Source organism: Triticum aestivum, chromosome 1B (genome assembly GCF_018294505.1).
Source record: "Triticum aestivum cultivar Chinese Spring chromosome 1B, IWGSC CS RefSeq v2.1, whole genome shotgun sequence".
NCBI lineage: Eukaryota > Viridiplantae > Streptophyta > Magnoliopsida > Poales > Poaceae > Triticum > Triticum aestivum.
Window position 1 is genome coordinate 419,583,674 of NC_057795.1, and position 72,089 is coordinate 419,655,762.

Here is a 72,089-nt window from a genome sequence, read left to right on the forward strand (position 1 = left end):
AAGACTTACATCAGATCCTACATACATGCGTATTATCAAGAAGGGTTGGTGGAGTTATTGCAGCAAGCCAGCTTTGACTCTTGGCTAGGCTAACCTACGAGACTCCAACTTGAAATGGTTTTGCGCACACGAGTCCACTACTCTCCACTTCAATACACTACCGAGGATCCACCTCCGTCTTCCTACGGAAGAGCCATCCTCGGCACTCACACTTATCTTGAGACTTTTAGTAGTTTCCATTTACTTGTCTATGAACTGTATAGGCAACCAAGTAGTCCTTTACCGCGGATGCGGCTATTCGAATAGATCATGATAACCCTGCAGGGGTGTACTTCTTCATACATGTTTCCACCACTTAGCGTCTGCACACGACATGTGCTCGGCAGACTTCAAGCGAAAGCCGACGTGGGTGTAGACCACGACCTACCTAAACACTTAAGCCTCTAGTCCAGGTTTATCGCCTATCCAGGTTCCATCCGCAGGGAGTCCGGCCGAGGTTTCCCATACGGCCCCGAACGATGTGAACAGGGTTCCCGAGATACCTAACGGGTATTCGGTACACCGTGCCACGTACCTACCGCATCACAGCCCACCCCTACGGTCAGCGCTGTCCACGGCCTCCAGTAGGCTACAAACACCAAAAACTACGTGCAACTCCTGGACAGAGAGCTAGGGTGAATAAGAAGTCGAGCGGGGTCATATTTCAGGTCCCAATGCATGGTAGTAGCTGTATCTTAAATCGCACATACAGATCTCAGTGCTTAAGGTCGGCTTCAATGAAACAACCCACCATGTACTCCTACATGGCCTCTCATCGATACCTTTACCAAATCATGTTCACCACACCACTCTCATCACTGACATAATCATTTCACTCTAGCCATCACCCAGATGAACCAGACCTGACACGACTCTAAGCATAGCAGGCATAGCAAGGTAGGAACAACACATACATATGGCTCAATCAACTCCTACACATGCTAGTGGGTTTCATCTAGTTACTGTGGCAATGACAGGTCATGTAGAGGAAATGGGTTCAACTACCGTAGCACACAGCAGTTTGAAACGCGTTGTCTTAATGCAGTAAAAGAGAGCAGGAGCGAGAACATGGGATTGTATCGATATGATCAAATGGTTGGTTGCTTGCCTGATGGTTCGATGCACTGATACGGTTCTTCGTTAGGGTAATCACGGTACTCCTCGGGGGCAGAACCTGCCGCAAGAACACCGATACACAACCATCACCAAACAATGTGCAACAATATGATGCATGCATGAAACATAGCAATATGAGTGTGTTGGGCTAATGCAACTAAGACCAGAAGGGTTTGGACCAATTTGAATCAAAGATTCAAATTTCAAACTCAAACATGGCCTTTTAAAGTGCTTTTCCTTGTTCTGCATTAAACATCAAGTTAACTTGTTTAGTCATGCATGGAAATAGTACAGATGGATAGATTGGATTTTTCTGATCATTTTTCATATATAATTTGTCTGATTTGGAGTTACAGAATAAAAGTTATGAATTTTTGATGTTTAAACTATATTCTGGAATTTCTTATATTAGATTAATTCCAGAAAATCAATTATTGCGTCAGCCTGACGTCAGTGTGACGTCAGCAGGTCAACGGAACACGTCCGGGTCAAACCTGACAGTGGGTCCCGCATGTCAGGGTGATTAAATTAATTAAAGTTTAATTAAAACTAAACCTGTTTAATTAACAGGGTTGGGCCCCACCTGTCATTGACTCAGGGGAGTCAACCAGGGCCCACCCGTGGTCAAAGTCAATGCCAGCGGCGCCGGCGTTTAGCCGCCGGCGAGCCCAACGCGGCGGCGGGAGTGGTTTTGGCCGTTTCGGCCACCAAATGGGTCATGGAGACCACCGGAGTGGAGCTGAGGACGAACCGCAGCTCCTGGTGGAGTCCGTTGGGGTCGGGGTGGCCGGAGTTGGCGCCGGCGACGACCTTGGCAGCCACCGGAGTTCGGGTGAAAGCGAACTCGGCCTAGGGTGTGCGGGGAGGTGCGGGAAGTGAACGGTTGGGGCCAACGCAGCGTGGTGAGTGCGTTGGCCACCGCGGGTTCGCCGGAGGATGGCCGGGAGCACGTCGGCGACGAGATCCGCGGCGGTGCGTGTGTGTGATCTTTGTGCGGTGGCTACACGGCTCGGGAATGAGAGAGGGAGGGTCGGAGGGGTAGCTAGGCTCACAGCGCTCCCGTAGAGGCCACCGGCGGGGTCGGGGACGAGCTGAGGCGGCGACGACGTTGAAGGGGATCTCCGGCGACGGCGAGCTCGGGCGAGGTCGGTGCGGTGGTCTCGGGCCGCACGAGCACACGGGGCTTGGCTAGCTCGATGAAGTGGACGGCGGCGGAGCTCCTGGACACGGCGGCACGGCGTGGGGTTGATGGAGGGCGTGGCTACGGCGAGGGGGTGGCGGCGATGGCGTGGGAGAGCGAGGGAGAGGAGCTGGAGAGGTGAGGGGGTGTCTGGGAGGTTCGGGAGAGAGAGAGAGGCCGATTCACGGCGTTAGCCGAGCGAGGGAGGCGGCGAGGCGGCGAGCAGGTGCGTGGCACCCATGCGGTGCTCGCCGTCGAGCACCTGCCTGCCTGCCTGGCCGGCAAGCAGCTCGCTGGCGCGGTGCTGGGCTGGGCCGGCAGGTGGGCCGGGTGCTGGGCGCCAGGTAAGCTTTTTCCATTTTTTTCTGTTTTCTGTTTTTTAATACTTCTGCAACTTTGTTGAATTAAATAAAATACTTAGGCTACTCCTAAAATCACCAAACTACTCCTGGTCCATAGTTGGATTATTTCCAACAGGAAACATTTTAGTTTGGAGATATTTGAGCATTTAAATATTTTATATAATTTTAAATGCCCAAATTCAAATATTTATGATTTAATTCAAAAACCCTAAGCTGGCCTAGGAAAATGTGCACCACTTTTGGCAGAGGTTCTGAACCAAGACAAAAATGATGGGCATTTTAGAAGGGCATTTCAGGTTCATTGAAAAAGTTTTTAGTAAACCCTAATTGGATTCAGAGGGGACTGGGGGTTCTGTCATCCCCATTTCAGGTTTCTAATGAAAGATTAAACATGATGCAACACTCTAATGCATGACTAACTAGGATGTGACACTTCGAATTTATATTCATATGATTGGGATACAGTATTGAACCCAAACAAACTATTTCCGGTGGCGGCGGAGAGGGTGTGCCGCGCCAGCATTTTGTCGTCATCCTTTGGGACACCATTGTTGAAGTCTTGAAGGCAGCACATAATGTTCTTCACTTGGAAATCAAGCATCATGTCATTGTGCGATCGACGGGCGGGGCGCGGGAGGATGGCAACTGGCGGCGCTGCGAGGTAGCGGTCGCGGCGGTGTCACATGCTGCTGAGGGGGCACGTGCACGGGCATGGGCGCGACGGGTGCAGGCAAACGCACGGGAACCGGCACCGTGGTGGGTGGAGAGGCGCGCACGGGCATGGGCACAGGCGGTGGCATGTACACGAGCTCGCACGGGTCCACGGAGACCTTGCTGACGCCCGCGGCTTCCAGCTCTGTGATAGTGCTCGGCGACCAGCCCGTCAATGCTACGGGGATGGTTGCCGGCATGGGCGCAGGGATGGGAGTTGGGACAGGTGTGGAGGCAGCAACCACCGCGGCTAGCTCGTTCAGAGCCATGTCCATGAGGCCCAATTCCTCCTTATTTTTTATCTCCTCCGTCTCAGAGTCGACTTCGCCAAACTTGAAGACTACTGGCAGATGATCCTTCTGCGCCATGGCGTTGGTGGAGGTCTGCGGGAGGGAGGGGAATGAGAGGCGAACAGTAAGGTCGCTTGTATTAAAGAGCGGCTTGGGCGCCATTAATGGAGAGGATCGAGGCCATGGAAGTAAAAGGGCTCGCTTCCTAGTGAGCCCGCGCAGCATATAGCTCACACGCTTCCCGATGAGCCTGCACATTGTAGGACAACTTGCACACCTCTCGGTTAGCCTGTGCACTGGATTGCGCTCGCATGCCTCCGGCCCGTTCAGTCAAGCAGTTGTCCACACGGCACCTCCTATAGCCATTAAAAGCAAAACACGTGGCGTCACGTGAATGGTTAACAGAACACACACGATTTAAATTATACGAACGTTTGAGATCTTAAAGTGGCAGCTATTTGTTCCAAAATGCCTTTGTTGGCTATTATTCGAGTGCGCCTTCTCTCAAAATGGACATGAAAAATACCACAACATGTCGGGTGCCATTCCATGATAGCATGCCAAGTTTCATGAATTTTAGACGAGTTTTGGATTTACTAGAATTTAAAAACAAATTACCTCAACGTTTTGCCGGCAATCAACAATGCCCCGGTGTTTGAAATTCATTCCCATTTCTTGCATGGGACCTAAGCATGCACCCAAGGACACACATTTGATATGTCAACCCATTTTTCTGCACTGGAGCATGTGCATGTAGTTCAAATTTGAATTATGCACATAAAATGCCTAGAAAACCCAGTTAATGTATAAAAATGTAAAAGCGAACCCCGAAGATCCCCAAAATTCACACAACACTCCTGTCGTTCTATGTTGACACTAGAAAAATTTTGAAAGCAAGAAGAGGCAACGGATATTGTTCCGTCCCCGAAGGTGGCACATTCCCTACCCGAAACCATCGGGCTTGTTGTGAGAAGCTTTGGTTTGCGAGAAGCTTATAGCCAAACCTACCCCAAATGGAACAAAAAAATTACCATAACATGTTGATGCCGCTCCATGATATCATGTCAAGTTTCATGAACTTCAGACGAGTTTTGGATTTACTAGAATTTAAAAACCGTGTATCTCAATGTTTGCGGCCGAGCAACGGTGGCGAGGTGTTTGACATTCATTCCCATTTCTTGCATGGGACCTAAGCATGCAACCAAGGACACAGATTTGATTTTTCAACCAATTTACAGGCACTGGAGCATGTGCATGTAGTTCAAATTTGAACTATGCACATAAATGCATAGAAAACTCAGTTAATGTATAAAAAAATTCAAACGAACCCCAAAAATTCCTAAAATTAACACAACACTCATCTTGTTCTATGTTGACACTAGAAAAAAATTGAAATCAAGAAGAGGCAACGGATATCGTTTCGTCCATGAAATGTTCCCTACCATAACCATGAGGCTTGTTGTGAGAAGCTTATACCCCGACCTTCCCCAAATGGGACAATATTTTTACCACGGCATGTTGATGCCATTCCATGGTAGCTTGTCAAGTTTCATAAATTTCAGACGCGTTTTCGATTTACTAGAATTTAAAAACCATATATCTTAATGTTAGTGGCTGAGCGACGGTGGCAAGGTGTTTGACATTCATTCTCATTTATTGCATGGGACTTAAGCATGCAACCGAGGACACACATTTCAATTTTTGAACCCATGTATATGCACTGGAGAATCTTTATGTAGTTCAAATTTGAATTATGCACATAAATGCATGGAAAACTCTGTTACTGTATAAAAATGTCCAAGCAAACCTCGAAAATCCCAAAAATTGACACAACACTCCTATTGTTCTATGTTGTCACAAGAAAAAAATTGAAAGTAAGAAGAGGCAACATATACCGCTTCATTCCCCAAGGTGGCATGTTCCCTACCGAAACCATCATGCTTGTTGTGAGAGAAGCTCTGGTTTGCGAGAAGCTTGTACCCAAATCTGCCCCAAATGGGACAATATTTTTACCACGACATGTCGATGTCGTTCCATGATATCATGTCAAGTTTCATGAATTTCATACGACTTTTCGATTTACTAGAATTTTAAAACCATGTATCTCAATGTTAGCGGTCGAGCGACGGTGTCAAGGTGTTTGACATTCATTCTCATTTCTTGCATGTGACCTAAGCTTGCAACCAAGGTCACACATTTGATTTTTCAACCCGTTTTAATGCACTGGAGCATGTGCATGTAGTTCAATTTTGAATTATGCACATAAATGCCTAGAAAACTCAGTTAACGTATAAAAATGTCCAAACGATCCCTGAAAAAATCCAAAATTTAACATGATACTCCTGTTGTTCTATGTTGACACCATGAAAAAAAATTGAAAGCAAGAAGAGGCGACGAATATTGTTTTGTCCACAAAGGTGACATGTTTCCCTAACGGAACCATGAGGCTTCTTGTGTGAAGCTCTGCTTTGTGAGAAGCTTATACCATAACCTGCCCCAAATGGGACAATATTTTTTACCCCGGCATGTTGATGCCATTCCATGATAGCATGCCAAGGTTCATGAATTTCAGATGGGTTTTGGATTTACTAGAATTACAAAAGCAAGTACCTCCATGTTTGCTGGAGAGCCACGGTGTTGTGGTGTTCGAAATTCATCCCCATTTCTTGCATGGGACATAAGCATAAACCTATGGACACATATATGATTTTACAACCCATGTTGGTGCACCGGAGCATGTGCATATAGTTTAATTTTGAACCATTTGATGTTTAGGGATTTGATTATATTCTAGTTGTTGTTGATTATGTTACTGAGTGGGTAGAAGCTATTCCAACTAGTAGTGTTGATCATAATACATCTATCAAAATGCTTAAAGAAGTTATTTTCTTGAGGTTTGGAGTCCCTAAATATTTAATGACTGATGGTGGTTCACATTTTATTCAAGGTGATTTCCGAAAACTTCTTGCTAAATATGATGTTAATCATAGAATTGCATCACCTTATCATCCTTAGTCTAGTGGTCAAGTTGAATTGAGAAATAGAGAAATCAAATTAATTTTGCAAAAGACTGGTAACAGATCTAGAAAGAATTGGTGATGCACTATGGGCTTATAGAACTGCTCATATGAATCCTATGGGTATGTCTCCATACAAAATGGTTTATGGAAAAACATGTCATTTACCTCTTGTATTAGAACATAAAGCATATTGGGAAATTAAAGAACTTAATTACGATTTCAAACTTGCCGGTGAAAAGAGGTCACTGATATTAGCTCTCTGGATGAGTAGAGAACCCAAGCTTATGAAAATGCCAAGTTATTTAAAGAAAAAGTTAAAACATGGCATGATAAAAGAATTCAAAATGGAATTCGAAGTGTGTGAGCATGTTCTATTCTACAACTCTTATTTTAGATTTTTTGCAGGAAAACCTCACTCCAAATGGGAAGGACCCTATATCATCGAAGAAGTTTATCACTCTGGAGGTATCAAGATCAATAATGCCGAGGGTAGTAATCCAAGAGTGGTTAATGGAAGAATTAAGCATTATATCTCAGGTACACCTATTAATGTTGGAACTAATGTTGTTCAAACTATGACACCAGAGGAACACATAAGAGAGACCTTCCGCAACCCTCCAGAACCGTAAAAAAGAGTAGGTATGTGATACAGTAAGTAAACTGACTCCAAAAGTTCCATAAAAATTATTTTTGTTCATTTTGCAATATTATGAAAAAAATAGCCGAGAGGATCCATGAGGAGGTCATAAGGCAACAGGGCGCGCCCTACCCCTGGGCGTGATACATCTCCAACGTATCTATAATTTTTGATTGCTCCATGCTACTTTATCTATTGTTTTGGACTATAATGGGCTTTATTTTTCACTTTTATATTATTTTTGGGACTAACCTATTAACCGGAGGCCCAGCCCAGAATTGCTGTTTTTTTGCCTATTTCAGTGTTTCGAAGAAACGGAATATCAAACGGAGTCCAAACGGAATGAAACCTTCGGAAACGTGATCTTCTCACCGAACGTGATCCAGGAGACTTGGACCCTACTCCAAGAAGTGCCAGAGGCGGTCACAAGGGTGGGGGGCGCGCCCTCCCCCCCTGGGCGCGCCCCTACCTCGTGGGCCCCCTGACTCTCCACCGACGTACTCGTTCCTCCTATATATACCTACGTACCCCCAACAGATCGGGGACAGAGCCAAAAACCTAATTCCACCATCGTAACTTCCTGTATCCATGAGATCCCATCTTGGGGCCTGTTCTGGAGCTCCGCCGGAGGGGGCATCCACCACGGAGGGCTTCTACATCATCACCATAGCCCCTCCGATGAAGTGTGAGTAGTTTACTTCAGACCTTCGGGTCCATAGTTAGTAGCTAGATGGCTTCTTCTGTCTTTTAGGATCTCAATACAATGTTCTCCCCCTCTCTCGTGGAGATCTATTCGATGTAATCTTCTTTTTGCGGTGTGTTTGTTGAGACCGATGAATTGTGGGTTTATGATCCAGCTTATCTATGGAAAATATTTGATTCTTCTCTGAATTCTTTTATGTATGATTAAGTTATCTTTGCAAGTCTCTTCGAATTATCCGTTTGGTTTAGCCAACTAGATTGGTAGTTCTTGCAATGGGAGAAGTGTTTAGCTTTGGGTTCAATCTTGCGGTGACCTTACCCAGTGACAGAAAGGGTTGCAAGGCACGTATTGTATTGTTGCCATCGAGGATAACAAGATGGTGTATTTATCATATTGCATGAATTTATTCCTCTACATCATGTAATCTTGCTTAAGGTGTTACTCTGTTTTTAACTTAATACTCTAGATGCATGCTGGATAGTGGTCGATGAGTGGAGTAATAGTAGTAGATGCAGAATCGTTTCGGTCTACTTGTCACAGACGTGATGCCTATATATATGATCATTGCCTGGATAACCTCATAACTATGCTCAATTCTGTCAATTGCTCAATAGTAATTTGTTCACCCACCATGGAATACTTATGCTCTTGAGAGAAGCCACTGGTGAAACCTATGGCCCCCGGGTCTATTCTCATCATATCAATCTCCATCACTTTATTTACTTGCTTTGCTTTTACTTTTTTCTTTGCATCTTTATACCAAAAATACCAAAAATATTATCTCTATCAGATCTCACCCTTGCAAGTGACCGTGAAGGGATTGACAACCCCTAAGCGTTGGTTGCGAGTAATTATTGTTTTGTGCAGGTACGAGGGACTTGCGCGTGGTCTCCTACTGGATTGATACCTTGGTTCTCAAAAACTAAGGGAAATACTTATGCTACTGTGCTACATCATCCTCTCCTCTTCGGGGAAATCCAACGCAAGCTCGAGACGTAGCAGGGCGCGCCAGGTTGCCTTGTCGGCCCCTCATGTGCCTTCCCGACTCTGTTTTTCTCTTATATACTTGTTTCACAAGGTAGTCTTTATATATACTCCTGGATGTTTTGACCACTGTATCGCAAGTTTCTCCTAGGTTCTTGTTCCATGCTGTTTTTCTAACAGATCTAAATTATCATGGCGCCTCCAAGTTCGTCCAAGGAAGAGTTTTACAAGAAGGTCATCAACCCTTACCTACTGGAGGTGATGAAACACCCTCAATCCATTGAGATGCGTGAGGGGGTGCTTCACATCCGGGATTTTCAAGGGCCTAAGAAGATCAGAAGCGAGTAGGCCAGGCTCGAAGCAGTGGAGCAGGAGATCTTCAAGTGTCAGGGGATGGTGGAGCGCGGACTCGGTGCCAACCACTCCATGATCATGGAATTTGTTTGTGGGCACAAGGTGGACAGAAGGAGATTGGGGATGCCATCTTCAAGCTCAATGATTGGATTGGTTACTTTTAGGCCCAAGTTTATGATTTACAAAACCAAAATTTTGAGTATGAAGCCAAATTTAAAGGTATGAGTTTAGCTGTAAGTTTTAGGACTCTGGAGACTCGCTCATCTTTTATGATGGGGAACCTATGTCGTGGAAGAAGGAGCACAAGCCCAACACCTCATCCTCACCATCATCACCAAAGAAAGAGACTTGCGTACACATGTATGGGCACCACCCTTGGCTTGTGCCAAGCTTGGGGGAGGTGCCCCAGTATCGTATCACCATCACTTTTATCATCTTTATCTATCCTAGTTCGGTCCTTTGTTATTTCGTGATTTAGAAGAATACAAGCTTAGAACGATCTAGTTTCAAGTGCTAGTTTTGTGATCTATATGTCCATGTAATCGATGTTGAGAGTTATATAATAAGGAGTAGTTTTAGATTTACCCCTTTACTTTTATGTTTCAATCTTAGAAATGAAAATAATAAAAATTTCATATGCTAATCTCATGGAAAGTAATGAATTCACATAAAGAAAAGTATACTTGATAAAAAAAATTGGAAGTTAACAAACATAGTGTTGGTCATGAAGGAAATATGCCCTAGAGGCAATAATAAAGTTATTATTTATTTCCTTATATCATGATAGATGTTTATTATTCATGCTAGAATTGTATTAACCAGAAACATGATACATGTGTGAATACATAGACAAACTGAGTGTCACTAGTATGCCTCTACTTGACTAGCTCGTTTATCAAAGATGGTTATGTTTCCTAGCCATGGACAAAAGAGTTGTCATTTGATTAAAGGGATCACATCATTGAGAGAATGATGTGATTGACTTGACCCATTCCGTTAGCATAGCACGTGATCGTTTAGTATGTTGCTACTGCTTTCTTCATGACTTATACATGTTCCTATGACTATGAGATTATGCAACTCCCGTTTACCGGAGGAACACTTTGTGTGCTACCAAACATCACAACATAACTGGGTGATTATAAAGGTGCTCTATAGGTGTCTCTGAAGGTACTTGTTGGGTTGGCGTATTTTGAGATTAGGATTTGTCACTCCGATTGTCGGAGAGGTATATCTAGGCCCTCTCGGTAATGCACATCACTATAAGCCTTGTAAGCAATGTGATTAATGAGTTAGTTACGAGATGATGCATTGCATAACGAGTAAAGAGACTTGCCGGAAACGAGATTGAACTAGGTATTGAGATACCAACGACCGAATCTCGGGCAAGTAACATACCGATGACAAAGGGAACAATGTATGTTGTTATGCGGTTTGACCGATAAAGATCTTCGTAGAATATGCAGGAGCCAATATGAGCATCCAGGTTCCGCTATTGGTTATTGACCGGAAACGTGTTTCGGTCATGTCTACATTGTTCTCGAACCCAAAGGGTTCGCACGCTTAAAGTTAGATGACGGTTATATTATGACTTTATATGTTTTGATGCACCGAAGATAGTTCGGAGTCCCGGATGTGATCACGGACATGATGAGGAGTCTCGAAATGATCAAGACATGAAGATTGATATATTGGATGACTATATTCGGACAGTGGAATGGTTTCGGGGGTTATCGGATATATATCGGAGTACCGGGGGGTACCGGAACCCCCCCGGTGGTTAATGGGCCACATGGGCCCAAAGTGGAGAAGAGGAGGGGCGGCCAGGGCAGGCGGGGCGCCCCCTCCCCCTCTAGTCTGAATTGGACAAGGATGGGGGCGGCGCCCCCCTTTCCTTCCTCCCCTCTCTCCCTTCCTTCCCCCTGTCCTACTTGGACAAGGAAAGGAGGGAGTCCTACTCCCGGTGGGAGTAGGACTCCCCTTGGCGCGCCCCCTCCTGGCCGGCCTCCCCCTTCGCCTTGCTCCTTTATATACGGGGGCAGGGGGCACCTCTAGACACAACAATTGATCATTGATCTATTAGCCGTGTGCGGTGCCCCCCTCCACCATAATCCAGCTCGATAATATCGTAGCGGTGCTTAGGCGAAGCCCTGCATCGGTAGAACATCATCATCATCATCATGCCGTCGTGCTGACGGAACTCTCCCTCAACACTCGGCTGGATCGGAGTTCGAGGGACGTTATCGAGCTGAGCGTGTGCAAGAACTCGGAGGTGTCATGCTTCCGGTGCTTGATCGGTCGGGCCGTGAAGACGTACGACTACATCAACCGCGTTGTGCTAACGCTTCTGCTTATGGTCTACGAGGGTACGTGGACACACTCTTCCCTCTCGTTGCTATGCATCACCATGATCTTGCGTGTGCGTAGGAAATGTTTTGAAATTACTACATTTCCCAACAGTGGCATCCGAGCCTAGGTTTTATGCGTTCATGTTATATGCATGAGTAGAACACAAGTGAGTTGTGGGCGATACAAGTCATACTGCTTACCATCATGTCATACTTTGGTTCGGCGGTATTGTTGGATGAAGCAGCCCGGACCGACATTACGTGTACGCTTACGCGAGACTGCTTCTACCAACGTGCTTTGCACATAGGTGGCTGGCGGGTGTCAGTTTCTCCAACTTTAGTTGAACCGAGTGTGGCTAGTCCGGTCCTTGAGAAGGTTAAAACAGCACTAACTTGGCAAACTATCATTGTGGTTTTGATGCGTAGGTAAGAACGGTTCTTGCTCAGCCCGTAGCAGCCACGTAAAACTTGCAACAACAAAGTAGAGGACGTCTAACTTGTTTTTGTAGGGCATGTTGTGATGTGATATGGTCAAGACGTGATGCTATATTTTATTGTATGAGATGATCATGTTTTGTAACCGAGTTATCGGCAACTGGCAGGAGCCATATGGTTGTCGCTTTATTGTATGGAATGTAATCGCCCTGTAATTGCTTTACTTTATCACTAAGAGGTAGCGATAGTCGTAGAAACAATAGGTGGCAAAACGACAACGATGCTACGATGGAGATCAAGGTGTTGCGCCGGTGACGATGGTGATCATGACGGTGCTTCGAAGATGGAGATCACAAGCACAAGATGATGATGGACATATCATATCACTTATATTGATTGCATGTGATGTTTATCCTTTATGCATCTTATCTTGCTTTGATTGATGGTAGCATTATAAGATGATCTCTCACTAAATTTCAAGATAAAAGTGTTCTCCCTGAGTATGCACCGTTGCCAAAGTTCGCCGTGCCCAGACACCACGTGATGATCGGGTGTGATAAGCTCTACGTCCATCTACAACGGGTGCAAGCCAGTTTTGCACACGCAGAATACTCAGCTTAAACTTGACGAGCCTAGCATATGCAGATATGGCCTCGGAACACTGAGACCAAAAGGTCGAGCGTGAATCATATAGTAGATATGATCAACATAATGATGTTCACCATTGAAAACTACTCCATTTCACGTGATGATTGGTTATGGTTTAGTTGATTTCGATCACGTGATCACTTAAGATGATTAGAGGGATGTCTATCTAAGTGGGAGTTCTTAAGTAATATGATTAAATTGAACTTAAATTTATCATGAACTTAGTACCTGATAGTATTTTGCATGTCTATGTTGATTGTAGATAGATGGCTCGTGTTGTTGTTCCGTTTAATTTTAATGCGTTCCTTGAGAAAGCAAAGTTGAAAGATGATGGTAGCAATTACACGGACTAGGTCCGTAACTTGAGGATTATCCTCATTGCTGCATAGAAAAATTACGCCCTGGAAGCACTGCTGGGTGCCAGGCCTGCTACAGATGCAACTGTAGACGTTGTGAACGTTTGGCAGAGCAAAGTTGATGACTACTCGATAGTTCAGTGTGCCATGCTTTACGGCTTAGAACCTGGACTTCAACGATGTTTTGAACATCATGGAGCATACGAGATGTTCCTAGAGTTGAAGTTAATATTTCAAACAAATGCCCGGGTTGAGAGATATGAAGTCTCCAATAAGTTCTATAGCTACAAGATGGAAGAGAATAGTTCTGTCAGTGAACATATACTCAAAATGTCCGGGTATAATAATCACTAGATTCAACTGGGAGTTAATCTTCCTGATGATAGTGTCATTGACAGAATTCTTCAATCACTGCCACCAAGCTACAAGAGCTTTGTGATGAACTATAATATGCAATGGATGAACAAGACTATTCCCCAGCTCTTCACAATGCTAAAGGCTGCAGAGGTAGAAATAAAAAAGGAGCATCAAGTGTTGATGGTCAACAAGACCACTAGTTTCAAGAAAAAGGGTAAAGGGAAGAAGAAGGGGAACTTCAAGTATAACGGCAAACAAGTTGCTGCTCAAGAGAAGAAACCCAAGTTTGGACCTAAGCCTGAGACTGAGTGCTTCTACTGCAAATAGACTGGTCACTAGAAGCGGAACTGCCCCAAGTATTTGGCGGATAAGAAGGATGGCAAGGTGAACAAAGGTATATGTGATATACATGTTATTGATGTGTACCTTACCAGAGCTCGCAGTAGCACCTGGGTATTTGATACTGGTTTTGTTGCTAATATTTGCAACTCAAAACAGGGACTACGGATTAAGCGGACACTGGCTAAGGACGAGGTGACGATGCGCGTGGGAAATGGTTCCAAAGTCGATGTGATCGTCGTCGGCACACTACCTCTACATCTACCTTCGGGATTAGTTTTAGACCTAAATAATTGTTATTTGGTGCCAGCGCTGAGCATGAACATTATATCTGGATCTTGTTTGCTGCGAGACGGTTATTCATTTAAATCTGAGAATAATGGTTTTTTCTATTTATGTGAGTAATATCTTTTATGGTCATGCACCCTTAAAGAGTGGTCTATTTTTTATGAATCTCGATAGTAGTGATACACATATTCATAATGTTGAAACCAAAATATGCAGAGTTGATAATGATAGTGCAACTTATTTGTGGCACTGCCGTTTAGGTCATATTGGTGTAAAGCACATGAAGAAACTCCATACTGATAGACTTTTGGAATCACTTGATTATGAATCACTTGGTACTTGCAAACCATGCCTCATGGGCAAGATGACTAAAACACCGTTCTCCGGAACTATGGAGCGAGCAACTGATTTGTTAGAAATCTTACATACTGATGTATGTGGTCCAATGAATATTGAAGCTCGTGGCGGGTATCGTTAGTTTCTCACCTTCACAGATGATTTAAGCAGATATGGGTATATCTACTTAATGAAACATAAGTTTGAAACATTTGAAAAGTTCAAAGAATTTCTGAGTGAAGTTGAAAATCATCGTAACAAGAAAATAAAGTTTCTACAATCTGATCGTGGAGGAGAATATTTGAGTTACGAGTTTGGTTTACATTTGAAACAATGCAGAATAGTTTCGCAACTCACGCCACCCGGAACACCACAATGTAATGGTGTGTCCGAACGTCGTAATCGCACTTTACTAGATATGGTGCGATCTATGATGTCTCTTACTGATTTACCGCTGTTGTTTTGGGGTTATGCTTTAGAGACGGCCGCATTCACGTTAAATAGGGCACCATCAAAATCTGTTGAGACGACGCCTTATGAACTATGGTTTGGTAAGAAACCAAAGTTGTCGTTTCTTAAAGTTTGGGGCTGCGATGCTTATGTGAAAAAGCTTCAACCTGATAAGCTCGAACCCAAGTCGGAGAAATGTGTCTTCATAGGATACTCAAAGGAGATTGTTGGGTACACCTTCTATCACAGATCTGAAGGCAAGACATTTGTTGCTAAGAATGGATCCTTTCTAGAGAAGGAGTTTCTCTCGAAAGAAGTGAGTGGGAGGAAAGTAGAACTTGATGAGGTAACTGTACCTGCTCCCTTATTGGAAAATAGTTCATCACAGAAACCAGTTCCTGTGATGACTACACCAATTAGTGAGGAAGCTAATGATATTGATCATGAAACTTCAGATCAAGTTACTACCGAACCTTGTAGGCAATCAGAGTAAGATCCGCACCAGAGTGGTACGGCAATCCTATTCTGGAGGTCATGTTACTTGACCATGGCGATCCTACGAACTATGAGGAAGCGATGATGAGCCCAGATTCCACAAAATGGCTTGAGGCCATGAAATCTGAGATGGGATCCATGTATGAGAACAAAGTGTGGACTTTGGTTGACTTGCCCGATGCTCGGCAGGCCATTGAGAATAAATGGATCTTCAAGAAGAAGACTGACGCTGATGGTAATGTTACTGTCTACAAAGCTCAACTTGTTGCGAAAGGTTTTCGACAAGTTCAAGGGGTTGACTACGATGAGACTTTCTCACCTGTAGCGATTGTTAAGTCTGTCCGAATCATGTTAGCAATTGCCGCATTTTATGATTATGAAATTTGGCAAATGGATGTCAAAACTGCATTCCTGAATGGATTTCTGGAAGAAGAGCTGTATATGATGAAACTAGAAGGTTTTATCGATCCAAAGGATGCTAACAAAGTGTGCAAGCTCCAGCGATCCATTTATGGACTGGTGCAAGCCTCTTGGAGTTGGAATAAACGCTTTGATAGTGTAATCAAAGCATATGGTTTTATACAGACTTTTGGAGAAGCCTGTATTTACAAGAAAGTGATTGGGAGCTCTGTAGCATTTCTAATATTATATGTCGACGACATATTATTGATTGGAAATGATATAGATTTTCTAGATAGCATAAAAGGATACTTGAATAAAAGTTTTCCAATGAAAGACATTGGTGAAGCTGCTTACATATTGGGAATCATGATCTATAGAGATAGATCAAGACGCTTAATTGGACTTTCACAGAGTACATACCTTGATAAAGTTTTGAAAAAGTTCAAAATGGATCAAGCAAAGAAAGGGTTCTTGCCTGTAATACAAGGTGCGAAATTGAGTCAGACTCAATGCTCGACCACTACATAAGATAGAGAGAAAATGAAAGAAGTTCCCTATGCTTCAGCCATATGCTCTATCATGTATGTGGTGCTGTGTACCAGACCTGATGTATGCTTAGCAATAAGTTTAGCAGGGAGGTACCAAAGTAATCCAGGAGTGGATCACTGGACAGCGGTCAAGAATATCCTGAAATACCTGAAAAGGACTAAGGATATGTTTCTCGCTTATGGAGGTGACAAAGAGCTAGTCATAAATGGTTACGTCGATGCAAGCTTTGACACTGATCCAGACGATTCTAAATCGCAAACCGGATACGTGTTTATATTGAACGGTGGAGCTGTCAGTTGGTGCAGTTCTAAACAAAGCGTCGTGGCGGGATCTACATGTGAAGCGGAGTACATAGCTGCTTCAGAAGTAGCAAATGAAGGAGTCTGGATGAAGGAGTTCATATCCGATCTAGGTGTCATACCTAGTGCATCGGGTCCAACGAAAATCTTCTATGACAATACTGGTGCAATTGCCTTGGCAAAGGAATCCAGATATCACAAGAAGACCAAGCACATCAAGAGACGCTTCAATTCCATCCGGGACCAAGTCCAGGTGGGAGACATAGAGATTTGCAAGATACATACAGATCTGAATGTTGCAGACCCATTGACTAAGCCTCTTCCACGAGCAAAACATGATCAACACCAAGCCTCCATGGGTGTTAGAATCGTTACTGTGTAATCTAGATTATTGAGTCTAGTGCAAGTGGGAGACTGAAGGAAATATGCCCTAGAGGCAATAATAAAGTTATTATTTATTTCCTTATATCATGATAAATGTTTACTATTCATGCTAGAAATGTATTAACCGGAAACATGATACATGTGTGAATACATAGACAAACTGAGTGTCACTAGTATGCCTCTACTTGACTGGCTCGTTTATCAAAGATGGTTATGTTTCCTAGCCATGGACAAAAGAGTTGTCATTTGATTAATGGGATCACATCATTGAGAGAATGATGTGATTGACTTGACCCATTCCGTTAGCTTAGCACTTGATCGTTTAGTATGTTGCTACTGCTTTCTTCATGACTTATACATGTTCCTGTAACTATGAGATTATGCAACTCCCGTTTACCGGAGGAACACTTTATGTGCTACCAAACGTCACAACGTAACTGGGTGATTATAAAGGTGCTCTACAGGTGTCTCTAAAGGTACTTGTTGGGTTGGCGTATTTCGATATTAGGATTTGTCACTCCGATTGTCTGAGAGGTATCTCTGGGCCCTTTCGGTAATGCACATCACTATAAGCCTTGCAAGCAATGTGACTAATGAGTTAGTTACGAGATGATGCATTGCATAACAAGTAAAGAGACTTACCGGTAACGAGATTGAACTAGGTATTGAGATACCGATGATCGAATTTCGGGCAAGTAACATACCAATGACAAAGGGAATAACGTATGTTGTTATGCGGTTTGACCAATAAAGATCTTCATAGAATATGTGGGAGCCAATATGAGCATCCAGGTTCCGCTATTGGTTATTGACCGGAAGTGTGTTTCGATTATGTCTACATTGTTCTCGAACTCGTAGGGTCCGCACGCTTAAAGTTAGATGATGGTTATATTATCAGTTTATATGTTTTGATGTACCGAAGATAGTTCAGAGTCCCGGATGTGATCACGGACATGACGAGGAGTCTCGAAATGGTCGAGACACGAAGATTGATATTTTGCACGACTATATTCGGACACCGGAATGGTTTCGGGTGTTATCGGATATATACCCGAGTACCGGGGGGTTACCGGACCCCCCCGAGGGTTAATGGGCCACATAGGCCCAAAGTGGAGAAGAGGAGCGGCGGCCAGGGCAGGCCGCGTGCCCCCTCCCCTTCTAGTCCGAATTGGACAAGGAGGTGGGCGGCGCCCCCCTTTCCTTACTTCCTCCCCTCTCTCCCTTCCTTCCCCCTCTCCTACTTGGACAAGGAAAGGAGGACTCCCCTTGGCGCGCCCCCTCCTGGCTGGCCGCCCCCTCCCCCTTGCTCCTTTATATACGGAGGCAGGGGGCACCTCTAGACACAACAATTTATTATTGATCTATTAGCCATGTGCGGTGCCCCCCTCCACCATAATCCACCTCGATAATATCGTAGCGGTTCTTAGGTGAAGCCTTGCGTCGGTAATAACATCATCGTCGTCACGACGCTGTCGTGCTGACGAAACTCTCCCTCGACACTCGGCTGGATCGGAGTTTGAGGGACGTCATCAAGCTGAACGTGTGCAAGAACTCAGAGGTGTCGTGCTTTCGGTGCTTGATAGGTCGGGCCATGAAGACATACGACTACATCAACCTCGTTGTGCTAACGCTTCCGCTTACGGTCTACGAGGGTACGTGAACACACTCTTCCCTCTCGTTTCTATGCATCACCATGATCTTGCGTGTGCATAGGATTTTTTTTGAAATTACTACGTTTCCCAACAGGTCAATGTTGCAATTCATGAAAAATAAGAAGGAAAGAGAGGATTCACACACGCACACATATGTACTATATTGGACATCTTTTATGATTGTGAGCCCCCATTAAATATTCTATGTTAATTAGTTGAGGTTGGACAAGGAAGGCAACGTAATGATTTATGTTTGCTTATATTCATGTAGAAGTTATATTGTCATGGATCCTCCAACATGTGGTACTTTCTCACTATCTTTAGCTAGCCAAAAAATCTGCACCAAGTAGAGATACTACTTGTGCATTTAAAACCCTTTAACCTAGTTTCATGCAATGAGAGTCCACTATATCTACCTATGGATTGAATAAGATCCTTCCAGTAAGTTGTCATCGGTGCAAAAAGCATTAAAAATTGCTCCTAAATATGTATGATCTTTTATTGTGAGGACATAAGCTTTGTACGAACTTGTGATGGTAAAGAAATAAAAGCGACAGACTGCATCATAAAGGTTGCTATCACAAAGGGGCAATATAAAGTGGTGTTCCTTTACAATAAGAGCTTGAGCATCGAAAAACAAAAAGTGCATGACAACCTCTGCTTCCCTCTGCGAAGGGCCTATCTTTTACTTTTTGGTATTTACATTTTATGCAAGATTCAATAGTGTTCTCCTCTATTCCATTTTTGATTTTGTCTTTGCAAGCATAATGTGGTGGGGAAAGATATAGGCACATATATCCATTTGGATATGAGTAATCATGAGTTATTATTGTTGACATTAACCTTGAGGTAAATGAGTTGGGAGGCAAAACTATAAGCCCATATCTTTCTCTGTGTATGACTGAAACTTTTGCTCCATACATATGTCATGAGTGTCAGCAATCATAGAGGACTAAATGATAGTTGAGTATGTGGAGTTGCTAAACAAAAGCTCTTAAATAAGATTCTTCCTAAGAATATGATGAATTGCAATTGTTTAATTGACTAAGAGAAAAGTTTGTTAGTTTTCAAGAAAGTTATGATTTATACTTCGATATTGTGATGAATTGTTACTTTCTCATGAGAAGTTTAATGATGATGTATTGCTGCTATGATAATGATCATGATGCTACTATGTCCGTATTTTATTTTTATCGACAACTCTCTCTCTCTCTCTCTCTAAATATGTGGTCATGATTATCGATTTCGGCTTTTGCTTGAGGACAAGCGAGGTCTAAGCTGGGGGTGGGGGTTATACATCCATTTTGCATCATGTTTTCCTACTGGTATTTTTAATGTTTTTATCTACACTTTTTGATGCAATCCTAATGCATTTTCCCTCTTAATTTACAAGATTTACATGAAGAGGGAGATTGCGGGCAGTTGGAATTCTGGACCTAAAAAAGCTACAACAGATATACCTAATATACGGAGCTCCAAATATCCTAAAATTTCATGGAGAATTTGTATGGAATATATAAAAAATATTAGAGCAAAGAGCTACCAGAGGGGGCCCACCAGTTGCCCACAAGGTAACAGGGCATGGCCACCCCTGGGCGCGCCCTGATGCCTTGTGGGGCCCACAACTGGCATTCGGTGCCATATTCTACTATATGAGGGGTTTTGACCTATAAAAAATAAGGAGATGACTTTAGGGACGAAGCGCCACCATCTCAAGGAGGAACCTGGGCAGGAACACTTTTGATCTCTGGCGGAGCGATTCCGCTGGGGAAACTTCCCTCTAGGAGGGGGAAATCGAAGCCATCGACATCACCAACGATCCTCTCATCATGGGGGGGGGCAATCTTCATCAACATATTCACCAGCACCATCTCATCTCAAACCCTAGCTCATCTCTTGTATTCAATATTTGTCTCAAAACCTCAGATCGGTGCTTGTGGGTTGCTAGTAATGTTGATTACATCTCGTCGTTGATGCTAGTTCGTTTATTTGGTGGAATATTATATGTTCAAATCCTTTGTTATATTCAATAACCCTCTGATCTAAACATGAATATGATTTGTGAGTAGTTAATTTTGTTCTTGAGGACATTGGAGATGTCTTGTTATAATTAAGCATGTGAATTTGGTATTAGCTCGATATTTTGATTATATGTATGTTGTTGCTTCCTTTAGTGGTGTCATGTGAACATCGACTACATGACACTTCACCATACTTGGGCCTAACGGAAGGCATTTTGGAGTAATAAGTAGATGATGGGTTGCTAGAGTGACAGAAGCTTAAACCCTAGTTTATGCATTATTCTGTAAGGGCCTGATTTGGATCCATACGTTTCATGCTATGGTTTGATTTATATTAATTCTTCTTTCATAGTTATGCTTGTGAGGGGGGGTAATCATAAGTGGGAGTTTTGTTCAAGTAAGAACATCACCCAAGCACTGGTCCACCCACATATCAAATTATCAAAGTTGCGAACGTGAATCAAATAAATATGACGAAAGTAACTAGATGAATTCCCATGTGTCCTCGAGAATGTTTTGCTTATTATAAGAGAATGTTCCGACTTGTCCTTTGCTTAGTCCACCTTGATGCACTTTTTTTTACTATTGCTACTTGTTACTTGTTATGAATTATCTTGCTATCAAACTATCTTTTACCAATCATTTCAGTGCTTGTAGAGAATACATTGCTGAAAACCACCTATTATTCCTTCTGCCCCTCATTGGTTACTTATTGAACGGACTATGATTGATCCCCTTCACTTGTGGGTCATCATCAAGTAACTCAAACTTTTCCTTGAGCTAGCAGGGCCAACCCCAAGTTCAACCTTCTCGGATTTAAGCACATGAGCAAGAACAAGAGCATGATCATGATCCTTCCTTAATTTAGCAAGATCAACATTTTGTGATGCCTCAAGAGTCAAACAAAGACCTCACTCTTCCTCAAGAGCAATAAAAAGATTTGCTATCTCATCGGCATAGTCATGTCTATGCCCCTCCATCTTAGTGATGGTCTATTCGTGAGACTCAATAACATCATTTGCCTCACCAAGTTGTTCCAAGAGAGCAATGAAGTGATTCTTGGTCTCAACTTTGAGCTTACCCAAGAACTTGTCAAACTCGTTCTCATCCACCTTTACCTCCTCGTTTTCATCCACACAATCCAACAAAGAAGGATTAGTAGTGATCGAAGTTTTGATGTTGGAGGTCACCTAGTTGATGCCTTTAGCCATGAGGAACTTGGGGATGAGGTTCTCGTTGGGGGCATCGAAGAGAGACACCGAGGTTGGGGAAGAGGTGGCAATGGACACGGAGGCCGTCGCCATCCTTTTTGTGGCACCTTCTTCATGAATTTGTTCTTGTTTGAGAAGGACTTGGCCCTGTCTTTGCAAATAAGCTTGCAGATCTTGTTTGAGAAGGACGCACCTGCAGCGGATGCAAGATTGGTACCATGCGTTCACGTATCTTGGACTTCCAATGGGCACTACTAGGCTGACAGTGACAAATCTCATGTTGTTGGTTGTGTCGGTGGAGTGCAGGCTCTCTTCCGCTGGCATGCTTCTGGACCTTGGATCAAAATTAACCTTGGTCAACTCAGTGATCACGTCCCTTGCAATCGACGCCATGTGATCCATCAGGTTGCCCCCAAAAATCCTAGAGCATCTTGACAAACTCGGAAGATACTGTCTCTGGGTGAAGAACACGGACGATGGCCCCAAAACAATCTCCATAGAAGCATGGGATCTGGTTTGCCGCCCCAAGAATAGGGGTGGCCTTGGAATAATTGATCTTCGAGTCCAGAATCAAGGGCTACTCCTTAAGCAATTGCACAAGTTCTATAATTGCATGGATCTGCCTTGGGTGAAACTAATATGGTATGCCTACTATGTGGGATTGGTACCTCATGCAACAAATCAGTGTGGTTCGTTCTGGTGGCGAGATATCATGTAGCTTGCACCAATTTATAGAGGCGTCACATCGGTGGAGGTGAGAGACGGAAGCACGATGTTGTTCTGGAAGGACTTGTGGCATAGCAACATTCTCTCTAATACTCACCCCCGACTGTTCTCCTTTCCTGTAAATGAGGATGTCTCTGTGCAAACTTTGTTGAGAGCACCGACACTTAGCCACAACTTCTACTTGACGATCTCTGTCCAAGCCAGGAGGAGCTAGAGGACCTTCAAAACAACATAGCCATGATTGAACTGAGTGAAGCAGGAGACAGCTGGAGGTGCGTCTGGGGGTCGGAGGGGTTTGCTTCCAGGAAATACTACACGCATTGTTTCCGTGAGGTGGTGGCTGATGATGCCTTTAATTGGATCTGCAAAACTAAATTCACTAACAAGTGGAAAGTTTTTGCTTGGCTGCTGCTGGCGGATAGGCTGAACACAAGAAACATGATGAGAAGAAGAAACATGAAATTGAGAGATGATGACTATACTTGTCTTCTATGCATCAGCCCCCCTGAAGAAATAGTGGAGCACCTATTTTTTGAATGTGGCTTCAGCAAGGCGTGTTGGGGGAAGCTGGGGATCGTTTGGGTGCATAGCGGGAACAGGCTTCAACTCGTGCATGAAGCAAGAGATAAGTGGACCGTGCCCATGTTCATGGAGATCTTTATTATCGCAGCCTAGAGTATATGGAAGGAACATAACAACAAGCACTTTAGGGGGATAGTGCCCATGGAGAATGGTTGGCTCCAAAGGTTCAAAAATGACTTTGGAATGATGAGACACAGAGTCAAGGAGGCCCTAGTGCCGTTTGTTGAGCATTTTGTTCCATCAATCTAGCAATATCCCATTTATATACGCTAGATAGTTCTACCTCCCCCTCTCCCTAGTGTTTAGGGCTATTGTTATTCCTCTCGATGTAACCCCGAAGGGTGTAACCTGTACATGTTGATTCAATATAAAGTCAATGGGGGGCTGCCCTCACTGTCCCAAGCTTTCAGAAAAAAGCTTGCGACCATTGTCTTCCCTCTTCTCGTAGGGGCAATCCACCATGAAGTGACTCACGTTGCCACAGTTGTAGCAAGTTCTTACACGTTGCTTTCCCTTGGAGCCACTTGAGTTGTCCTTGGAGAAGTTGGGCCTTGAGTTTCTCTTGTTGCCCCAAAATTGCGTTGACGCAAGAGCCATGTGCTCGTAGTAAGCATATTTGGTGTCTTTGGGGCAACCTTCCTCTTCTTATTATTATTCTTTCGGAATGGCCTTGTCCTTCTAATCAAGGTTGGTCTTCTTTGACCATTGAGCACGCGTAAGGGCAATCTCTGCGGTCTTGTTCAAGATATTCATAGCAATGAATTAATCTAACACATCACTTGAGGACAAGGTGTGGAAGTCTGGTCTTTGACGAATCACTGAGGACATGGCTTGTTGTAGGGCATGATGGCCTTGAGGAATTTGCGCTTGATCATCCATATCTTTGCTCCCATGATCTTGGAGTGAGAACACGAGAGTAGTCAATCTCTAGTAGAGCTCACAAGGATCTTCATGTTCAGTCATTGCAAACTCATTGGCCTCATCAAGCACCACTTCAATGTTGGAGCGTTGGATGCTTGAGCTTCCCTTGTATAAAGAGACAATGTGTTCCCATGCATACTTTGCATGAGTGAACGGGCGCAAGTGTGCATAATCTTCAGGAGGCATAGCGGATTGAAGAACGAACAAGGTGGAGTGGTTGAATTGATTATCCACTTCTTCTCTTGGAGTGAGGTTGTTTGGATCATGCGGGTAGAAGCCATGCTCAATGATTCTCCAAAGATGCGTTGAACTGTGATTCAAATGAGACTTGATATGAAAAAAACTAATTAGGAAAATCATTTAACACAAGTTTAGGAGGAGGACTAAGATGGTTGATGTCGGTGTCAAAACCGGCGGATCTCGGGTAGGGGGTCCCGAACTGTGCGTCTAGGCGGATGGTAACAGGAGACGAGGGACACAATGTTTTACCCAGGTTTGGGCCGTCTTGATGGAGGTAAAACCCTACGTCCTGCTTGATTAATATTGATGATGTGTGTTATAAGAGTAGATCTACCACGAGATCAAGGAGGCTAAACCCTAGAAGCTAGCCTATGGTATGATTGTTGTTCGTCCTACGGACTAAAGCCATCCGGTTTATATAGACACCGGAGAGGGCTAGGGTTACACAGAGTCGGTTACAATGGTAGGAGATCTACATATCTGTATCACCAAGCTTGCCTTCCACGCCAAGGAAAGTCCCATCCGGACACGGGACGAAGTCTTCAATCTTGTATCTTCATAGTCTTGGAGTCCGGCCGATGATGATAGTTCGGCTATCCGGACACCCCCTAGTCCGGAACTCCCTCAGTAGCCCCTGAACCAGGCTTCAATGACGACGATTCCGGCGCGCATGTTGTCTTCGACATTGCAAGGCGGGTTCTCCCTCCGAATAATTCATAGAAGATTGTGAACACTAGGATAGTGTCCGGCCCTGCAAAATAATTTCCACATACCACCGTAGAGAGAATAATATTTACACAAGTTCAATCTAGTGACGTATTTCGTGGCATGACGTCACACCACTACCAAGCCTTTACTCGAATTTTTTTTATTGTACCTCCTCAGCGCGTTTAGCGAAGCGGTTTCCTTGGCACGTCTTGTCGAAGCAGAGATCGTGTTCCCCTTATTCCGGGATTCCCATCAATACGGACGTGGGTAACCCAACCACGCCATTGATTGCGGCGCTTGGGGGATAAGCGAGTTTTATCAGGCCGGTGGGGACGCATGTTTCCGTCTGCCCATATAAGGGGATAAAGATCCAACCCTTTTACCTGCGCCTACTTCCTCCTTGGCTTATCCATCTCTGAGAACTCGAGCTCTAGCGCCCAAGCCGGCACATCTCACCTCAACCTTCTCCAACTATGTCCGGAGCAGGAGGCAAGTGGATGGCCTCCTCCATCACGGAGGGGCAGATCTAGAAGCTGCGCAACACCGGATACTTGTCCAGCGACATCGCGCACCGGCTCCCCATCGAGGGAGAGCTCGTCCCCACCCCCAAGCCCCATGAGAGGGTAGTATTCCTTCCCCATTTCCTCCGCGGACTGGGCTTCCCACTCCATCCCTTTGTCCGGGGGCTCATGTTCTACTACGGCTTGGATTTCCATGATTTGGCCCCGAATTTTGTCCTCAACATCTCAGCGTTTATCGTCGTGTGCGAGGCCTTCCTCTGCATCCAGCCCCACTTCGGCTTATGGCTCAAGACCTTCAGTGTCAAGCCGAAGGTTGTAAAGGGCAGTCAAGCGGAGTGCGGAGGCGCCATGGTGGGCAGGATGTCCCACGTTACCTGGCTCGAGGGCACTTTCATGGAAACCATCAAGGGGTGGCAATCGGGGTGGTTCTATATCACCGAGCCGCGTGACCCTGATTGGGCAGCGGCCCCCGAATTCAGATCCGGCATCCCCACACGGCTCACCTCCTGGAAAGAGAGCGGCCGGATTTGGGGTGATTCGGAGGAGCTGACCGGACTCCAAGCCTGCGTCCAAAAGCTGGTGGACAAGAAGCTCAAGCTCGTCAATGTAATCCAGGTCATGCTCATCCGCCAGATTCTCCCATGCTAACGACGGGGCTTCAACATGTGGGTGTTCGATCCGGCGCAGCACCAGACTCTGAATGGGCTCTTCGACACTATGTACGAAGATGTCTGGAAGGTGCTGTTCAAGGGCGCCGAGGCTCCCGCATCTGCTACCGAAGATCGCGGATTCAGCTTGGAGCGTCCAGCTGATGAGGTAAGTTATTTTGTCCTTTAAGGGACGCTTGTTTTCCATAGTTTGACTCTACGCGGGATCTAAACTCCCTTTCCTTTGACAGGACTGGCTGAAGAAGGCCACACAGGCTATCTGTCCGGCCCCATTGCCAGAGGACCCAGCGGACGCCCGCCTAACGGGGCTGCTGGCTCCGGCACCCCACGTGGTGCCAGAGAAGAAGGCCACGGGGACTCGGAAGAGTTCCCGTTTTCAGGTGCTATTGGATGATGAGTCCGAGGCTGACTCCTCCCACCAAGGCGAGGAGGAGAAGAAGAAAGCCTTTCCCCCAGCGGGGGGAGGGAAGAAAAGGAAGGCCTCCCCAACAAGTGAGGCCGAAGGCTCCAAGAAGGGAAAAACTCTTCCCCCGGACTGCTCTGCCAACGCTAGTGACGACGACGAGGACTGGCCCCCAAGGGCCAAGCCCCTGGCGAGATCGTGAGTATCCGGACTCCCGAATAACTTCATGGTTTATCTTTTTTGCCACGCAATGTCTTTCTAATGCCGCATACAACCCTACAGTCTGCCCAAGGATGATCTCCCCGCTTCGTCGAGCGGGTCCTTAGGTGCGTCGGATATGGATTCTCTTCCGACCGCCTCCACCCCCCATGACACAGACGACACCGAGGTGGGATCCCAGGAAGGGACCCGCCAGGAGGAGGAGGCCCTGGAGGTGTCGCAGGACAACCTCCCGGACTTTGCACCGGACTCGGCTCCGGATCCCCTAGTGGCTCCGGAGTCCGGCGAGCGACCCCTTCGCAAGAAGGGCAAGACCGTGACGCCGGCTGCCTCCGTCCAACCGGAGGTGCCGGATAATTTGCTGGAGGCGCTCAACGGCGCCTCCATTGAAGAGGGACACCACACTGTTATGAGTGCGGCGATTCAGAAGGTGCAGCTCGCCAAGAGCGGGCTGACCGAAGCCTGCAGCAGCCTTCTAACAAGCTTTGAGGTAAGAATTTCAATATGTATAAAATGGTACCGCATAGACAGTAGCCTCTGATGCTCGGTTCGGTGTTCGGAGAGAAAAGCCGGACTAAGGATCTAAAAACATAAAAAATATGTCAATATGGGATTGCAGGCTGCGCCGCTGACCTCTGCCGCACTGACTGCGGAGGTCAATACTTTGAAGGAAAACCTCGAGCGGTCCGAGAACGAGCTCGGTCGTGCCAAGAAGCAGCTCGAGGACAAGGAAGGTGAGTAACACCTTATTAAAATTGCACCTTACAGAAAAGGATTTTGGTTGCAAAAAGAATGACGAGGATAACGTGGGTATTGCAGGGGCCACTAATGAGGTGGCGACCCTGAAAGAGGCGGTGGCCGCGGCCAAACGCAATGCGGCTGCGGAGCGCACCGAGCGAGAGAAATAGGAGGCGCGGGTGGCGGAGGTACAGCAAGAGCTCCAGGATCTCGTGAAGAAACATGAGAGCCTGGAGCGTGAGTCGAAGACTCGAGAGTCTGAGCTTGCAACGGCTCTTGAGAGTGCCAAAGCCGCTAAGGCTGAAGCCTACAAGGCCTTCCAGGAGATCGAGGCGGTAAAGAAAATAGCAGCGGGTAAGGCATTTTTCATGCAAAGTAAGCATGTGAGTGTTAATTACCTGTCGCTTACCCGAATTCGGAGCTCTCCAGGAGCGTTCGTAGATCTTCCTCGCAGCGTGTCCGATGCTGCCGCATTCTACCGGGCCGAGGAGGGGAGCTCGACGGAGAAGGTCTTCTGGTCTCAGTATGCTGAGGCCGGACATCCGGTGCCCCTTAGCGACCAGCTAAAGCAGCTGGTCGAGCTCCACAAGGCGGCCGAACAGGCCATGAAGGGCCTCATAGTTCGGCTGTGGCCTAAGGAGGCCATGCCTGGGAGCTACTTTGGCCTGGTGCGGCGGCTGGTGGATGCGTGCCCGTGGGTTGAAGTCATCAAGCACTCCGCCTGTATTGAGGGTGCCCGTCGGGCCCTTGCCCGTGCAAAGGTGCACTGGGGCAAGATGGATGCCCAGAAGCTTGTGACGGACCCACCACCAGAGGGCAAGGAGCATCGCACGCCCGAGATGTATTACAAGAGTGTGCTGAAGGGCGCCTGCACTATTGCGGGTGAGTGCTCCAAAGATGTAATATTTGAGTAGACTCGCATTTTGTTATCCTGTGCACTGAAAACTTAGTTTATTTGCGCTAAGGAACGCTTTTTAATTTAAAATATTACCTTCTGTGCGGTTGTTTATCAAATCTGAGAGATGGCAAGTCGTCGGCTTCAGCCCCCACGCCACGAGTGCTGGGGTGTTTGGGATAAATTTGAGCGCTCTTGTTCCCATATTTGGGTCCATCTAGGGAGGTGCTCAACACAACGAACAAGGCAACCGGACTTATAATGCTTGAACACTCTCACTTAGCCATAGAATTCTATAATTTTAAATTTCAGCGAAGCCCCTAGTCTTCGGAAGGCCGAATTTGGGGCGCTATCCACGCCTGGGCCGGACAAAATCCGGCTCCGCCCTCTAAGGGCATAAGTCTTTAAGGACTCGCAAAAACCTCTCGAACAGCGATCAGCTCTCGCCTCATCATGGCGGTCAGTTTTAGCTTTCTCCACTGAGGCGTTAACCCAGCTCAACTGGGGCGCAATCGTAGTGGTTCTCCCAGTGCTACCTTAGCCGATACAACAGAACGTAAGGTACCAAAACATGGGAGCCGGGCAAACCCAACTATTGACCCAAGACATGATTCGGAGCTGATGCATATAGTGCTATAAGTTCGGGGTGCCGCACTTGTGAAAGTGTTCGGACTTATCACACCATGATGCGGGAAACATAAGCCCCTGGTGTATTTAGCCGTACCAAAACGTACGGATGCGTAATGTCATAAATGAACATATGTATAAAAGAGAAATGCAATTGGAAGCAAAAGGGTGCTGCATTACTTATTCAAGAAAAACTGCTATAAGTGCAGAATGATACAAATGGTGCGATAAGCTAGGGATGGGACTGTAAAATATGTCCCCCTCCAGGGGTAGGCTGTGGAATGGTGCATAAAATAGATTTAATGCTCGTAATGGAGACCACCTGGATATTCGCTGTAGCCTTTCCTCTTCCCTGGCTATTGCATCGTGAGTTCGGCAGGTCTATTGCCGGACAGGGCCTCTGACGAACGGAGTCCTGTGGGTAAAAATAAAAAGAAAGAAAAGAAAAAAAAGACAACACACTTGAGAGCCCCTGGTGTGGTTGAACCGCAGTCTGGGCCTATTGTGGTCGCACCCCTCTCCCCATGCCCATGGTATCTTCAGAGCGTAATGGTGTACGCGAAGGACCTGTCTTGACGTTTTGCAGGGGTTGGGGCCACACTGCTACGCGTGCTCGGAACGTGCCAGGTGGTCTTGTTGTAGGTCACTCCGGGCGCGCTTAGCTATGTCCGGCCGCTTAACGGCCGGACTCGAGAATTGCCTTAAGAGGCTGCTTTGTACTTCTGCCACGAGAGCCGCTGTATGTTCCTCCGTTCGGAGGGAGCGTTCAGTGTTCCCATTGACCGTGATGACTCCTCGAGGGCCTGGCATCTTGAGCTTGAGGTATGCGTAGTGCGGCACCGTGTTGAACTTTGCAAACGCGGTACGTCCGAGCAAGGCATGATAGCCGCTGCGGAACGGGACTATGTCGAAGATTAACTCCTCGCTTCAGAAGTTATCCGGGGATCCGAAGACTACTTCCAGTGTAACTAAGCCTGTACAATTGGCTTCTACACCTGGTATGACGCCTTTAAAGGTCGTCTTGGTAGGTTTAATCCTTGAGGGGTCTATGCCCATTTTGCGCACTTTGTCCTGATAAAGCAGGTTCAGGCTGCTGCCGCCGTCCATCAGGACTCTGGTGAGGTGAAATCCATCAACGATTGGGTCTAGAACCAATGCGGCAAATCCGCCATGGCGGATGCTGGTGGGGTGGTCCCTTCGGTCAAAAGTGATCGGGCAGGAGGACCATGGATTGAACTTCGGGGCAACTGGCTCCATCGTGTATACATCCCTGAGTGCACGCTTCCGCTCCCTTTTGGGTATGTGGGTTGCGTATATCATGTTCACCGTCCGCACCTGTGGGGGGAAACCCTTTTGTCCTCTATTGTTCGGCGGTCGGGGCTCTTCCTCGTCATCGCTCTGCAGCCCCTTGTCACTGTTTTCGGCAATTAACTTGCCTACCTGCTTGAATACCCAACAGTCCCTGTTGGTGTGGTTAGCTGGCTTTTCAGGGGTGCCATGTATCTGGCACAAGCGGTCGAGTATTCGGTCCAAATTGGACGGACCCGGAGTAGTTCTTTTGAATGGCTTTTTCCGCTAACCAGGTTTAGAGCTTCTGAATCCGGCATTGACTGCTGTATCTTCACTGTTGTCGCTGTTAATGCGGCGTTTGTTTTTGTTACGACGCGGCCTACCATTACGGTCCTTGGTATCCGGACTGCCAGAATGTTTGCGAGGTTGTTGCTGCGTGCTAGCCAGCTGTCCTCACCCGCACAGAAGCGGGTCATGAGTGATGTGAGGGCTGCCATGGATTTCGGCTTTTCCTGCCCCAGGTGCCGGGCAAGCCACTCATCGCGGATATTGTGCTTGAAGGCTGCAAGGGCCTCCGCATCCGGATAGTCGACGATTTGGTATTTCTTGGTTAAGAACCGTGTCCAGAATTGTCTGGCCGATTCGTCTGGCTGCTGAATTATGTGGCTTAGGTCATCAGCGTCTGGTGGTCGCACATACGTGCCTTGGAAGTTATCGAGAAATGCGGCTTCTAGGTCTTCCCAACTCCCAATTGACTCTGCTGGCAGGCTGTTAAGCCAATGCCGGGCTGGTCCTTTAAGCTTGAGGGGGAGATATTTGATGGCGTGAAGATCGTCACCGAGGGCCATATGGATGTGAAGGAGATAGTCTTCGATCCAAACTGCGGGGTCTGTTGTGCCATCGTAAGATTCAATATTCACGGGTTTAAACCCTTCGGGGATTTGATGATCCATTACTTCATCTGTGAAGCACAGTGGGTGTGCGGCGCCTCTGTACTGGGCGATATCACGACGGAGCTCAAAAGAGCTTTGTCTGTTTTGTTCGTCCCGGCCGGACTTACTGTGTCCGGTGCGACGGTTGTCGTCACGTATCATGGGGCGCCCGTGCGATCCATAGATTGATCTTGATTGTCTTGCCCTATCCTCCAATATATCTCGCAAGTCCGGAGCGTTCCCCTGTGGCCTTGTGCTTTTCGAGCAATGCCGGGGTACGGGTCTAGTGAAGGGCCTAGAGGCCTCTCTGTCGTGACCACGGGGTGGTCGATCAGCCGTATAGTCTCCTGGTGATGTAGGTTCATATGCCTCCTCCTCTAATCGGGGGAGCAGCTTACGTTTAGGGTAGCTTTTGGAGGGGCGTTCGAGCTCATGCTCTTCGGCCGCGAGGACTTCAGTCCATCTGTCGGCTAGCAGATCTTGATCAGCTCTAAGTTGTTGCCGCTTTTTCTTGAGGCTGTTCGCCGTGGCCATAAGCCTGCGTTTTTCTTCAGGCACGACGAATTCGTCGTCGTCGAGGCTTGCCTCGTCTCCGGAGGGAGGCATGTAGTCCTCTACCTCTTCTTCTGCCGCTCTCTCATGAGGGCTGGCGTCTCCGTCTTCCTGTGCTGGATCTTGCTAGAGTGGATTGTCTTCGGCACTGTCCGGTGTGTTATTATCTCCGGTGCCAGAATCTTCATTCTTGCTAGGGCGGGATTTAGAGCGGCACCGCTGACGCCGGTGCTTGGGCTGTTTCTTGGAGGGGTCATCCTCCGCTGCCCCTTCGCCATTCCCATCCTTTGGGATATCCACCATGTATATATCATATGACGAGGTGGCTTTCCAGTGCCCAGTAGGCGCTGGCTCATGGTCGTCTCCGGCATCATCGTCCATACCGTCGATGTCTTCAGAGTTGTAGTCTAGCATGTCGGTTAGATCATCGACAGTGGCTACCAAGTGGGTGGTGGGTGGGTTTTGAATTTCTTCGTCGTCCGCATCCCAACCGTCCTGGCCGCAGTCCGGCCAGGGCTCTCCTGATAATGAGAGATACCTTAGCAAACTCAGGATGTCGCGAAAAGGTGAGTGTTGAAAGATGTCCGAGGCAGTAAACTCCATGATCGGTGCCCAACCGGATTCGATTGGTGGGGGCGCGGGAGGTTCGGAATCCGGCAAGGAGTCCGGCGCCTCGGAGTCACGAGCCTCGTGAGGGACAAGATCAGTGTTCGGCTCTATCGTCGTAGAGGTTGCAGCCCTCGAGGCGATGTCTAGCCATTCGTCCTCGATCTGCGCAGCCGCTCCGAATTGAAGATCGGAGTGGGCTCGAGTGCGGCCTCCAGGGTACTGTCCGGCTGCAGAGCTAAATCATGCCCGTCATGACAGTGCGGCGCGCTTGGCTGTGGCTCGAATCCATCGAAGATCAAGTCCCCGCGGATGTCAGCCGTGAAGTTCAAACTTCCAAATCTGACCTGACGGCCCGGGGCATAACTTTCGATCTGCTCTAGATGGCCAAGCGAATTGGCCTGCAGTGCAAAGCCGCCGAATACGAAGATCTGTCCAGGGAGGAAGGTCTCACCCTGGACTGCGTCGTTGATGATGATCGGAGAAGCCATCGAGCCTATCGGTGACGGCACAGAGGAACTCTCAATGAAAGCACCAATGTCGGTGTCAAAACCGGCGGATCTCGGGTAGGGGGTCCCGAACTTTGCGTCTAGGCGGATGGTAACAGGAGACGAGGGACACGATGTTTTACCCAGGTTCGGGGCCTCTTGATGGAGGTAAAACCCTACGTCCTGCTTGATTAATATTGATGATGTGTGTTACAAGAGTAGATCTACCACGAGATCAAGGAGGCTAAACCCTAGAAGCTAGCCTATGATATGATTGTTGTTCGTCCTACGGACTAAAGCCATCCGGTTTATATAGACACCAGAGAGGGCTAGGGTTACACAGAGTCGGTTACAATGGTAGGAGATCTACATATCCGTATCGCCAAGCTTGCCTTCCACACCAAGGAAAGTCCCATCCGGACAAGAGACGAAGTCTTCAATCTTGTATCTTCATAGTCTTGGAGTCTGACCGATGATGATAGTTCGGCTATCCGGACACCCCCTAGTCCGGAACTCCCTCAGTTGATATGAGGTGAAGGGACCGGTCCTCCATCGGAAAGGGAAGTGAAAGTGCTAGTTATCGACTAGAGGGGGGGTGAATAGGCAATTTTTATCAAAGTCTTCAAAACATGGAAGTTTCGAAGACAAACAATAGAAATGACCTAATTGATATGCAGCGGAAGATAAGCTACACAAAGCAAGCCATAGTCAAGTATGCAATAGTGGTAACGTACGAAGACTAATAGCAGCTAGGTAGTAAGGATCAGGATGGAAGATAGTATGAAGCCAATCAACAATAGTAGTCAAGCAATGAAGTCAAACAGATAAGACAGATAAGCAGTGACTTCACGAAGACAAACTCAAAGTAAAGGAGGGAAGGGATAGAACCAGTCACTTGTTGAAGACACAGGATTTGTTGGACCAGTTCCAGTTGCTGTGACAATTGTACGTCTGGTTAGGGAGGCTGAGATTCAACTCAGAAGACCGCGTCTTCACCTTATTCCCCTTGAGCTAAGGACACACAGTCCTCGCCCAATCACTCTGTTAAGTCTTCAAGGTAGACTTCCGAACCTTCACAGACTTCGTTCACCCGGCGATCCACAATGACTCTTGGATGCTCAGAATGCGACGCCTAACCGGCTGGAGGATACATAGTCCTCAAGTGTAATAAGTCTTCAGGTCACACAGACAGAAAGACTTCAGTGATGCCTAACACTCTTTGGCTCTGGGTGTTTGGGCTTTGTCCTCGCAAGGATTTCTCTCTCAAAGGCTTCGAGGTGGGTTGCTCTCAAAATGACAAAAACCGTAAACTAACTTTGAGCAGCCACCAATTTATGGTGTAAGGGGTGGGCTATTTATAGCCACAAGGCAACTCGACCTGATATGTCCGAAATGACCCTGGGTCACTAAGGAATTGACACGTGTTCCAACGGTCAGATTTCAAACACACACGACAACTTTACTTGGGCTACAAGCAAAGCTGACTCATCCAGCTCTGGATAAGATTTGCTCTCATTGTCTTCGCTCGAAGACATAGGATTTGGGTTGAGCATCACTTCAGTTACTCTGACTTAGTTCACTTGGACCCCACTTAACAGTACGGTGGTTCCTATGACTCAACAAAGAAGAAAAGGAAACAACGAAACAACTCAGTCTTCGCGCTCCATAGTCTTCACTCAATGTCTTCTCATGTCATAGACTTCAGTGTGAATATCTTCACACACCACCATTGTCTTCAATGTCTTCATACATTTTTAGGGGTCATCTCCGGTAGGTAAACCGAATCAATGAGGGACACTACCTGTGTTATCCTACAATTCTCACAAACGCATTAGTCCCTCAACCAACTTTGTCGTAATACTCCAAAACCAACTAGGGGTGGCACTAGATGCACTTACAATCTCCCCCTTTTTGGTGATTGATGACAAACTGGTTGAAGTTTTCAACGGGAATAAAGTATGTGAAATTGTAAAGGATAGGGTATTGTCTTCATAAGAGGCAAGGGCTCCCCCTGAAGATGTGCATATAAGTAATTTGCTTTTGGAATGCAAATGCACATGGTAGGTTGTACTTGTGGAGATCCTCTTCAACTTATGAAGATAATTCATCATGCATGAAATGATATAACTTAAAGAATGACATGCATAATGGAAAATGGACGTCTGCAGAATGATCTAAGTGCGGAAGTTATCATCGCACGTGGAAATGCAAATAAGTAGTAAACGACCATCAAGTTTAAGTGTTACAACTCAAAGAACGAAGTGTATCAAAAGCAAGAGTTGTAAGCACTAGGCAAAAATATAAAGCAACCGCTCTTATGAACCCGCTTGAAGACTATCAAACTCATACGCTTCTCCCCCTTTTGTCACTAATGACCAAAAAGGTTTGAAGACATAGAGCATCTACTCGTCCTCATGAGGAGTAGTTGAAGCAGCAGGGTTGTCGTTGTCGTTTGGCGGTGCAGACGAACTTAGTGCAGTGTCGATGCGTGCAGATGTAGGGGGTGGTGAAGTAGCATCGTCTTCATCATCGATCACATTGCCATTGACCGTTGCCGCGGAGGAAGAATATTCAGAGTCTTCAAGAGATGGAGTTCTTCGTAGGACAGCATTCAGTGGAGGAGTGGAGTCAAACTTGAATCTTTCAGTGAAGCCATCGTCTTGAAGATCAGCTTCAGCACTAAGCAGGGTCAAACTCTTCCATGATCGCCGACAAGTTTCATGAGTGACAAAAGCATTCTTGGTGGCAAGGTTTCGAATGCGATTTACATCCACCAAGAGGCTTTGCATCTGACGCTTGAGCCAAAAATGATGCTTATCTTGCTTCTGATGCAGGGCCACAAGAAGTTCTCGGTCATTTAGGACTCAAGAGCGCTTCCGATGCCTTTGAGCAATGGTGCTCGCAGTGGCTTCAGTTGATGCACGATGAGGCAGACAAATATTTCCAGCCATCGGATAGACACGCGTGACAGCTTGGACTCCTTCCGTAGGCTGAGTGAAGCTTTGATGTTCAGTATTTTGAAGACAAATAGGCTTCTTGGCAGGTTCAGGGTATATGGCTTCAACTGACATAACAACCTCTGGTAGGAAGATCACATGATTGCGAGCAGATGGTTGATAGTTGACAGCAGAGTGTTGCTTCATGAGGCGCATGACCCATGGAGCATAGAATTTCAGTCCGAAGAGGTCAGATCCAGATGTTGCCAGTTGCCTGATGAAGAAATCTTGCGCATTGAAGCTGATGCCATTTAGGATGTAAAAGACCAATGTCTTCATGTCTCCTTCAAGTTTTGCAGCTGATGAATGTCCTTTGATCGGCCATAGAGTCCGCCTGATGATATGATATATAGTGCGCGACAGATACTCAAGGTCATCAACAAAGAACTCCTTTGGATATTCAGCATCACATGGCAAAGGCTTCATCATGCTCAACATCTGGCTCATATTGGGTTCAGGCTTATGGAAGATGCTCTCCAGTGCATTGCGGTGGTTTTGACAACCAGGTTCATATAGCTCTCCGGGAGTGGATAGGCATGTAAGCAATGATGTCAAGAGCTTTGGCTTCATGATGAACATTTCCTGTCATCCACTCGATAACCCATGTCTTCGTATCTCTGTTATAACCGCGAATGTGGAGTGTAGCATAGAATTGAAGCAATAGCTCTTCATTCCAATGTTCTTTGTCTATGAAAAAGCTAAGCAGACCAGCATCACGAAAGCAGTCAAGTGCTTCTTCTAAGCATGGCAGTCCAGCAATGGCTTCAGTGTCGAGGCGCATATGAAGGAAAATGCGCCCTTGATCATACAGAACACAGGAGTAATAGCTTCGCTGCTGATGACTCCCGAACCGATCTGATGATATTCTTGGCTTCGTGTATGGGTTCTTTGAGCTGTCAAAGAATGTGTTGTGGCTCTTGAAGCCATTTGAAGTGAAAGACCCGACAAATGTGGCAGTACCTGGAAACCTTGGCAGTCTTGGCTTTGGCATCTGAACCTGAGGCCTATGCTCAATGTGATAGTCAAATTGAGGACCAGAGACAGTAGGCGGAGGGATCAGAACGGGCCATCTTACTGTGATTAGCTCACCATGGTTGTATGCTTGCTCGATTGTATAGGGCCTTGGTGGCGGAACAGGAGCAGTGGAAGCAACAGTGGCTTCGAGCTGCACATCAGAAGCTTCAGGAGCATTTTCAGCATTGGCTTCTGGTATGGGGCTTGGGACAGGCTCCACATTTGCTTCAGCCATGACTATGTCATCGGCTTCATTGGTGTTGGTGGTGGCAGCCTCAAGGTTTTCAACCTCCACTTGATGAGCTGGAGGGTCAGGCACAGACATGTTCACATCATGAATAACTTCTTCAAGAATGGGGGGTGTAGGGACACATTCTTCTTGACGTTCGTCATCGGCTGATGCAGCCGGATTGTCTTCAGCAGCTGGTGCTTCAGACCCGAAGACATTCACAGCAGGAGTGGCTTCTGAGAACACTTGACGTGCAACAGGTTGATGGTGCACTTCTCCTTCTGGACCGCTCGGAAGAGGGGCTTGAGGCCTTGGTCCTTTGCGAAGCCTTTGTAGTACAGGCGATGCTTTTGGGGATGGAGTGGGCAGGTCCTCATCCTCTTCAACTTGCACGGATGGTGTGGCTTGTTGTTGTTGGGGAGTGTTGGGGGAGTCTTGTTCTTGCGGGCGATCAGCCCATGAAGCATCCTGAGCAATTGGCGTCAGAGGACGACCAATGCTGATGATTTCGCTGTTCGTACGAACAGGTGATGATACCACATTGTATTCAATTTGAGGAAGAACTTCATCATCTTCAACATTGTCATGTAGACCAATGTCTTCAGCAGTGATGTGATCAACTGCTGGAATCTCTTCAGCTTCAGGAGCCTCTGTGGAAGCAGGCTCGTGAATAGTCATGCGAAGTTCTTGGGATGCAGATGCAGGACGAACCACTGAGATGGGTTCAACAACAAGGGGCTCTATGGGAGCAGCCCGACTCTTCTTGGTCTTGTGCTTCTTCTTGGAGGGAGCAGCATCAGAGGCTTCTGAGGTTTTTCATTTTCTGGCTTCAGCCTCTGCAGCCCTCGTCTTCTTCTGTTCTGAAGTGGTTGACGTGACTTTTGGCTTCGAGCCAGTCATGCTGCTTGGGAAGACAATGCGAGGTTCATCTGGCCTTGAATGTGCAGATTGGACAGTCGATTTCTTCTTCTTTGCAGCCATCCTGAGGTCGATGCCAGGACGTCCAAGAGCATTGCGCTTTTCAGTCTCATTGTAGGCAAGCACACACTTGTCAGCCAGATTTTTCATGCGTTCTCTGGAGCCTCGAGCTTCTTCACGCTTCTTGTGAAAGGCTTCTTTGAGCTCGTGAAGCATGATCTTGAAATTCTTGACATCTTGCACGTTGAGCGTGGCCACATGCTTCTTGAACTGAGCCTTTTCATAGTCAATCTTGTGCTTCAGTTCGACGATGCGCTGAGCAATAGCTAGCTCAGAAGCAATGGCACCATTGAAGGCGGTGCTGAGCCTAATTGGAAGTTGCAGATCATCAAAGCTGAGATTTGGTGTGTCAAACCACTCATCAATGAAGTTATGGATGATTGCCATGTCAAAGAGAGGCAAGTTGTTGAAGATCTTTGCTTCTTCCTTGCTCTTGATCAGTTGCTCAGGAGCATCATCTGCAAGATCGTCATCGCTGGACAGATCAATGTGCTCTTCATGCAGAATAGCAACAGGAGTCAAAGCCTGATCAGTACTCTTGACGATTTTCCTTTTCTTCTCCGTCTTCTTGGAGATGCGGGAAAGATCTTTAGACTGCACATTGGCTTCAGGAGGTGCAGTGGCTAGTGGCTTCACACGAGAAGCTTTTGGAGGAGCAGCTGATGATGAAGCCTTAATCTTCTTTGGCTTCTGTGGCCTTGGAGGAGGAGCTGGGGCTTCATCAGAATCAGCATCATTGTCAGAATGATCCACTTTGGCACCTTGTACCAAGATGTAGGAGATGAGGCCATCAAGGTTTGCAAAGGGGCCAATTCTATTCTCTTCAGCTTCACGTGTGACATCATCACGGGGAGCAGAGGGACCAGGATTGAAGTCTAATCCCCATGACTTCTTGTTTTCCTTTGCCGAAGCCTTAGCAAACTGGAAGTTGCGCTTGAAGAGATTGTCGTCACGACACCAGAGCAATGATGATAGGTCGGCTTCTTCAGGCTGTGGTCCATGGACCATGCAAGGATATAATTCTTGCGTAATGGCTTCAGCTTTGTTCTTGGGGGGAAGGCCTCGATAGAGAATATCACCCCAAGGGCTCTTGATAGCATTCTTCTCAGCGTACTCCTGGGTCACGAACTTGTACTTGAACCATTGTTTAGCCCAATAGCGTCGAATCCATTGGATTTGAGTCTTGCGCTGATTGTAATCTTCTTCAGGATCTGTTTTGTAGATTTCTGCAAGATCATCAGGCAGATCCTTTGAAGTTCCCCCACGACGCTGTCTGCCACCCTTCCTGAAAGATTTCTCCGTAGCCATGAACTTCAAACTGAACGGTTTCAATATGTTCAAAGGCTTCAAAGGCTTTCGCTTGCTGGTCAGACAGGAACTGGCTTCAGGAGAATCGATGTGTTGCTGTAAGAATTCTGCAAACGAATGCAGACTATGAGAACCTAGGGATTCTCCCACGGACATGTACCTATGACAGCATTAGAGATGCGAGGGAAGGGGAAGAGGTCATATGCATTCTCAGAAGATTTTGAAGATAAATCAGTTTGAAGACATTGACCTCATGTTGCGAAGACATTCACTTATATGTTGAGAGTCGGTTCCAAATTTGTACTAATCCGTGAAAAAGTACAAGTGAGGAATCTAACTAGATGTGAAGCTTAAGTGAATATACTAGGCAGTATGAGATGCAGACAGAATAGATCTAACTTTGTATAGAGAGAAACCAATTTTGGTAAATTGGATGAATCATTGAGGATCAAAAAGATGGTAAAAATAGAGCTATATTTACCACACGATGAACTGCTAGATGGGATGAAAGGAGACCGAGCAGTTCAATCCACCGTGCCCTAACTTGGCGACGGAGGACACCTACGGCGGCGGCGGAGAGGACAATGCCCGCGGCCGGCGTGAGGACGGCGTCGGAGAAGTCGCGGTAGCTAAGCGCTTCGTCGCCGGCGTCGTCAAGAGCTAGCGGTGGCGCTAGGGTTTTGACGAGGTGGAGAGGTGGAAGAAGGTTTTCTTGACCGCATGGGACACGTATTTATAAGTAGGTGTGTGGCACAGCGCAATTACGCAGGTGCCCCTGTCTGTTCACATCCGTGGGACACGTGGCAAGCATGCAACATACTCAGAGTTGTCCCACGTTCCCACGCCCGCCAAGTTTGTCGGATGGTTGTTCCGGCTTATCCAGATATCGACAATAAAGATGAATCATTTAAATAGGACTTGATGTTTGTCTTTGTGTCTTCTGCTGACAAGGATGCAGAGAAGACATTCGACAGTTTCAATAGAATGCATATGATTTGGATAGATAGAGTTTGAGATAGTAAGCATAGAGAGATTAGGGTCCGGTCACATTCACCTAGTTCAAAAGATTCAACAATGAAGACATAGCTATAAGTGAATGTTGTAGAGGACAAAATACTCGTATATATATGAGAAAGCAATCAACTCAACATAGTGAAGTAAATCATGAAGATAAGTTGAAAGTTGAAGACAAATCAATATGCGAAGATATTCAACAATAACGCCATGAGTGAAACACTTCAAACCAAGAAATTTGGTGGTGGCGTTACCCACCGTATAGGAAGTATTAGACCCAGACACAGCGCACAATTATCGTGGCGCTCCGAAGTCAAATTCCACTTATGTATTCACACTCAGAATGTAAGTCTTCATTGATAGAAGATACACTTTACTTCATGTGTTGCACATCTAAGTCATCAACATGCATAAGTGTTAGGATGTGTGCCTGATCACAGGACATTTGAGGATTCCAAGATATTTAGCTCACACCGTAACTTGCAAAACCTTTTCTCATCCAAGGGCTTTGTGAAGATATCTGCCAGTTGCTCTTCAGTGTTGACGTGAATGATGTCAATATCTTTCTTCATGACATGATCTCTGAGAAAATGATGACGAATTTCAATGTGCTTTGTCTTCGAGTGCTGAACTGGATTGTTGGCAATCTTGATGGCGCTTTCATTGTCGCAGAAGAGAGGGACTTGCTTCAGATTGATGCCATAGTCCTTGAGAGTTTGCTTCATCCACAGAAGCTGAGCACAACAGGATCCAGCAGCAATGTATTCAGATTCAGCAGTTGAGAGTGATACACAGTTTTGCTTCTTTGAAGACCAACAGACAAGCAATCGTCCCAGAAAGTGACATGTTCCTGATGTTGACTTGCGATCCACCTTGTCACCAGCATAATCAGCATCCGAGAATCCAACCAGATCAAATCTTGAGCCCTTTGGATACCATAATCCGAGTGTTGGGGTGTAAGCCAAATATCTAAGAATTCGCTTCACAGCTAAGTGATGCGATTTCTTTGGTGCCGCTTGGAATCGAGCACACATGCAAACACTAAGCATAATATCTGGCCTAGATGCACATAGGTAAAGTAAAGAACCAATCATGGAGTGGTATACCTTTTGATCGAACTCTTTACCATTATCGTTGGGACCAAGATGATGTTTGGCTGGCATTGGCGTCGTGTAACCTTTGCAATCTTGCATGCCGAACTTCTTCAGGCAGTCTTTGAGATATTTTTCTTGAGATATGAAGATGCCATTTCTTTGCTGACGAATTTGAAGACCAAGGAAGAACTTCAGCTCACCCATCATGGACATCTGATATTGCGCTTGCATCATGTATCCAAACTCATCACTATACTTCTGGTTGGTGCAGCCGAAGATTATGTCATCCACATATATTTGGCGCACAAACAGTTCACCATCATATGTCTTCGTGAAGAGTGTGGGATCTAGGGATCCTGGTTTGAAGCCTTTGCTCTTCAGGAAGTCTTTGATTGTATCATACCAGGCGCGAGGAGCTTGTTTGAGGCCATACAGTGCTTTGTTTAGTTTGTACACCATATCAGGATGTTTTGGATCTTCAAAGCCAGGTGGTTGAGCAACATACACTTCTTCTTCAATCTTGCCATTGAGGAAAGCACTTTTCACATCCATTTGATATAGCAAGATGTTGTGGTGATTAGCATAGGCTAGCAGTATGCGAATAGCTTCAAGCCTAGCCACAGGAGCAAAAGTTTCATCGAAGTCAATTCCTTCAACTTGAGTATATCCTTGTGCTACTAGACGAGCTTTGTTTCTAACGACTTGACCATGCTCATCTTGTTTGTTTCGATATATCCATTTTGTGCCAATAATGTTATGCTTGCGAGGGTCAGGGTGCTTGACAAGTTCCCAAACATTATTCAGCTTGAACTGTTGAAGTTCTTCTTGCATGGCTTGAATCCATTCAGGTTCCAAAAAGGCTTCAGCAACTTTCTTGGGTTCAGATATTGATACAAATGAAAAATGCCCACAGAAATTTGCTAACTGTGTTGCTCTTGAGCAAGTAAGCGGACCAGGTGTGTTGATGCTATCAATTATCTTCTCAATTTGTACTTCATTTGCAACACGAGGAAGAACTGGATGAAGACCGTGCTCATGCAGATCATTGTCATCATTGGAAGAATTGTCTTCGGTCTGAGCATTGTCTTCAGGTTGGTTTGGTGCAGAAATGATAAGTTCCTCTTCAGGCTGTGCTTCAGAGGGCATGATTTCACCAGTTCCCATCAGCTTGATAGATTCACTGGATGGAGCTTCATCTAGTGTGCTTGGCAGGAGTTCTCATTATGAACCATTGGTTTCATCAAATCGCACATCCACTGTTTCAACGATTTTGTAGTGGAAGAGGTTGAAGACTCTGTAAGAGTGAGAATCCTTTCCATAGCCAAGCATGAAGCCTTCGTGAGCTTTGGGTTCAAATTTTGACTTGTGATGGGCATCCTTGATCCAGCACCTAGCACCAAAGACTCTGAAGTAGCTCACATTTGGCTTCTTGCCAGTAAGGAGCTCATAGGATGTTTTGCCCAGAAGCTTATGGATGTAGACATGGTTGATGATGTGACAAGCTGTATCAATAGCTTCAGGCCAGAATTTTCTTGGTGTCTTGTACTCGTCAAGCATTGTTCGAGCCATCTCAATGAGGGTTCTGTTCTTGCACTCAACAATGCCATTTTGCTGAGGTGTGTATGGAGCAGAAAATTCATGAGTGATTCCCATTGTATCCATATAAAGATCAAGCCCGGTGTTCTTGAATTCAGTGTCGTTATCACTTCTGATATGCTTGATCTTGACGCCATAATTGTTCATTGCTCGATTGGCAAATCGTCTGAAGACATCTTGTACTTCAGTCTTGTAGAGAATTATGTGCACCCATGTATATCTTGAGTAGTCATCAACAATGACGAAGCCATAGAGACACGCCATTGTTGTGAGGGTGGAGTAGTGAGTAGGACCAAATAAGTCCATGTGCAACAGCTCAAAGGGTTGAGATGACGTCATGATTGTCTTCGAGGGGTGCTTGGCCCTAGTCATCTTCCCAGCTTCGCAAGCACCACACAAATGATCTTTCTTGAACTTGACACCTTCGATGCCTATGACATGCTTCTTCTTGACGAGAGTGTGTAAGTTCCTCATGCCAGCATGTCCCAGCCTTCGATGCCAGAGCCAGCATTCTGAAGCTTTTGCAAGAAGACATACGGCAAGTTGTGGACCTGCTGAGAAATCTACCATGTATAGATCACCTTTCCTGTGCCCTTCAAAGACTAGAGACTTGTCAGATTCCATTAGTACAAGGCAACGATATTTTCCGAATATCACAATCATGTTTAAGTCACAAAGCATTGAGACAGACATTAAGTTGAATCCAAGGGATTCAACAAGCATCACTTTATCCATGTGTTAATCCTTTGAGATTGCAACTCTACCTAGACCCAATACCTTGCCTTTACCAGTGTCAGCAAATGTGATTTGACTCTTGTCGGATGGACGTAAGGTTGAGTCCATGAGAAGACTTCCATCACCAGTCATATGATTGGTGCATCTGTTGTCCATAATCTATTCTAAAGCACGAGGTGTCATACCCTACAGTGCAGTTAGGAGGATAGGCTTCACAAGGTATGTTGTGAAGCATAAGCATTTGATGCACACTTGGATTATCACAGCATAGATGAAAGTTAGCACACAGTATGACAGGTAAGCGATTCATATGTGGAATACGTAGTAAGTCATTTTATCATGCGTCCCTTTGTGTATTAGGTCCCCAGCAATAACATCGGACGCCTTTGATTGCTGGCTTGAGACCATGTTCTGCAAAAGAGAGTTAGTTCTTCTTCACCACCCACATCTTTAGGGGTGGCTTAGAAGCAATGACTCTAAGTGCAGCATCTGAGAATTTCGGCTTTGGAGCCCTAGCAAATAGCCTTGCAGAAGATGAATGATACTCATATGAATAAGCAGAAAAGTTCTTAGTACTATGAACATAGTGGTTTGCAGACATGTGCTCATATTCATAAGTTTGAGTATGATTTCCCTGCAAAACATTGGCGTTAGGGTGACTCGGGTGAGTCCTGCTTCCGTATGAAGCCGTTGGACCATGTGACGCCTTTGGTCTGGGGTTTGTCTTCTTCCCTGGTGGTGTCATGACAACATTCACAGGAAGATTCTCAAGACAGATTTTAGGAACCCAAATCTTCTTCATTGGCGGTCCATTCCTGTAGTTAGTACCAATATACCTGGCAAACACTTCTCCATTCTGATTTTTGAAAAGTTTATAGTTTGCATCAAAGGATTCATCAATGATAATAGGATTAGCACAGGTAAAGCTAGATAAAGTGGATGGATCCACTGAAGGTTCCTTTGCAGCAACCCATGTGGTTTTGGGATACTGCTCAGGCTTCCAGTAGGAACCATCAGCATTCATTTTCCTCTCGAACCCAACACCCTCTTTCCTAGGGTTTTGGTTCAGAATCTGCTTTTTGAGGACATCACAAAGTGTCTGATTTCCTTTCAGACTTTTATACATCCCTGTTTCAAGCAATGTCTTCAACCTAGCATTTTCATCAGCAATAGTAGTGGTATCCTCAACAGAGGGGTTAGTTACCACATCAGTAGTTGAAGACAGAGCAACAGTAGCAGCAGTGGAACATTCACCAACAGAGGCAGCGTTATCACGCTCAATGCATTTTAAACATGGTGGTTCAAACCTAGATGGAAGAGGTCACCTCGGAGCCACATTCCATTGTGGTGAAGCTTCATGGTGGTATTGGGAGCCTCCAATTAAGTTGTGGAGAGAGCCCCAACCTTGTTTGTAAGGGTCCGGTTGCCGCCTTCAAGGGCACCACTAGTGGAATCATGGCAACTTGCATTGTGCGAGGGCGTGAGGAGAATACAGTGGCCCTAATGGCTTCTTGGGGAGCATTGTGCCTCCACACCGCTCCAATGAAGATGCGCTTCCCCCTAAAGGGAAGGAACTTCGGTAACACATCCTTGTCTTCATCGTCTCCACTTGTGGTTATCTCTAACCTTTACTTTGTGCAAGCTACTATTGTGTTATACCTTGCACATGCTTGCTTGCTTGTGTTGTTAGCATCAATATGTGTTGCTAACCTAGTTGCATATTTAGTCAACCTATTTGTTGCTAAACCTAATTTGTTAAGAAAAGCTAAATTTTGGTAGTTGCCTATTCACCCCCTCTCTAGTCAACCATATTGATCCTTTCAATTGGTCTCAAAGCCTCGTCTCTTTTCAAAGGCTTCACTGCCTAAAAGAGTATGATTGACAATGGGCCAAGGGAAGGTGACATACCCGCGGTCGATACAGTGGCCACGATCTCATGAGAGGATTAAAATGAAGCAATTGATTCACTTAAAACCTCTATGACGACCGAGGTCAAATCCTTGTTTAAGGAATTTCTTTAGGGTCTTAAAGTTTCTACAGATCCGCTACAAGTGGTTACCCCGCTATTTCAAAGTCTGATGTCAACTCCGATAAGGAGGGGCCTAGTAGTGATAAGCCTACTTCTCCTCAGAGGAAACAATAGGACGGGCATCCATGTTGCGGTTTCCCTTCCCCTATCCGATGGAGGACCGGTCCCTTCACCTCATATCAACCATCTTAGTCCTCCTCCTAAACTTGTGTTAAATGATTTTCCTAATTAGTTTTTTTCATATCAGGTCTCATTTGAATCACAGTTCAACGCATCTTTGGAGAATCATTGAGCATGGCTTCTACCCGCATGATCCAAACAACCTCACTCCAAGAGAAGAAGTGGATAATCAAGTGCCACCCCTAGTTGGTTTTGGAGTATTGACGACAAAGTTGGTTGAGGGACTAATACGTTTGTGAGAATTGCAGGATAACACAGGTAGTGTCCCTCATTGATTCGGTTTACCTACCGGAGATGACCCCTAAAAATGTATGAAGACATTGAAGACAATGGTGGTGTGTGAAGATATTCACACTGAAGTCTATGACATGAGAAGACATTGAGTGAAGACTATGGAGCGCGAAGACTGAGTTGTTTCGTTGTTTCCTTTTCTTCTTTGTTGAGTCATAGGAACCACCATACTGTTATGTGGGGTCCAAGTGAACTAAGTCAGAGTGACTGAAGTGATGCTCAACCCAAATCCTATGTCTTCGAGCGAAGACAATGAGAGCAAATCTTATCCAGAGCTGGATGAGTTAGCTTTGCTTGTAGCCCAAGTAAAGTTGCCGTGTGTGTTTGAAATCTGACCGTTGGAACACGTGTCAGTTCCTTAGTGACCCAGGGTCATTTCGGACATAACAGGTCGGGTTGCCTTGTGGCTATAAATAGCCCACCCCCTACACCATAAATTGGTGGTTGCTCAAAGTTAGTTTACGGTTTTTGTCGTTTTGAGAGCAACCCACCTAGAAGCCTTTGAGAGAGAAATCCTTGCGAGGACAAAGCCCAAACACCCAAAGCCAAAGAGTGTTAGGCATCACTGAAGTCTTTCTGTCTGTGTGACCTAAAGACTTATTACACTTGAGGACTATGTATCCTCCAGCCGGTTAGGCGTCGCGTTCTGAGCATCCAAGAGTCATTGTGGATCGCCGGGTGAACAAAGTCTGTGAAGGTTCGGAAGTCTACCTTGAAGACTTAACAGAGTGATTGGGCGAGGACTGTGTGTCCTTAGCTCAAGGGGAATAAGGTGAAGACGCGGTCTTCTGAGTTGAATCTCAGCCTCCCTAACCAGACGTACAGTTGTCACAGCAACTGGAACTGGTCCAACAAATCCTGTGTCTTCAACAAGTGACTGTTTCTATCCCTTCCCTCCCTTACTTTGAGTTTGTCTTCGTGAAGTCACTGCTTATCTGTCTTATCTATTTGACTTCATTGCTTGACTACTATTGTTGATTGGCTTCATACTATCTTCCATCCTGATCCTTACTACCTAGCTGCTATTAGTCTTCGTACGTTACCACTATTGCATACTTGACTATGGCTTGCTTTGTGTAGTTTATCTTCTGCTGCATATCAATTAGGTCATTTCTATTGTTTGTCTTCGAAACTTCCATGTTTTGAAGACTTTGATAAAAATTGCCTATTCACCCCCCTCTAGTCGATAACTAGCACTTTCAATTGGTATCAGAGCAAGGTACTCCCTTGTTCTGTGTGATTCGGTTTAACCACCTGGAGCTTAGCTATGTCGACTGCAGGATTGAGGAATGTATCTTGCCCCACCTTTGACGGTCATGAATATCCTCGGTGGAAAGCCATGATGAAGAAGCAACTCATGGCTATGGACAGCAAACTGTGGACCGTCACTGAGATTGGTCTTACCGATCTATGCAAGATGGCGGAGGCTGATGACATTCGCAAGTACACTCTACTGAACCTCACAGCGAAGGATGTCATCTTCTCCTGCCTGTCCCGAAATCAGTTCAGGAACGTCATGCACCTCAATCAGGCGAAGCTAATCTGGGACCGGCTTTCTGAAGTCTATGAAAGTCATCTTAATCGTCATGATCCTTGGCTTGATGACTACAAGGAATCTCTTAAAGAGATGACCTTTCCACCTGAATCGTCTTCATCTTCACCATGCCTCATGGCAGGGGGTGCTAAGGTAACTGAATGCTACCTCTCTGAAACCAGTGATGATGAATCAGGTGATGAATTTGACCCCAGCTATGTCAAACTTGCTTCCCTTGCCACTAAACAACAAAGAGCTTTGGAAAAGATTCAAAACATGTTTAGTAAGAGCGATGATATGTTGGGCGAAGAAATGGATCAGTCAAAAGCTTTGGTTGAGAGTCTTCAGAGACTGCATTCCAAGTTTGACGCCCTTCAAGATCAACATAATGCTCTCTTGTCTGATCATGAGAAACTTTCTTCTGAATGTCTTCAAAGAGAGCAAGATCTTGAAAAGATAAGAGTGGATTATGAAGCTCTTCTAAAGAAGAACGATTCATTACTTGCTCAACAAATCAACGTTACACAGGATGGATTTCCCAAACACCCAAGAGTAACAAAATTCACACAAGAAAGGACGGAGGAATCAAATTTCCTTTCGTGGAAGTGTAGATCTAGGTCTCCTCCTTCAACCCCTAGCAAATCAACAAGTTTGAGTGGCTAGAGAGAGAGATTGGGCAAGAAAGCTTCAAGGGAATTGATGGAGGAGAGAGGAGGCAAGAGGTAAAACAGAAGGGGGAAGAAGCACCCCCTTATATAGGTCCCCCCCAAATCAAACCGTTACAATAGTTTTTCCACTGCAGCGGTACAACTGCCTGAGTCACCGCTACAAACGGGATTCATGGGGTACACTGCAGAAATGCGCGAGGCAGTACAACCACTGACCGCACTGGTAGTACCGGTTGTCAGGAGTCGCCCGAGAATAACCGGTCCACTACCGCCCAATCACCGCCTCATCACAGATGGGCATCACCCCCACAGCGGTGGTAGGGGCGGTGGTAGGGTCGGTGCAACCGCTCAACCATGGTTCAGTGGTGGCTAAGTCTAGGGCGGTACAACCATCGCCCCACACTGGTAGTACCAGTTCAAAAAAACGTTCCAGAATTACCGGTCCACCACCGCCCAACAACCGCTCCACTACAGAATGAAATCTGGTAGTTGAGTGGTGTTGGGCCGGAACAACCGCTGAGCGCCAGACTCAGGGTACATCCAAGCACCTCGCGATACAACCGCTTGACAGTTTCCTGGAGGTGGCAAACCCTAGGGTATTACCCCTAGGGGTCGTGGTTGTGCCGGAACAACCCGTCAAGTAGTACAATCACTTAGGCAGGCGTTACAAGCGCTAGGCAATAAACACAATTGTCACAGAAAGACATTGGGGGCCTCTCTCCTCAAACAGAAGGATGTATAGTGGGTGCAAAGGAATGTGTACATGCATTTATTCACCTCGTACCTTCCAATGTGAATTCCCTGTTAATAGTACAGGTTTCCTATGACCAAAGGAATAAAACACGTCAAAAACATCGTCTTTGGTCTTTTCCATTTTGAGGGAATGCCTAATCGTCTTGCACCAAAAAAAGTGTAACTGAGTAACTTGGCACACGATTAGTCCGCAATGTGAATTGTCATCATCACCAAAACACACTAAGGCGGGAAATGCCCTAATATCAGCCCCCACTAAAGTGGTACTACCACTCAAGGGAGTGTGTAGGAACGAAGTATGTCTACCAGAGGGGGGTGACTGGGTGTTTTAAAATTTATTTCGAAAATACTAAAACCCTTAGAACCCAGCAGCGGAGCGAATGAAAACAGATAACAGTGAGTGAAAGTAAACTATCGAATGGGAAGTAAGGCAGGCATCGAAGCAAATCACCTGATTGAATCAGTATGAATGTAAAGGGTAGGAGCAGATGAAACCAGTGATGCTTGATGGTGAAAGGGTATTTGTTCGACCAGTTCGTACTTCTGCACAAGGACTACGTCTGGTTGGAGGGGTTGTGATTTAAAACAGAAGATAAACTCTCTTCGCCCTATTCTCCTCGATAATCGGTTCGTCAACCAATGCCGATTACTCGTGGTAGATACTTGAGGTAATCTCCGAACCTTTGACTTCTTCTTTGAGAACCACAATCGCTCTTGGTCTCTGAAGAAATTGACACCTAACCGTCTAGAGAGTTTGCATGTCTCAAGAGTAATAGGCGGAGCGTACTGGACTTAGATTCGAGTGATGCTGAACCACTATATAATTTTTCGGATCTAGGGTTTTCTCTCGGTGGATTTTAAACTCAAATCACTCGGAGAGGGGTTTGCTCAACAATCTTATCACAATCACGGAGCAGCCATCGGACAAAGCCGGCGAGGGGTGAATATTTATAGCAGCAGCCTTCTCGGATGGGAAATGACCATTTTGGACACTCTGTCCAACCAATGGCCAACCGACACATTCTCAATGGTCGGATTTTTTTAGCAATGGTAACATTACTTGTGGAGCAAGTAATGCTAACTCCTCGGTCTGAGACAAATCTCTCGCGACAAAGAATATCCCAGTCTCTTGCTGACAAGTATTTGCTCAGAACACAAAGAGATTTCTCTTGCAACTTTCACATGATTTGGGTTTGGCATCAGAGAATCAAAGTTTTCGAATGCTACACCCCTCTTAATAGTATGGTGGTCCTATGACTCAATAAGAGGGAAAGAAACAACAAAATAAATGCTATGTCTTCACTTTGTCTTCAATCTCCTCGGTTGTACTCACTTCCTTCAGACGAACAACGAACCAATTGCTTTACGTCAGCAATTTTTGAGGGGTCACTCTTGTTAGCATAATCTTCGGTGATAACCTTCACTACTGCAGAGGCAATTATCTTCGTCGTTTGAACCAAACTCCTCTTGATTCCAGGGACCTGGTACTCTGTGTGCACTAGCAAACCACATAAGTCCCATACTGTTTATGTCAACAAGCTCCAAAACATAAGCGGGTAGGATATTGCACTAACAATCTCCCCCTTTTTGGACGATTTTTAACAAAACATATAATCATAGAAGTGAAGATAGATAAATGAAAAGAAATTCGAACCAAGTGTCACTTTGTGAAAGTGCTAGTTATCGACTAGAGGGGGCGTGAATAGGCGATTTTTATCAAAGTCTTCAAAACATGGTAGTTTCGAAGATAAACAATAGAAATGACTTAATTGATATGCAGCGGGAGATAAACTACAACAAGCAAGCCATATTCAAGTATGCAATAGTGTTAACGTACGAAGATTAATAGCAGCTAGGTAGTAGGATCAGGATGGAAGATAGTATGAAGCCAATCAACAATAGTAGTCAAGCAATGAAGTCAATCAGATAAGACAGATAAGCAATGACTTCACGAAGACAAACTCAAAGTAAAGGAGGGAAGAGATGGAACCAGTCACTTGTCGAAGACATAGGATTTGTTGGACCAGTTCCAGTTGCTATGACAACTGTACGTCTGGTTAGGGAGGCTGAGATTCAACTCAGAAGACCGTGTCTTCACCTTATTCCCCTTGAGCTAAGGACACCTAGTCCTCGCCCAATCACTCTGGTAAGTCTTCAAGGTAGACTTTCGAACCTTCACAGACTTCGTTCACCCGGCAATCCACAATGACTCTTCGATGCTCAAAATGCGACGCCTAACCGGCTGGAGGATACACAGTCCTCAAGTGTAATAAGTCTTCAGGTCACACAAACAGAAAGACTTCAGTGATGCCTAACACTCTTTGGCTCTGGTTGTTTGGGATTTGTCCTCGCAAGGATTTCTCTCTCAAAAGCTTCGAGGTGGGTCGCTCTCAAAACGACAAAAGCCGTAAACTAACTCTGAGCAGCCACCAATTTATGGTGTAGGGTGTGGGCTATTTATAGCCACAAGGCAACCCGACCTGATATGTCCGAAATGACCCTGGGTCACTAAGGAACGGACACGTGTTCCAACGGTCAGATTTCAAACACACACGGCAACTTTACTTGGGTTACAAGCAAAGCTAACTCATCCAGCTCTGGATAAGATTTGCTCTCATTGTCTTCGCTCGAAGACATGGGATTTGGGTTGAGCATCACTTCAGTCACTCTGACTTAGTTCACTTGGACCCCACTTAACAGTACGGTGGTTCCTATGACTCAACACAGAAGAAAAGGAAACAACGAAACAACTCAGTCTTTGCGCTCCATATTCTTCACTCAGTGTCTTCTCATGTCATAGACTTCAATGTGAATATCTTCACACACCACCGTTGTCTTCAATGTCTTCATACATTTTTAGGGGTCATCTCCGGTAGGTAAACCGAATCAATGAGGGACACTACCTGCGTTATCCTGCAATTCTCACATACGCATTAGTCCCTCAACCAACTTTGTCGTCAATACTCCAAAACCAACTAGGGGTGGCACTAGATGCACTTACAATCTCCCCCTTTTTGGTGATTGATGACAAACTGGTTGAAGTTTTCAACGGGAAAGAAGTATGTGAAATTGTAAAGGATAGCGTATTGTCTTCATAAGTGGCAAGGGCTCCCCCTGAAGATGTGCATATAAATATTTTGCTTTTGGAATGCAAATGCACATGGCAGGTTGTACTTGTGGAGATCCTCTTCAACTTATGAAGATAATTCATCATGCATGAAAAGATATAGCTAAGAGAATGACATGCATAATGAAAAATGGACGCCTGCAGAATGATCTAAGTGCGGAAGTTATCATCGCACGTGGAAATGCAAATAAGTAGCAGACGACCATCAAGTTTAATTGTTAGAACTCAAAGAACAAAGTGTATCAAAAAGCAAGAGTTGTAAGCACTAGGAAAAAATATAAAGCAACCGCCCTTATGAACCCGCTTGAATACTATCAAACTCATACGCTTCTCCCCCTTTTGTCAGTAATGACCAAAAAGGTTTGAAGACATAGAGCATATACTCGTCCTCATGAGCAGCAGGGTTGTCGTTGTCGTTTGGCGGTGCAGACGAACTCGGTGCAGTGTCGATGTGTGCAGAAGTAGGGGGCGGTGAAGTAGCATCGTCTTCATCATCGATGACATTGGCATTGATAGTTGCCGTGGAGGAAGAATAATCAGAGTCTTCAAGAGATGGAGTTCTTCGTAGGACAGCATTCCGTGGAGGAGTGGAGTCAAACTTCAATCTTTCCGTGAAGCCATCGTCTTGAAGATCAGCTTCAGCAGTGAGTAGGGTCGAACTCTTCCATGAACGCCACCAAGTTTCGTGAGTGACAAATGCATTCTTGGTGGCAAGGTTTCGAATGCGATTTACGTCCACCAAGAGGCTTTGCATCTGACGCTTCAACCAAAAATGATGCTTATCTTGCTTCTGATGTAGGGCCACAAGAAGTTCTCGGTCATTTAGGACCCGAGAGCGCTTCCGAGGCCTTTGAGCAATAGTGCTCGCAGTGGCTTCAGTTGATGCACGATGAGGCAGACGAATATTTCCAGCCATTGGATAGACATGCGTGACAGCTTGGACTCCTTCCATAGGCTGAGTGAAGCTTTGATGTTCAGCATTCTAAAGACAAAGAGGCTTCTTGGCAGGTTTAGGGTATATGGCTTCAACTGACATATCAACCTCTGGTAGGAAGATCACATGATTGCGAGCAGATGGTTGATAGTTGACAGCAGAGTGTTGCTTGATGAGGCGCATGACCCATGGAGCATAGAATTTCAGTCTGAAGAGGTCAGATCCAGATGCAGCCAGTTGCCTGATGAAAAAATCTTGCGCATTGAAGCTGATGCCATTGAGGATGTAAAAGACCAATGTCTTCATGGCTCCTTCAAGTTTTGCAGCTGATGAATGTCCTTTGATAGGCCATAGAGTCCGCCTGATGATGTGATATATGGTGCGCGGCAGATACTCAAGGTCATCAACAAAGAACTCCTTTGGATATTCAGCATCACGTGGCAAAGGCTTCATCATGCTCAACATCTGGCTCATATTGGGTTCAGGCTTATGGAAGATGCTTTCCAGTGCATTGTGGTGTTTTTGACAACCAGGTTCATATAGATCTCCGGGAGTGGATAGGCCTATAAGCTCATTGATATCCAGAGCTTTGGCTTCATGATGAACATTTCTTGTCATCCACTCGAGAACCCAGGTCTTGATATCTCTGTTGTAGCTGCGAATGTGGAGGGTAGCATAGAATTGAAGCAATAGCTCTTCATTCCAATGTTCTTTGTCTGTGACAAAGCTGAGCAGACCAGCATCACGAAAACAATCAAATGCTTCTTCTAAGCACGGCAGTCCAGCAATGGCTTCAGTGTCAAGGCGCATATGAGGGAAGATGCGCCCTTGATCATATAGAACACATGAGTAATAGCTTCGCTGCTGATGACTCCAGAACCGATCTGGTGATATTCTTGGCTTCGTGTAGGGGTTCTTTGAGCTGTCAAAGAATGTGTTGTGGCTCTTAAAGCCATTTGCATTGAAAGACCTGACAGATGTGGCAGTACCAGGAAACCTTGGCAGTCTTTGCTTTGGCTTCTGGACCTGAGGCCTATGCTCAATGTGATAGTCAAATTGAGGACCAGAGACAGTAGGCGGAGGGACCAGAAGAGGCCATCTTACTGTGATTAGCTCGCCATGGTTGTATGCTTGCTCGATTGTATAGGGCCTTGGTGGCGGAACAGGAGCAGTGGCAGTAGCTGAGGCTTCAGGCTGCACACCAGGTGCTTCAGAAGCAGTTGCTTCATTGGTTTCAGGCACACTGGTTGGTTCAAGCTCCACATTAGCTTCAGTCATGACAACACCATGAGCTTCACTTGCATTGGTAGTGGCAGCTTCAGGATTTTCAACCTCCACTTGCTGAGCTGGAGGGTCAGGCACAGACATGTTCACTTCATGAACAGTTTCTTTAGGAATGGGGGGAGTATGGACACGTTCTTCTTGACGTTCTTCATCGACTGATGCAGCCGGATTGTCTTTAGCAGCTGGTGCTTCAGACTCAAAGACATTCACAGCAGGAGTGGCTTCTGAAAACACTTGACGTGCAACAGGTTGATGGTGCACTTCTCCTTCTGGAACGCTCGGAAGAGGGGCTTGAGGCCTTGGTCCTTTGCGAAGCCTTTGTAGTACAGGCTGTCACATCCCTAGTTCTGGTATGCTCAAGGCTAGCTAGTCATGTGTGCATCATGTTTAAATTCCATTTAAATTCGAAATGGGGATTTGTGAAACCCTCAGAATCATTTTTGGAAATGACCCAAATAAAAATTGTTCCAAAAAGGTCCAAGAAAATGCTCATGTTGCCCTCTGAAAATATTGGACAGAGACAAAAATCAAACCAATATTTTTAGGACCTCATAAGTATTTATTTTGGGCATTTGGAATTAATGTAGTAATTATTTGCTTTGGATATATATTGTTATATATATAAAATATTGTCCAAAAATTATGCCATTTATAAAGGAGCTCTGGAATAATATAACTAGCTTCTATAAAAATTGGCATAAGAAAATAAAATGGTTTAGTATTTTTTTTAAACCAAACAAATGTCAGAAAATAGGAAAAGAAAACAAAAGGGGGAAAAAACCTTACTTGGACCTACCTGCGGCCCAGCTCCTGTGCTGGCCCGGCCGCGCAGCCCAGCAGCTGGCCCAGCCCGCCTCCTCCTCTGTCGTCTTCTCCCCCTCGCCAAGCAGCTGCGTGCCCGCGCCACAGCCGGCCGCGGCCACGCGCCCGGCCACCTCCTGCTTCTCCATCTCGTCGCCCTGGATGCCCTGGAACGTCACCACGCGCCGCCCCGGTCCTCTTCCACTCTCTCTCGCTCTCCCTCCTCCCCTGGACATCTCTCTCTCTCTCTCACGGCCGAACGCCACCGACGCCACCGCTCGCCGTTGCCACGGCCACTACCTCCCCCTCGTTCCTCCGTCGTGTCCACGAGCTCCGCCATGGCTCCCTCGTCCTCTTAGTCAAGCCACAAGAAGCCGGAGCACCCCGCGGAACCGTCGCCGTCGCCTTCATCACCTTCGGCCGCCGCAGATCGCCATCACCGCTTCGTCGTCTCCAGCGCATCCCCGGCCACAACGAGCAGCCCTGCAAGTCCGCCATGAGCCCTTCTTCTTCTCCCCTCTCTCCCCTGGTCGCGCTCGCCCTCTAGCTGTCATCTCCACCATGGCCGAACCTTCGCCGCCGCCGAGCTCGCCGTCGACGCAGCTCCGGTGACCATTTGGTCACCCCGGCGAGTCCAACAAGCTCGGAAGGCCCCGTAGAGCATCCCTAGCGCTTTGCTTCGCTCGTCTTCGAGCTCCAAACGCTCTCGTGCACGACCGAACTCCGGCGGCCGCAACCGAGCTCGCCGCCGCCGACTCCGGCCATCCCAGGCCCAGCCACAGCCACCGGCTAACGCGCCATCGAGATGGCTCTCCAACGCGCCTAGCCGCGCGTCATTTGGAGCACCACAAAGGAAACCCGGGGCACAAGTACACCGCGGATCTCGCCGGCGACTAACCGCCGGCGGGTTTGACTTGTTTGACCTGGGGTTTGACCCCCCCAGGGTCACTGACGCGTGGGTCATGCCCCTGTTTAGTTTAGGTGTTAGTTTAGTTAGTGCTAATTAACTCAATTAATTAGTTGTCTCTCTGACAAGTGGGCCCCAGCGCCACTAATCTTTTAATTAGTATTAAACTAACCCCTGTTTAACCCCCTGTCACTGACGTGTGGACCCCACACGTTAGGTTTGACCTGGTCAGCACCGTTGACTTGCTGACGCAGGCATGACGTCATGCTGACGCAGTTATCCATTTTCTAGATTTAAATTAAATCAGGAAATTCCAGAAAATGATTTAAACTTCAAAAATTCATATCAATTCAACCGTAGCTCAGATTGAAATAAATTATATATGAAAAATTATCAGAAAAATGCAATCTATCCATCTGTACCAGTTTCATGCATGATAAAGCAACTTATACTTGCTGTATAGGTGAAACACATGAATGGCATTTATAAGAGCTTATTTTGGAGTTGCATTTGAACCTTTGGTTCAAATGGACTTCATTCAAATTGAATACCAGTTGCATTAGCTCAAATAGCATCACATCTACATGCTATGTTCATGCATCATATTGTTGCATATGATTGTGTATTGATTGCCGGCACCGTTCCTTCTCGATAGGTCCTGCTCCGGAGACGTTCCAGAGTACCTGTCTGTGAAGCAGTGCCTCCCTTGTTGATATACCAGGCAAGCAAACCCCCTTGTTCATTCCGATAAATCCTACTCTCTCCATCCTGCTCTAAATTATTGCATTAGGACAACAACGATTCATCTGCTAATTTGTGCTGCGGTAGTTGAACCCATTCCTCTGCATGACCTGTCATTGCCACAGTAAATAGTTGAAACCCACTAGCATGTGTAGGAGTTGATTGAGCCATGTTGTGTTCCTACCATGCTATGCCTGCTATTGCTTAGAGTTGTGTCAGGTCTGGTTCATTGGGAATGAATTGGAGTGTTACGATATGTTCTGGTGCTGAGAGTGAAGTGTGTGAACACGATTTGGTAAAGGTAGCGGTGAGAGGCCATGTAGGAGTACATGGTGGGTTGTCTCACTGGAACTGTCCACAAGCACTGAGTTCTATGTATGTTGTCCAATGACTCGATACTACCACACGTTGGGTTCCGGTAACTCGACCCCTCTCGACTTATTAACCAACTTGGTCTCTGTCCAGGAGTCGCAACTAGTTTCTGGTGTTTGTAGGTAGTGCTATTTTTCTACCGAGTGGCACCCGGCAGCGTGGGCTTGGGACAGACTAGGCACAGGTGGCACGGTGTACCAAGTGGCACCCGGATGGTGGGCTTGGAAACCCTGCTCACATCGTTTGGGGCCGTGAGCGACACCCCGGCCGGATCTCCTTGCGGATGGAACCCGAATAGGCGATAAACCTGGATTAGAGTCTTGTGTGGTTAGTCAGGTCATGGCCGACACCCTCGCCAGGCTTCCACTTGAAGGTTGCCGAGATACATGACGTGTAAATGGCGGTAAGTGGCGAGAGCGTGTGTGAAGAAGTACACCCCTGCATGGTTAACATGATCTATTCGAATAGCCGGGTCCGCGGTTATGGACTTCTTGGATGCTTACATGGTACATAGACAACTTGAAGTGGATACTCTAAAATGCTCAAGACAAGTGTGAGTGCTATGGATGGCCTTCTCGTAGGGAGACGGGGATGAATCCATAGTAGTGTATTGTGTGGTGATTAGTGGACTCGTGTACGTTGTCTCACCTCAAGAGTTTCTGGTAGTCGTAGAACAGGATAGCCACAGAGTCAAAGCTAGCTTGCTGCAACTAAACCCCACATTACCTTCTTGATACAAATGCATGTATGATAGGATCTAATGTAAGTCTTGCTGAGTACCTTTGTACTCATGTTGCTTTATTTATGCTTTTGCAGCGGAGACTTCGGTCTTACTAGTGTTCTAGTGGACTTCGACGAGTAGCTTGTACCTCAGCTACGATCTTGATCGGATGTTGTAGATAGTCAGGCTCTTCAGCCTTTTTCATTTGTAGATGTCTGTACCCAGACATGTAATGCTTCCGCTTGTTGCTTGATTGCTCTGAATGTTGGGTCATGTGACCCCTGTTTGTAACAAATGCTATGATGGCTCTTCTGAGCCTTTATCTATATGAGTTGTTGAGTTATGCTGTGATGCCATGTTGTACAGCACATACTTGCATGTTATGCATACGTGTAATGTGTATTGCTATGTGTGGGATCTGACTATCTAGTTGTTTATCCTTAGTAGTCTCTCTTACCGGGAAATGTCTCCTAGTGCTTCCACTGAGCCCTGGTAGCTTGCTACTGCTCCGGAACACTTAGGCTGGCCGGCATGTGTCCTTCTTCGTTCCTGTGTCTGTCCCTTCGGGGAAATGTCACGCGATGAACACTGGAGTCCTGTTAGCTCGCTACAGCCCGGTTTACCGGAGTCCTGCTAGCCCAGTTGCTACAGCCCGGATTCACTCGCTGATGACCGACACGTTCGATGCTGGGTCATGTATGCCTGTCCCTGTAAGTTAGTGCCACTTTGGGTTCACGACTAGCCATGTCAGCCCAGGTTGTCTGTCATATGGATGCTAGCGACACTATCATATACGTGTGCCAAAAGGCGCAAACGGTCCCGGGCATGGTAAGGCGACACCCGTGGGAATACCGTGCGTGAGGCCGCAAAGTGATATGAGGTGTTATATGCTAGATCGATGTGACTTAGGATCGGGGTCCTGACACAGGTGATGCCTTTGGAGATGGAGTGGGAAGGTCCTCATCCTCTTCAACTTGCACGGATGGTGTGGCTTGTTTTTGTTGGGGAGTATTGGGGGAGTCTTGTTCTTGTGGGCGATCAGCCCATGAAGCATCCTGAGCAATTGGCGTCAGAGGACGACCAATGCTGATGATTTCGCTGTTCGTACGAACAGGCGATGATACCACATTGTATTCGATTTGAGGAAGAACTTCATCATCTTCAACATTGTCATGGTGACCAATGTCTTCAGCAGTGATGGGATCAACTGCTGGGATCTCTTCAGCTTCAGGAGCCTCTATGGAAGCAGGCTCATGAACAGTCATGCGAAGTTCTTGGGATGCAGATGCAGGACGAACCACTGAGATGGGTTCAACAACAAGGGGCTCTGTGGGAGAAGCCCGACAATTCTTGATCTTGCGCTTCTTCTTGGAGGGAGCAGCTTCAGAGGCTTCTGAGGTTTTCTATTTTCTGGCTTCAGCCTCTGCAGCCCTCGTCTTCTTCTATTCTGAAGCAGTTGACGTGACTCTTGGCTTCGAGCCAGTCATGCTGCTTGGGAAGACAATGCGAGGTTCATCTGGCCTGGAAGGTGCAGATTGGACAGTCGATTTCTTCTTCTTTGCAGCCATGCTGGGGTCGATGCCAGGACGACCAAGAGCCTTGCGCTTCTCAGCGTCATTGTAGGCAAGCACACACTTGTCAGCCAGACTCTTCATACATTCTATGGAGCCTCGAGCTTCTTCACGCTTCTTGTGAAAGGCTTCTTTGAGCTTGTGCAACATGATAACAAAATGCGAGTCTACTGAAATATTACATCTTTGGAGCACTCACCCGCAATAATGCGGGCACCCTTTAGGACACTCTTATAATACATCTCGGGCGTGCGATACTCCTTGCCCGGCGGTGGTGCGTCCGTCACAAGCTTCTCAGTATCCATCTTGCCCCATTGCACCTTTGTGCGGGCAAGGGCCCGACGGGCACCTTCAATACAGGCGGAGTGCTTGATAACTTCAACCCATGGACACGCATCCACCAGCCGCTGCACCGGGCCGAAGTAGCTCCCAGGCATGGCCTCCTTGGGCCACAGCCGAACTATGAGGCCCTTCATGGCCTGTTCGGCCACCTTGTGGAGCTCGACCAGCTGCTTCAGCTGGTCGCTAAGGGGCACCGGATGTCCGACCTCAGCATACTGAGACCAGAAGACCTTCTCCGTCGAGCTCCCCTCCTCGGCCCTATGGAAAGCGGCAGCATCGGACATGCTGCGGGGCAGATCTGCGAACGCTGCTGGAGAGCTCCGAGTTCGGGTAAGTGACAGCTAATTCACACTCACATGCTTACTTTGCATGAAAAATGCCTTACCCGCCGCTATTTTCTTCAACGCCCCGATTTCCTGGAGGGCCTTGTAGGCTTCGGCCTTAGCGGCTTTGGCACCCTCAAGAGCCGATGCAAGCTCGGACTCTCGAGTCTTCGAGTCGTGCTGCAAACTCTCATGTTTTTCCATGAGAGCCTGGAGCTCTTGCTGTACCTCCGCCACCCATGCCTCCTGCTTCTCTCGCTCGGTACGCTCCGCGGCCGCATTACGTTCGGCCGCGGACACCGCCTCCTTCAGGGTCGCCACCTCGTTCGTGGCCCCTGCAATACCCACGTTATCCTTGTCATTCTTCTCGCAACCAAATCCTTTTCTGTAAGGTACAATTTTAATAAGGTGTTACTCACCTTCCTTGTCCTCGAGCTGCTTCTTGGCACGGTCGAGCTCGTTCTCGGACCGCTCGAGGCTTTGCTTCAAAGTATTGATCTCCGCAGTCAGTGCGGCAGAGGTCAGCAGCACAGCCTGCAATCCCATATTGATATATTTTTTATGACTCCTACCTATATCTTTTTAGATCCTCAGTCTGGCTTTTCTTTCCGAACACCGAACCGAGCATCAGGGGCTACTGTCTATGCGGTACTATTTTACATATATCAAAATTCTTACCTCAAAGCCTGTTAGAAGGCTGCTGCAGGCTTCGGTCAGCCCGCTCTTGGCGAGCTGAACCTTCTGAATCACCGCACTCATGACGATGCGGTGTTCCTCTTTGATGGAAGCGTCGTTGAGCGCCTCCAGCAAGCTATCCAGCGCCTTCGGTTGGACGGAGGCCGCCGGCGTCACGGTCTTGCCCTTCTTACGAAGGGGCTACCCGCCGGACTCCGGAGCCACTACAGGTTCCGGTGCGGAGTCCGGTGCAAAGTCCAGGAGGTTGCCCTGCGGCACCTCTGGGGCCTCCTCCTCCTGGCGGGTCCCTTCCCGGGATCCCACCTCGGCATCATCCGCATCACGGGGGGTGGAGGCGGTCGGAAGGGAATCCATATCCGACGCACCCAAGGACCCGCTCGACGAAGCGGGAAGATCATCCTTGGGCGGACTGCAGGGTTGTATGCGGCATTAGAAAGATACCATGTGGCGAAAAGAAAAATCATGAAGTTATTCGGGAGTCCGGATACTTATGATCTCGCCAGGGGCTTGATCCTTGGAGGCCAATCCTCGTCGTCATCGCCGGTGTTGGCAGAGCAGTCAGGGGGAAGAGTCCTTCCCTTCTTGGACCCTTCGGCCTCCCTCGTTGGGGAGGCCTTCCTTTTCTTCCCTCCCCCCGCTGGGGGAGAGGCCTCTTTCTTCTTCTCCTCGCCTTCGTGGGAGGAGTCCGCCTTGGAGTCATCATCCGATGACACCTGAAAATGGCAACTCTTTCGAGTGCTCGTGGCCTTCTTCTTGGCCTTCTTCTCCGGCACCACGTGGGGTGCCGGAACCAGCAGTCCCGTTAAGCGGGCGTCTGTTGGGTCTTCTGGCTAAGGGGCCGGACAGTTAGTCTGCTCGGCCTTCTTCAGCCAGACCTGTCAAAGGAAAGGGAGTTTTAGATCCCGCATAGAGTCAAACTATGGAAAACAAGTGTCCCGTAAAGGGTAAAATCGCTTACCTCACTAGTCGGACGCTGCGAGTTGAATCCGCGATCTTCGGTAGTGGATGCGGGAGCCTCGGCGCCCTTAAACAGCACCCTCCAGGCCTCTTCGTATGTAGTGTCGAAGAGCCCGCTCAAAGTCTGGTGCTACGCGGAATCAAAGTCCCACATATTGAAGTCCCATTGTTGGCATGGGAGAATCCGGCAGATGAGCATGACCTGGACTACGTTGACAAGCTTGAACTTCTTGTTCACTAACTTTTGTATGCAGGCTTGAAGTCCGGTCAGCTCCTCCGAATCACCCCATGTGCGGCCACTCTCTTTCCAGGAGGTGAGCCGTATGGGGATGCCAGATCTGAATTCGGGGGCCGCTGCCCATTCAGGGTCACGCGGCTCGGTGATGTAGAACCACCCCAATTGCCACCCCTTGATGGTTTCCACGAAGGTGCCCTCGAGCCAAGTAGCGTTGGGCATCTTGCCCACCATGGCGCCTCCGCACTCCGCTTAGCTGCCCTTCACAACCTTCGGCTTGACACTGAAGGTCTTGAGCCACAAGCCGAAGTGGGGCTAGATGCAGAGGAAGGCCTCACACACGAGGATAAACGCCGAGATGTTGCGGATGAAATTCGGGGCCAGATCATGGAAATCCAGGCCGTAGTAGAACATGAGCCACTGAACAAAGGGATGGAGTGGGAAGCCCAGTCCGCGGAGGAAATGGGAAAGGAATACTACCCTCTCATGGGGCCTGGGGTGGGGATGAGCTCCCCCTCGTCGGGGAGCCGGTGCGCGATGTCGCTGGACAGATATCCGGCACTGCGCAGCTTCTGGATGTGCCCCTCCGTAACAGAGGAGGCCATTCACTTGCCTCCCGCTCTGGACATAGTTGGAGAAGGTTGAGGTGAGATGTGCGGACTTGGGCGCTGGAGCTCGAGTTCGCGAAGATGGATAAGCAAAGGAGGAAGAAGGCGTAGGTAAAAGGGTAGATCTTTATCCCCTTATATGGGCGGACGAAAACCATGCGTCCCCACAAGCCTGATAAAACTCGCTTATCTCCCAAGCGCCGCAATCAATGGCACGGTTGGGTTACCCACGTCCGTATTGATGGGAATCCCAGAATAAGGGGAACACGATCTCTGCTTCGACAAGATGTGCCAAGGAAACCGCTTCGCTAAACGCGCTGAGGTGGTACAATAAAAACAATTCGAGTAAAGGCTAGGTGGTGGTGTGACGTCACGCCACAAAATACGTCAGCAGATTGAACTTGTGTAAATTTTATTCTCTCTACGGTGGTATGTGGAATTTATTTTGCAGAGCCGGACACTATCCTGGTGTTCACAATCTTCTATGAATTATTCAGAGGAGGAACCCGCCTTGCAATGCCAAAGACAATATGCGCGCCGGACTCGTCGCCATTGAAGTCTGGTTCAGGGGCTACTGAAGGAGTCCTGGACTAGGGGGTGTCCGGATAGCCGAACTATCATCATCGGCCGGACTCCAAGACTATGAAGATAAAAGATTGAAGACTTCGTCCCGTGTCCGGATGGGACTTTCTGTGGCGTGGAAGGCAAGCTTGGCGATACGGATATGTAGATCTCCTACCATTGTAACTGACTCTGTGTAACCCTAGCCCTCTCCGGTGTCTATATAAATCGGATGGCTTTAGTCCATAGGAGGAACAACAGTCAATCCAGGCCGTAGTAGAACATGAGCCCCCGAACAAAGGGATGGAGTGGGAAGCCCAGTCCGCGGAGGAAATGGGAAAGGAATACTATCCTCTCATGGGGCCTGGGGGTGGGGATGAGCTCCCCCTCGTCGGGGAGCCGGTGCGCCATGTTACTGGACAGATATCCGGCGCTGTGCAGCTTCTGGATGTGCCCCTCCATAACGGAGGAGGCCATCCACTTGCCTCCCGCTCCGTACATAGTTGGAGAAGGTTGAGGTCAGATGTGCGGACTTGGGCACTGGAGCTCGAGTTCGTGGAGATGGATAAGCAAAGGAGGAAGAAGGCGTAGGTAAAAGGGTAGATCTTTATCCCCTTAGATGGGCGGACGAAAACCATGCATCCCCACCAGACTGATAAAACTCGCTTATCTCCCAAGCGCTGCAATCAATCACGCGGTTGGGTTACCCACGTCTGTATTGATGGGAATCCCAGAATAAGGGGAACACGATCTTTGCTTCGACAAGACGTGCCAAGGAAACCGCTTCGCTAAACGCGCTAAGGTGGTACAATAAAAATAATTCGAGTAAAGGCTTGGTGGTGGTGTGACGTCACGCCACAAAATACGTCAGCAGATTGAACTTGTGTAAATATTATTCTCTCTACGGTGGTATGTGGAATTTATTTTGCAGAGCCGGACACTATCCTGGTGTTCACAATCTTCTATGAATTATTTGGAGGAGGAACCCGCCTTGCAATGCCGAAGACAATATGCGCGCCGGACTCATCGCCATTGAAGCCTGGTTCAGGGGCTACTGAGGGAGTCCTGGACTAGGGGGTGTCCGAATAGCTGAACTATCATCATCGGCCGGACTCCAAGACTATGAAGATACAAGATTGAAGACTTCGTCCCGTGTCCGGATGGGACTTTCCTTGGCGTGGAAGGCAAGCTTGGCTATACGAATATGTAGATCTACTACCATTGTAACCGACTCTGTGTAACCCTAGCCCTCTCCGGTGTCTATATAAACCGGATGGCTCTAGTCCGTAGGATGAACAACAATCATACCATAGGCTAGCTTCTAGGGTTTAGCCTCCTTGATCTCGTGGTAGATCTACTCTTGTAATACCCACATCATCAATATTAATCAAGCAGGACGTAGGCTTTTACCTCCATCAAGAGGGCCCGAACCTGGGTAAAACATCGTGTCCCTTGTCTCCTGTTACCATCCGCCTAGACACACAGTTCGGGACCCCCTACCAGAGATCCGCCGGTTTTGACACCGACATTGGTGCTTTCATTGAGAGTTCCTTTGTGTCGTCACCGATAGGCTCGATGGCTTCTTCGATCATCAACAACGATGCAGTCCAGGGTGAGACCTTCCTCCCCGGGCAGATCTTCGTATTCGGTGGCTTTGCACTGCAGGCCAATTCGCTTGGCCATCTGGAGCAGATCGAAAGCTACGCCCCTGGCCGTCAGGTCAGATTTGGAAGTTTGAACTTCACGGCTGACATCCGCGGGGATTTGATCTTCGATGGATTCGAGCCACAGCCGAGCGCGCCGCACTGTCACGACGGGCATGATTTAGCTCTCTAGCCGGACAGTACCCTGGAGGCCCCACATGAGTCCGCTCCGATCTTCAATTCGGAGCCGGCTGCGCAGATCGACGACGGGTGGCTAGACACCGCCTCGGGGGCTGCAACCTTTACGACGATGGAGCCGAATACTGACCTTGTCCCTCGTGAAGCTCGTGACTCCAAGGTGCCGGACTCCGAACCTCCCGCGCCCCCTCCAATCGAATCCGATTGGGCGCCAATCATGGAGTTCACCACTGCGGACATCTTTCAACACTCACCTTTCGGCGACATCTTGAATTCGCTAAAGTATCTCTTGTTATCAGGAGAGCCCTGGCCGGACTGCGGTCAGGACGGTTGGGATGCGGACGATGAAGAAATTCAAAGCCCACCCACCACCCACTTAGTAGCCACTTCCGATGATCTAACTGACATGCTAGACTTCGACTCTGAAGACATCGACGGTATGGACGACGATGCCGGAGACGACCAAGAACCAGCGCCTACTGGGCACTGGAAAGCCACCTCATCATATGACATATACATGGTGGATATCCCAAAGGATGGGAATGGCAAAGGAACAGCGAAGGATGACCCCTCCAAGAAACAGCCCAAGCACCGGCGTCAACGGCACTGCTCTAAATCCCGCCACAGCAAGGATGGAGATACCGGCACCGGAGATAATAACACCCCAGACAGTGTCGAAGACAACCCCCTCCAGCAAGATTCAGCACAGGAGGACAGAGACGCCAGCCCTCATGAGAGAGCGGCAGACGAAGAGGTAGAAGATTACATGCCTCCCTCCGGAGACGAGGCAAGCCTCGACGACGACGAATTTGTCGTGCCTGAGGATCCCGTTGGACAAGAGCGTTTTAAACGCAGGCTTATGGCCACGGCAAACAGCCTCAAGAAAAAGCAGCAACAGCTTAGAGCTGATCAAGATCTGCTAGCCGACAGATAGACTGAAGTCCTTGCGGCCGAAGAGCATGAGCTCGAACGCTCCTCCAAAATCTACCCTAAACGCAAGCTGCTCCCCTGATTAGAGGAGGAGGCATATGAACCTGCATCACCAGCGGACAACACGGCTGACCGACCACTCCGTGGCCGCGACAGAGAGGCCTCTAGGCCCTCCACTAGAATTGTACCCCGGCATCGCCCGAAATGCACAAGGCCACAGGGGAATGCTCTGGACTTGCAAGATATATTGGAGGATAAGGCAAGACAATCAAGATTGATCTACGGATCGCGTGGGCGCCCCATGATACGTGACGACAACCGTTGCGCAGGACACAGCAAGTCCAGCCGGGCCGAACACAGTAGACAAAGCTCTTTTGAGCTTCGTCGTGATATAGCCCAATACAGAGGTGCCACACACCCACTATGCTTCAAAGATGAAGTAATGGATCATCAAATCCCCGAAGGGTTTAAACCCGTGAATATTGAATCTTATGATGGCACAACAGACCCCGCGGTTTGGATCGAAGACTATCTCCTTCATATCCACATGGCCCGCGGTGATGATCTTCACGCCATCAAATACCTCCCACTCAAGCTTAAAGGACCAGCTCGGCATTGGCTTAACAGCTTGCCAGCAGAATCAATTGGGAGTTGGGAGGACCTGGAAGCCACATTCCTGGATAACTTCCAGGGCACGTATGTGCGACCACCAGACGCTGACGACCTAAGCCACATAATTCAGCAGCCAGACGAATCGGCCAGACAATTCTGGACACGGTTCTTAACTAAGAAAAATCAAATCATCGACTGTCCGGATGCGGAGGCCCTTGCAGCCTTCAAACATAACATCCGCGACGAGTGGCTTGCCCGGCACCTGGGACAGGAAAAGCCGAAATCCATGGCAGCCCTCACATCACTCATGACCTGCTTCTGCGCGGGAGAGGACAGCTGGCTAGCCCGCAACGACAACCTCAGCAAAAATTCTGACAGTCCGGATATCAAGGACCGCAATGGCAGGTCGCGTCGCAACAAGAACAAACGCCGCATTAACGGCGACAATAGTGAGGATACGGCAGTCAATGCCAGATTCAGAGGCTCTAAACCCGGTCAGCGGAAAAAGCCATTCAAAAGAACTACTCCGAGTCCGTCCAATTTGGACCGAATACTCGATCGCTCGTGCCAGATACACGGCACCCCCGAAAAGCCAGCTAACTACACCAACAGGGACTGTTGGGTATTCAAGCAGGCAGGCAAGCTAATTGCCGAAAACAACAACAAGGGGCTGCATAGCGATGACGAGAAGAGACCCGACCGCCGAACAATAGAGGACAGAAGGGTTTCCCCCCACAAGTGCGGACGGTGAACATGATATACGCAACCCACATACCCAAAAGGGAGCGGAAGCGTGCACTCCGGGATGTATACGCGATGGAGCTAGTCGCCCCGAAGTTCAACCCATGGTCCTCCTGCCCGATCACTTTTGATCGAAGGGACCACCCCACCAGCATCCGCCATGGTGGATTCGCCGCATTGGTTTTAGACCGAATCATCGATGGATTTCACCTCACCAGAGTCCTGATGGACGGCGGCAGCAGCCTGAACCTGCTTTATCAGGATACAGTGCACAAAATGGGCATAGACCCCTCAAGGATTAAACCCACAAAGACGACCTTTAAAGGCGTCATACCAGGTGTAGAGGCCAATTGTACAGGCTCAGTTACACTCGAAGTGGTCTTCGGATCCCCGGATAACTTCCGAAGCGAGGAGTTAATCTTCGACATAGTTCCGTTCCGCAGCGGCTATCATGCCCTGCTCAGACGTACCACGTTTGCAAACTTCAACGCGGTGCCGCACTACGCATACCTCAAGCTCAATATGCCAGGCCCTCGAGGAGTCATCACGGTCAACGGAAACACTGAATGCTCTCTTCGAATGGAGGAACATACAGCGGCTCTCGCGGCAGAAGTACAGTGCAGCCTCTTAAGGCAATTCTCGAGTCCGGCCGTTAAGCGACCGGACACGGCTAAACGCGCCCGGAGTAACCTACAACAAGACCACCTGGCACGTTCCGAGCACGCGTAGCAATGCGGCCCCAACCCCAGCCCCTGCAAAATTGCAAGACTAGTCCTTCGCGTACATCATTACGCTCTGGAGATACCATGGGCATAGGGGGAGGGGCACGACCACGATAGGCCTAGAATGCGGCTTAACCACACCAGGGGCTCTCAAGTGTGTCGTTCTTTTTTTCTTTTTCCTTTTTTTTACCCACAGGACCCCGTTCATCAGAGGCCATGTCCGATCGTAGACCTGTCGAATTCACGATGCAACAGCCAGGGAAGGAGAAAGGCTACGACGAATATCCAGGTGGTCTCCATTACGAGCATTAACTCTGTTTTATACACCATTCCGCAGCCTACCCCTGGAGGGGGACATGTTTAATAGTCCCATCCCTTGCTTATCGCACTATTTGTATCGTTCTGCATTCACAGCAGTATTTCTTGAATAAACAATGCAGCACCTTTTTGCTTATAATTGCATTTCTCTCTCATACATATGTTCATTTATGACATGTTGCATCCGTACACTCTGGTACGGCTAAATGAAACATGGTCTTATGTTTCCCGCATCATGGTGTGATAAGTCCGAACACTTTCACAAGTGCGGCACCCCGAACTTATAGCATTATATGAATCGGCTCCGAATCATGACTTGGGTCAATAGTTGGGTTTACCCGGCTCCCATGTTTTGGTACCTTACGTTCCATTGTATCGGCTAAGGTAGCACTGGGAGAACCACTGCGATTGCACCCTAGTTGAGCTGGGCGAGCGCCTCAGTGGAGAAAGCTAAAACTGACTGTCATGATGGGGCGAGAGCCGGTTGCTGTTCAAGAGGTTTTTTCGAGTCCCTAAAGACTTATGCCGCTTAGAGCGAGGAACCTGCTTTGTCCGGCCCAGGCGTGGATAGCGCCCCGAATTCGGCCTTCCGAACACTAGGGTCTTCGCCAAAATTTAACATTATAGAATTCTATGGCTAAGTGAGAGTGTTCAAGCATTATAAGTCCGGTTGCCTTGTTCGTTGTGTTGAGCGCCTCCCTAGATGGACCCAAAAATGGGAACAAGAGTGCTCAAATTTATCCCGAACACCCCAGCACTCGTGGCATGGGGGCTGAAGCCGACGACTTGCCATCTCTCAGATTTGATAAACGGCCGCACAGAAGGTAATATTTTAAATTAACAAGCGTTTCTTAGCGCATATGAACAAAGTTTTCAGCTCACAGGATAACAAAATGCGAGACTACTCAAATATTACATCTTTGGAGCACTCACCCGCAATAATGCGGGCACCATTCAGGACACTCTTATAATACATCTTGGGCGTGCGATACTCCTTGCCCGGCGGTGGCGCGTCCGTCACAAGCTTCTCAGCATCCATCTTGCCCCATTGCACCTTTGCGTGGGCAAGGGCCCGACGGGCACCTTCAATACAGGCGGAGTGCTTGATGACTTCAACCCATGGACACGCATCCACCAGCCGCCGCACCAGGCCGAAGTAGCTCCCAGGCATGGCCTCCTTGGGTCACAGCCGAACTATGAGGCCCTTCATGGCCTGTTCGGCCACCTTGTGGAGCTCGACCAGCTACTTCAGCTGGTCGCTAAGGGGCACCGGATGTTCGGCCTCAGCATACTGAGACCAGAAGACCTTCTTCGTCGAGCTCCCCTCCTCGGCCCTATGGAAAGCGGCAGCATCGGACACGTTGCGGGGCAGATCTGCGAACGCTCCTGGAGAGCTCCGAATTCTGGTAAGTGATAGGTAATTCACACTCACATGCTTACTTTGCATGAAAAATGCCTTACCCACCGCTATTTTCTTCAACGCCTTGATTTCCTAGAGGGCCTTGTAGGCTTCGGCCTTAGCGGCTTTGGCACTCTCAAGAGCCGATGCAAGCTCGGACTCTCGAGTCTTCGAGTCGCGCTCCAAACTCTCATGTTTTCCCACGAGAGCCTGGAGCTCTTGTTGTACCTCCGCCACCCGCGCCTCTTGCTTCTCTCGCTCGGTTCGCTCCGAGGCCGCATTAGGTTCGGCCGCGGACAACGCCTCCTTCAGGGTCGCCACCTCGTTCGTGGCCCCTGCAATACCCACGTTATCCTTGTCATTCTTCTCGCAACCAAATCCTTTTCTGTAAGGTAAAATTTTAATAAGGTGTTACTCACCTTCCTTGTCCTCGAGCTGCTCCTTGGCATGGCCGAGCTCGTTCTCGGACCGCTCGACGCTTTGCTTTAAAGTATTGACCTCCGCAGTCAGTGCGGCAGAGGTCAGCAGCACAGCCTGCAATCCCATATTGACATATTTTTTATGACTCCTACGTATATCTTTTTAGATCCTCAGTCCGGCTTTTATTTCCGAACACCGAACCAAGCATCAAGGGCTACTGTCTATGCGGTACTCTTTTATATATATCAAAATTCTTACCTCAAAGCCTGTTAGAAGGCTGCTGCAGGCTTCGGTCAGCCCGCTCTTGGCGAGTTGAACCTTCTGAATCACCGCACTCATGACGGTGCGGTGTTCCTCTTTGATGGAAGCGTCGTTGAGCGCCTCCAGCAAGCTATCCGGCGCCTCCGGTTGGACGGAGGCCGCCGGCGTCACGGTCTTGCCCTTCTTACGAAGGGGCTACCCGCCAGACTCCGAAGCCACTACAGGTTCCGGTGCGGAGTCCAGTGCAAAGTCTGGGAGGTTGCCCTGCGGCACCTCCTGGGCCTCCTCCTCCTGGCGGGTCCCTTCCCGGGATCCCACCTCGGCATCATCCGCATCATGGGGGCTGGAGGCGGTTGGAAGGGAATCCATATCCGACGCACCCAAGGACCCGCTTGACGAAGCGGGAAGATCATCCTTGGGCGGACTGCAGGGTTGTATGCGGCATTAGAAAGATACCATGTGGCGAAAAGAAAAATCATGAAGTTATTCGGGAGTCCGGATACTTACGATCTCGCTAGGGGCTTGGCACTTGGAGGCCAATCCTCGTCGTCATCGCCGGCATTGGCAGAGCAGTCCGGGGGAAGAGTCCTTCCCTTCTTGGACCCTTCGGCCTCCCTCGTTGGGGAGGCCTTCCTTTTCTTCCCTCCCCCCGCTGGGGGAGAGGCCTCTTTCTTCTTCTCCTCGCCTTCGTGGGAGGAGTCCTCGTCGGAGTCATCATCCGATGACACCTGAAAACGGGAACTCTTTCGAGTGCCCGTGGCCTTCTTCTTGGCCTTCTTCTCCGGCACCACGTGGGGTGCCGGAACCAGCAGTCCCGTTAAGCGGGCGTCCCCTGGGTCTTCTGGCTAAGGGGCCGGACAGTTAGTCTGCTTGGCCTTCTTCAGCCAGTCCTGTCAAAGGAAAGGGAGTTTTAGATCCCGCATAGAGTCAAACTATGGAAAACAAGTGTCCCGTAAAGGGTAAAATCGCTTACCTCGCTAGCCGAACGCTGCGAGCTGAATCCGCGATCTTCGGTAGCGGATGCGGGAGCCTCGACGCCCTTAAACAACACCCTCCAGGCCTCTTCGTACATAGTGTCGAAGAGCCCGCTCAAAGTCTGGTGCTGCGCCGAATCGAACTCCCACATATTGAAGTCCCGTTGTTGGCATGGGAGAATCCGGCGGA